The 72,089-nt window shown below is 41.8% G+C and overlaps 1 long non-coding RNA gene across 1 annotated transcript; it reads left to right on the top strand.

The window, feature by feature from the left end:
* The first annotated feature begins 38,789 nt into the window (after positions 1–38,789).
* Positions 38,790–52,619, top strand: LOC138744027 (uncharacterized). Its single transcript, XR_011345208.1, has 3 exons — positions 38,790–38,852; positions 40,032–40,260; positions 52,417–52,619. It is a non-coding gene; the product is annotated as an uncharacterized lncRNA (long non-coding RNA).
* Positions 52,620–72,089: the final 19,470 nt, after the last annotated feature.

Raw genomic sequence — 72,089 nt, 5'->3', positions numbered from 1 at the left:
CTCCTCAAAGATCATTGGATCATATATATATAGATGTGTGTGTATGTGTGTGTGTGTGTGTGTGTGTGTGTGTGTGTGTGTGTGTGTGTGTGTGTGTGTGTGTGTGTGTCTGTGTGTGTGTGTGTGTGTGTGTGTGTGTCTGTGTGTGTGTGTGTCTGTGTGTGTGTCTGTGTGTGTGTGAGTGTGTGTGTGAGTGTGTGTGGGTGTGTGTGTGAGTGTGTGTGTGTGTGTCTGTGTGTGTGTGTCTGTGTGTGTGTGTGTCTGTGTGTGTGTGTGTGTCTGTGTGAGTGTGTGTGTATGTGTGTGTGTGTGTCTGTGTGTGTGTGTGTGTGTGTGTGTGTGTGTGTGTGTCTGTGTGAGTGTGTGTGTATGTGTGTGTGTGTGTCTGTGTGTGTGTGTGTGTGTGTGTGTGTGTGTGTGTGTGTGTGTGTGTGTGTGTGTGTGTGTGTGTGGTTTCCCTTTCTGAAGTCAACAGTCAGCTCCTTGATTTTGGTGTCATTGAGTGTGAAGTTGCAGTTGGTGCACCGTTCAGCCAAGTTTTCAATCTCCCTCCTGCATGCTGACTCGTTGCCCCTTTTTATTCAACCCACTACAGTGGTTTTATCAGCAAATTGCCCTTCAGTCAATGATGCTGGGCTGACCTACGTAAACTTACTCCACAAAAATCTAATTTTCCCTGACCTCACACCCATAACCCTCTACTTTTCCTGCATCCATAGACACTGCGGGATCTGTTAAGTTTCTTCCAGCGCATGCAGACTTTTATGTTTCACGTGGTATGATGCTACACATTTTCATTTCCACTGGATTTAGTGCCATGACACTTGTCCTTATTATTTTATTGAAATGGGTGTCTCAAAGACTTGGCGCAAGGAGCTGCAGTGGCCTGACCATATAAGTAGAGTTAGGTATTAGAGCTCTTCATATTTCAATATCATTGGTGATTCAGGTCAGTATAAAATACTTCAGACCATAGCAAGAGGCAGTTATCACCCATAGGCTCAGGTGATGTTCAGGAAAACCCTTTGTTTTGGCATCTTACACTCAAACAAAAGACACTTTTAAACTGCCATGTAAAATGGGTTTAACCGGGCAATTTGCCGGGTGGTTACGCGGCAGTTAGAAAGGGTCTGACCCGGTCAACCCTGACGGAATCCATCCGGGTCCCAGACCTACCTCAAAGGTAGTCAGGGAACCCAGTTAAACTTACCTAGGTCGCATCCACAGGCGATTTGTAAACAAAAATGGTCAACCCGCTTATTCCAGTGCTTGCACATGTACATCACCGGGCACCCAGCATCCGAATATCCGGCAGTGCTTCCGTTGAGTCCCCCTGCAATTTAAAAGATGCTTCCAGCACCTTTGCCCCAGTAATCGGACCCGGATCCCAGGAGGGATCCCCAGGTACTGAGGTTTAAAAGAGGCTAATGAGAAACTAAGTGGTATCCAAGTAGCAAAGTTTTACACTTGTTCAACCAATTGCTCATGAGAAGGTTGTTCACTTTGTTAACGTCACAAACTTTTACCGGCAGTTATAGAAAATAAAACATTACAGCAAAGTTTTGGTCCTGTTGCTCCAATCTAGACAAATCTACTCCACAACAAATTTTCCCAACCTCACACCCTGCTTTTCATACATCCATGTGCCTATCTAAGAGTCTTTTGAATGTCCCTGTGGTACCAGCCTCCACCTCCACCCCTGGCAATTCATTTCAGGCACCAACCATTCTATATAAAAATAACTTTCCTCGCCTCCCCTAAACTTTCCTCCACTCACATTAAACAGATGTTCTCTGGTATTTGCTATTGTCATCCTGTGAGAAAGCTGCCACCCTATTGAAGCCACTCATTATCTTCTACACCTCAATTAATTCACTTCTCCAACTGTGTTGCTCCATAGTGAAAAGTCCCAGCTCAATTAACCTTGCTTCATGTAGATGTTGAGAATACTATGTGACTCAAAGTATTTTGGCATGTTGCTAAATGAAGGATGGAAACATTTTTTAAAGACACAATCCAATTAAATAATGCAACAAGAGTTGCACAGTTGTCAAATCATCGGTGAGTCTGAGCAAAGATTTGGAAATACAAAGGCCGGGAAAATGAAATGTCATATATTAAACGAATCAGCAATTGGAATACTGGTAATGGTGATCAAGAGGGTCCTGTAAAAATACATCTAAGTATTGGGAGCAGGCCTCATCCAAGATGGATGATGGGCGAGTCCAGGTGGGTGATGGGGGAATCCAGATGTCATGCCAACTTGTTCGCTCTTTGCCATGCAGTGCACTCAGTTGGACCTCAACCACATGGACTGAATAAGAGCAGGAGGAGGCCTTGCAGCATCAAATCAGTGAAGTGGTGGCAAAGGAGAGGAACTTAATGCGATGATATATTTGAATCAAATGTGGAGCGATTGGAGGACAGTAGTTACTGTCAAGGGCTGTGAGGGAGAGAGAGAGAAAAAAATAGTTGAACTTGTTCAAAGTTTTCTGTATCCCTTTTTATCACTAGGTGGCAATGTTAGAAAGTCTCAATCGTTTTGAACGCTTCAGCATTGTGAGTTCAAAACTTTCTTTCTGTCCAGCAACCATGTTTGTTATTTAATTCAAGCTAATGAAAAGGGAAGATAATGGAAGAGAAAAACAATTGCCATCACTTCATGTAGTTCAGTACAGCATTGGACTGCAAGGCTTGTTATATTGATTGGGACATTGCAGCAATGCCGAATGTTGTTCTAAATCACTTGCACCAGACGGATACCGATAGTGGATCTCCCTACAAGCCGAGAATTTGGTTAATCACACGCGCACACACACACGCACACACACACACACACACACACACACACACACACACACACACACACACACACACACACACACACACACACACACACACACACACACACACACACACACACACACACACACACACACAATGACTGCATCCAGGTGAAAAGCTATGAAGAGTTTCACCAATTCAGTATAAATTGTTCTCTTTGAACACTTTCATTCTTTAGTTGTTAAGCTGTAGCAGGTGATGGTGCATCGGCTGCTTGATCAGACTGGGAGGTGGTTGAAAAATATATGGCCTAATTTTAAGGAATATCTTCCTTGTAAACTGCTACATACTTACCTTGTGACTCACTGATCCATCATCATTCGAAGTGGAGAAGGAGCATCTGATTAAAACCGTTTACAGGAAATCACTTTGCCCCTGATTACTGTCACATTTTACAACTGTGATCACAATTTAGAAATAGTAAATTGATTGTGAATTACTAACTGTCAGACTTGCTCACTGAGCTCTCGTGCAGCTCCTGTGACCAAACTTTGATGTGACCTTGAGTGCTATCTGTCTGGCGTTTTCAGGCTTCCCTTGTGACTGTGGGGTTTTCCCTGAGCACTGCAGTTCCCTATTGCATGCCAAAGACCTGGACAAACTGTAACTGTGAATATTTTGTGGTGATCCAACCACTGGACTGTCTGTGACTGCCTGCGCCTGTCTGCATTCCTGCCTGCCTACTGCAGGGGACAACCCATTGGACCTGCAAGGAGGTAACCTGGGAGGCTGGCTCCACCTACTCCCTGCCAATCACCGGCCCCATATAAAGACTCACGCTGGCATTTGTGTACGCAGTAGAGCACATGGAGCCAGAAGGGATACTGAACCTTATGTGCAAGTTTTACGCTAATTAAAGCCTGTAGAACAGCCTTCGTAGTTTGAGCCGGTTTGTTTGCACTGTAGCGCATCACACCTTTATGCTTATATTCTCGTTGGGCACTGGGATAATTTAATATATACTATTGGAGTTGTGGAATCAAAGTGGGTACTTGGCAACAACAAGTAAGAATTTTGCTACTTAAGTACATTATACATAACAATAAATTCATTATCATTATCAGTTAGTTAATAAGACTGGAAATTGCCTCCAGTATGTAGGTGAGAAGGGTGCATAGGAATGTGGGGAGAATAAATGTAAAATGGGTGCTCGATGAAGGGCCTGTTTTAGAGCTGTAATGCGAGATTCAGATTCCTCGCCTGCTTCTTGTGGGTGTAATTGGTTGGCATGGGCTGAGAGGGCCTGTTACTGCACTGTATATCTAAAAAGGTAACCAGTTCTGCCCCAGCCAGAATCACATCCAACTCTTACACCCTAGGCTGTCAGCATGACCATAGATACTTGCTCTCTGGGAAGGGAATCCCAGCAAGGTACATGGATTACCTGAGAGACTACAGAAGCTGGAGGAGTTCAACAGGTCAGACTGCAACTATAGGAGAAAGATCTGCTCGACCTGCTGCATTCCTCTGGCTGATTGTTTCTTTGACCAAGCTATGCCCTAATATAACTTAACATTGTGAATATTAATCCATCCAATCGACATTGCTGAAGTAATTTTGCCATAGGCTGGGCATTGTTTTGCTACATCATTTACAATTGGATGTCTCCTTTCTTTTTGTTGTTTCCTATGGCTCGTTCTCTCTTTATGCGTGCGTCCAGACACTGTGCCTATGGCTGAGCCTTCGTTTCCACTGGCACTTGCACTCATACCAAACGTTCTCAAATGCTGCAGAGCTAATTCACTGGCGTGGCATATCTTCACAGCTCCAGCAAAGGTAAGCTCCTTCGCTCATAACAACATCTCTCACTTTCATGTCAATAGTTATGAGCACAATTTGATCACGGATCATTGAATCTGTTAAAAGAGTATCAAAGCTCTCTGCTTGCAGCTATGTGCATGAGTGAAACACGTACCTCTCGAATGTTTCATTTTTCTTTGGTGAGCAGTGTCCATCAAACATTTTGATAACCTTGTCGAATTTGCCCTGGCCATCTGGCTTGGCAAAAAAATGTGTTAGTGCTTGATGCCCCACCATAGTAAGTAGCAGTGCAATCTTCCATGGATCTGGTTTGCGATGAAGCCCAATGGCTTGCAGAATCAGCATGAATCACTGTTTGAACAACCACCAGTCGTGGTTGACATTCCCAGTCCAATTCATAGTGTCAGATGGCTTCACACTTTCTGTATCTCCCGATGATACTCACTGATACCCAGTCCTGTTACCATCTGATGTTTCTTCTTTTGTGATGAAGAAATAGGTTCTTTTGTAATACTTATATTTTATTATCAACTCATGACTCGTGGGACACATCCATTTTGTGCATCTAACCCAAGGTGGGACATTCCTTCTCACATGCACTCCAGTGGGGATTACCAACTCCCAATCAGCACACCTACCATTACAAACCTTCTGAATATTGCTTAACAACCCCAGTCACTGGTCCATCAGCCATAGCTGAGGAGTCAGATTTGAAGTGTACCTGCTACCATCCTCTAACAGTTCCAAACTTAGCACAGTGGGGCTCTAGCCCTGAACACTGATAGCTTCAGGCCAAAGGTATCTGTGCTGAGTGAATGAAGGGTGGAAGATACACTTCGTATCTGGCCCCTTAACTTAATGCAGCTCTTCAGGAAACACAGCACTCCATTAATATAAGGATTTTTTTAATGCATTGGTCATCATAATCCCATCCTAATGACCTGTAGACAAGTGTTCTTCCATTGATAATCACAAGACACATTACTCCAAACCTATTCTTAACATTCCTGTGTGACATCATTTTATAGAGTGATGTCGCTGCAAGACTTACATCAAAAGCAATCACCAGTATAACTGAGGTATATCTAGCACACATTAGGAGCTTTGCTATTGAAGTTAGCTCACTTCATGCTACACCAGTTTGCCTCAATTAGTTTCAGGACTGCTCCTGGTTGACATGCTTATGGATCCAGCCCTGCCTTGAGACAACAACGTAGGCTGACGCTTAGTGTACAGCGCTGAGGGAATGCAGCACTGTCACCTGATGCAATGTTTCACGTGAGACATCCAAGACTCTGTCAAGCTGAACCAAAGCTTCTATTTGTTGTTTCCTCAGAGTATTAACTGAGAATCCTATTAGGCATACAGCATAGTAATGGGCCCTTTTGGTCCACGAGCCCATGCAGCCCAATTTCACCCAATTGACCTACAACCTCTGGTACATTCTGAATGGTGGGAGGAAACCAGAGCTCGTGGGTAAAACCCACGCAGATATAAAGAGAATGTACCAACTCCTTACAGACAGCATGGGATTCAAACCCCAGTTCCGATTGCTGGCGCTGTAACAGCGTTGCACTAACTGCTGCGCTGACCATGCCGCCCTATCTCCAATATCACCACATATAAAATGGCCAATTAGCTGAGCAATTAAGAGAGCTGTCTTATGTTTATCGAGACTGTCGTACCATCTGCATTGGAACATGGGTTATTCAATGCTAATGCATCCATCCCACACTTATTAAAGAAACAGTATTGTTTGATATTCAATCTATAAACTCTGTAATTTGCATTAATCATTGAATGCAATTAAAATTGCTTGCAATTGTCTGTAGTTAATGCTTACCTTGATGTTCTGTCATGTACTCCTTCACATTCTTCATCCTCCTTTGGTTAGCCGATTTATTTCATTTATTCACAACTTAACCCTATCCATCATTTTGATTTATTTTCCCTTTGAAAATGGCTTGAAACTGATGTACCAGTCTGTGACTTGGATACCGATTGATTAAATTTGCCACAGGTCTTTGAAAATAGTTGGCAAGCCTAAGAACAGTATAAATCTTTACTGCTGCTTAACTTCGTTCACCTTTTTCTAACAAGAACAAAACTCGATATTGTAAGATAAACTTTGCAGCAGGTTCCTTTGACAACCCCTGTGGTATTGAGCTTGTTTGACCCAGGCTTTCATTATTTATTTAATTGTTTGTACCATCAAAATCCACTCAATGCCGGCAACCATACAATAGTTGGACACTTGTGAAATCTAATTATGTACAGTCTACAAAAAGCCCAGACAGTGGATGCTGTGTCATGTTCTTGTTTAATCTTTGCTCTTCATTCACAAAAGGGATTATTTCAGTAACGCCGCACAATAAAACATTGCAGTTGGCTGAAAATCCAAAATGGAAATAGAAAGTGCTGGGGATACTCACGGAGAAAAAAAATTAAGTTGAAATTTCTCTTCAATAACGTGCGACATCTCATTACAGAAAAGATGTGGGTGCTATAGAGAGGAGGCAGAGGAGCTTTACAAGGATGTGGCTTGGATTGAAGAGCACACCTTATGCCGATGGGTTGAGTGATCTTGGTCTTTTCTCCTTGCGGAGATGGAGGATGAGGCGTGACTTGACAGAGGAATGCAAGAAGATGAGAGGCATTGATCATGTTGATGGCTCGAGGCTTTAATCCTTGGGATGACCAACGTGAAGAGGCCTGCTTTTAAGATGCTTGGGAGTAAGAACAGGCAGGATGTAAGAGGAACATTTTTCACACAGAGTGGTGGGTGCATGGAATGTGTTGCTGGCAACAGGTGGTGATGGCAGGTACAAAGACTATTTGATAGATGCATGGAACTGAGGAAAATGGAAGGTTATGCATTCTCTAGGTTGTGAGGTTAGCATAACAGTTTCTTTCTCAACAGATGCTGTCCTACTTGCTGGATATTTTTTTCAGCTTCAGTCTTAATTTAATATTTCAAGCTTCTGTCATATTTTCTCTTTGTTCATTATATAAGACCTCCTCTGGGTTAGTGAAGCTTACCACTAGGAGAGGGGCATATCATTCTCTCTCCAGGCATCGGCTGAATGACGGATTCATGCAACAGAGTTTTTTTTAACCTAACTTTTATTTCCATATGTATTTATATCATGGGAGCATACAAACAAAATTCATAGATCACATAATAGAGGTATACAGCACATCAATTTATCTTATTTTAATTCTGTTCTCAGAAGCATCACAGATTTGGGCACCCGATTAACCTTATTCCCAATATTCAGTCACCTGTCTATATAAAACCATACACTTCCTCATGTGCCTACTGCGACACTTTCAATCTTAAATAGAGTGTCAGAATAAACCTTATTGAGTTCATCACTGTATACCCATGTGTCTACAATCACAATCTCGTCTGCATACATAACTCCAATTATATGTAGAATGCACCTCCCCACCACTGAGATTACGGCGAGGTTATATCTTAAATCAGTCTCAGTGCCTGTAGTATTATTGGTGACGATGTTGAAATCTTGATGTTGGGGTTCAGCTGTTATACTTTCTATCAAATATACACTGTTTTTAAACTTGACCTCCATTGTTGGACAGTTGGCGTTTTTACATTTCTTCATAATAATGTCATCATGTTCTTTGTGATCAATTGCAACATCCCAAGTCAAAGGGTCTGGTTTTTGGTATCTATTTCCTCTGGAGTCACTCCCAATATAAAATATGCTGGCTCCAAAGATAGGTCTACCCCCCATAATTTGCTCAATTTCCACCTGAATATCTGGGACAATCCCAGAAAATATGGGTGTGACCGCCAATCTTCCCACATTCTCGCCATCATAATTCTGAGGTATCTCGCCAACACGCGAGGAGTCTTAAATGCTCTCATTTTACTTTTCCATTCAAACTCCATCCAGGTAGGGCTACTTGTTCACTTGTGACCATCAAGGTATGTCTTTTCCCACATTTCATCTGTAATACAAATATTAATTTCCAATTCTCATTTCTGTCGTGTTTCCATAGTGTTTCCTCTGAGGTTGTCTTGAAGCCATCAGGTTTATCAGGTGAGCTATCAGGTTCTTCTTTATCAATCAGTGTTAAAGCCACTGTTTGGGTTCAGCTCATATTATTGAGTAATTAGTAATTATTTTTAAATATATTTTTAAAACATTTAGACATAAAGGCTCTTCCAGCCCACAAGTCTATGCGGCCCAAATTCCCCAATTCACCTACAATTTCTGTGCATTTTGAAGGATGGGAGGAAATCAGAGAATCCAGAGGGAATCTCCGCAGACACGGGAAGAACGTACAATCTACTTACAGGCAATGCGGGATTTGTATCTGCATCCATGGAGCTATATAGCACTACCCTAACCACTACACTAATGATGCCGCCCCATGGGAAAGAGATCTCATCAAACTGCCATGGTCAGGGTGGTAAGTGAGGGTCAGATATCTTGTGGGAATTAGGTTTTCAATGCAAAATTTCCAACAATGTGTCTGAATCTCTGATTCCCTGTCCATTCATCTCTTATCCTTGTTCTTGCTTTCCCACATCTGATCCTGATCCTTTTCTGGTTCTCACATCATGGGCACTGACCTCTAGCCCATTGAAGACATGCATGTGAGGTGCTACCTCCAGAAGGCAGCCAACATCATAGAAGACACCCCCCCCCCCCCCCACCCCATCTTCCTGGACACAACTTCTTCTCGTTGCTACCTTCAAGCAGAAGGCACAGAAGCCTGGTTGGCTACCTCTAGATTCAAGAACAGATTTTTTTTTCCCAAAAGTGTTCAGTCTCTTGATACTCCCCATGTTACCTGAACCATCAACTACTCCGGGACCACCAAAATATTTGTCTGCACAATTGAAACATTGCTTTTTTTTGCATTAAACTGCAACTGTGAATATTTATTTATCTGTCCTTTTATATTTATTGCCTCTTTTTCTGACTCATGGTGTATTAGAGTAATTTAATTTACACTGTTGCTTCTGGTGTATCATTTGTATTTGTAAACTGGCAGCAAATAAGAATTTTGTTGCGTCTGTTCTCATGGATCATAAACCCTCACACATCCATCCATGACCATGCTCTCCCCTCCTATCATCGTAATCTTTGCCAGTCTGGAAAAAAAAGGTCGGTGATTCTTATATTTCTTCAAGCTCTAATCCCTATATCCTTGAATCTCATCTCTTCTACCTGTGGCGGATGTGGTGTGGTTTCCAAGCTCTCAAATTCGCCATTCAACTATTAATCTTTCACTTTCCTAAGATGCTCCGGAAAACCTGTCTCATCTCTTGATCATTGGACGTAACTTCCAAGCATCAAATTTTGTTCGACAGGCTCATTTTGAACAGTGTGAAAAGTAGAAAAATAAAATCGCTACGTTCTGCTGAAGGGCTTGGATAAACGCACAGTTCTGAGACAGCACAGGTGGAATATATTTAGACACATCATGCATGATTAGATGCCCCCCCACCAGCAACACTCGCAGAGTTAATTATCACTTTGACTACACTTGCTGAAATCTGGTTCCAATTGTATGTGACAGATCCTGCAATAATGTACTGAGGGACAGGACAAATGAAAACACTGTTCAGGAAAGCAGAATTCTTGCAGAACAGAACCAAAATCTACCCTTTTTTGTTCAGCGTGAGATTCTCCTTTGTACTATGCCAGAGTCTGTTCGAATGGGAGCTGGTCATAGAATCATAAGGCAATGGGGGGAAACTGTTTAAGACCACAAGGTGTACAGTAGGAGTGAAATTAGGCCATTCAGCTCATCAAGTCCACCTGTCGTTCCATCATGGATGATTTACTATCCTTTTCAATCTCATTCTCCTGTAATCTTTGATTCCCTCCTTAATCAAAAACATATGTTAGTCGTGGGCAAATTATTGGAGAAGATGCTTAGCATAGATTTACGAGCATGTAGAGAAGCATAGTTTTCTCAGAGATAGTCAACGTGGCCTTATCAGGGGCAGGCTTCTGCATTAAACTTTATCCAATGATTGTCTGCCATTTCTTATTGAATCCATCGAACCATACAGCATGAGATCAGCCCCACTGTCCCACCAAATTGATCACAGTCATCTCACAGTCCTTTCACCCTAATCCATTATATTTTACAGACATTCCGTTAATTTCCTTGAGAATTTAGCACTCATCAATACATCAGAAGCAATTTACAGTTGTCAATTAAACTAACGTTGGCACGCACAATCCCTGGGATTTGAAAGGAAACGTGAGCTCCAGAAGGAAATCATTTGGGTCAAAGGGAGAGTTTGCCAACTCTACCTGGAGAGCACTGGAGCTGTAAGACATTGCTAACTGTTCCATTCTACCTCTCACCTCTTCTTACAGACTATTGCTGTCCTCACTACATCCTACAATTTATTATGCTTCATTGTCAGCAGAATCACAGGTGGCAATGAGGAAGATTGCAGGAAGGAAATAGATCAGCACATTGAGTGGTGTCACAACAACCACCTTGCACTCAACGTTAACAAAACCAAAGAGATGACTGTGGACTTCAGGAGAAAATTAGAAGAGCACGAACCAGTCCTCATCGAGGGGTCAGCAGTGGACAGGGACAAAGACTTCAAATTTCTGGGTGTCAACATCTCTGAGGATCTGTCTTGGAGCCACCATGGAGATTGTGTCTGTCACCGAAGACTTTCGGAAACCTACAGGTGTACTGGGGGAACATTCTGACTGGTTCTATCACTGTCTGGTATGAAAATCCCAATGATCAGGACAAGAAATCAAAGTCAAAGTGATAATTAACTCTGCGAGTATTGCTGGTGGGGGGGGGGAATCTAATCGTGCATGATGTGTCTACGTATATTCTACCTGCGCTGTCTCAGAACTGTGCGTTTATCCAAGCCCTTCAGCAGAACGTAGCGATTTTATTTTTTCTCCAGAGGGTTGTCGCTCAGCCTGCGACATTATGGGTTCCAGACCACTCCATCAAGGACATCTACAAGAGGCAGTGTCTGAAGAAAACAGCCTCTATCCTCAAGGACCCCCCCCCCCCCACCCTCATCACCCAGGCCACACCCTCTTCACTCTGTGAGAAAGGTACAAAAGTCTGAAGTCGAGCACTCAGTAGCACAAGGACATCTTCTTCCCCTCTGCCATCAGATTCCTGAGTGAACAATGGACCTAGACACTACTTCAACACCACCTTCCTTTCTCTTTTGCTATTGTTATTTGTTTTGTGAGGTTTATATGAATGTTTTCACAGTGACGCTGCGGCAAAACAGCGAATTTTGTTTCATGTTCAATTCTGATTCTGGTGTTCTGGACCAACAGCAGGTGGCATTGAAAAAGTAGTCACCTTGGCAAGAAATTGCAGAAAAATTAACCAGACTAGCAGGAGTGGCCTTCGCGGGTGACCCGGAACTAAATCTATTAGGTAATTTCATGGAAATAAGCAACAAATTGTCGAAATATCAAATCTCCTTTATAAAAATAACACTGGCGGTAGCAAAAAAAATGTATTGCAATCACTTGGAAGTCCAACTCCCCTCTACTTATGGCACGATGGACTGTGGAAAAAAAATCACATCTAACTTAAAGAATGAATATGAGAATTTTGTAAAGCTCTGGCAGCCAGATCTGGACTACATAGGGACCCAGATACAGCAATAAAAAGGGTATAAAAGTAGCTATTTTATATACAAAAACGTAGTTTCCCCAACTATGTACTTAAAATATATATCAGCTTTGAGGGTGAATGGATCTGTATGTATGGAAGGGGGGGGGGACTGTTTTGTCTTTGCTTTTGTTTGTTGTTTTTGTGAGAAAAAATTTAATATATTGTATATTTAAAATGTTACTATGTATTTTTTTTGTAAAAATAACAAAATCTAAAATTTTATAAAAATGTAGTCTGCTTCGATACCTGAAAAATGGTGGGCAGAGAGAATATCACCAGGCAATATTAATGGCTCCCCTTTGTTTGCCTCACGGCAGCCAGAAGTTAAAATAGATCATGTGTATTACATTTTTCATGATTTATTGTGTGACAATGAAAAAAGGGAAACTCGACCTAACCAATAGGACAGGTGTGAACAGCAGTTTGTAGTTCGAAGCCTGTCACTGTATCACATGACTAACCCCAGTCATTCTCTCTTCTTCCCCTTTCCAGAGGGCAGAAGACACATGTAGTTGAAAACATGGATTCAAGGACAGTTTCGTTCCTGCTATATCAGCCTCCTAAATGGACATCTCACGAGTAAAAGAAGACACTCTTATCGCTTTTGTTTAACTCCTTTCATATACCCTGCACTTCATTTTGTTTTTGTCATACTACTCCTTACACTTTAGTTTCTCTATCTCTTTGTTGCGGAGATTATAACTAAATAACTCGGCCGAGGCACCAGGGAGTCGCTTCAGAAGGAGTTTTTATTTACAAGATATCTTGGAGAACAATCCCACCAAAATACTGGGGCTGCTCTGCCGGAGCACGGACCAGCCGGTTTAATTTATACAAAGGTACAAACAATAGACACATGACACACTGAAACTCTGAGAGCGTCCACCATATAAGGGAGAAAGTCATTGTCATTGGTTGATACAAAAAGAAACAATTCAAAGCCTGTGGCGGAATGCAGAGGGTCTACTGTCTTATTCAGCAGTACACAGCTTAACATAAGGTTCCTTGTAATGATTAATAGACTTAAAAGTGGCAGCTCACAGCTTACTTTTAACTCTTTGTCACCCACTAAAACTTTCTTGACTAATTTTTTCTTCCACCCTCTTCATTCTTGCACTTCAAGTTGTTTTAATTGACTTGCCTGGATAACACACAAAGTGAAGCTTATTACTGTATCTTGGCACTTGACAATATGCAATTCATCTCTGTTACTTTATGGGCTGCAATGATGCTTAAGTGTCAAGAGTTCCAAAAGTAATTTTGAATAGGAAACTACAGGAAGGTTTGCTGGATGGCTCTGCAGTTTTTTTTAAAATAAATAAAGCACCCTTATTGTTTCTGATTGACCACCACTTTCCCAGAGATGTTCTCTCATCTATTGAGTTCCTGATGCAGTGTTCTTCTTGATCCAAATTCCAGTGCCCATTTCTACACATGGGCTCTTGCCTAACCATTCAGTCCCTCGACCTTCTCACTGTTTGCTCAAGATTCCAGTGTCTGCAGTTCATGTGTTTCTCTGAGTAATGAGTGCAATATCAAATCCTGCTTGTTAAATACCCATATATCTATGCAGAATCTAATCAATATTTATACTAATAGATATAAATGTTGCCTATAAATCACATCCCTCATCTTGATGGGAACCAAATTCATCAAGGTCAACAGATCTGCCTGAATTTGCACAACAGATAATGGAATAGGGAGATGGAATATGCCAAGCAAATGATCAGGCAAAGCTTCCTGCCCTCTATCGCCTCTATCTGCACCTCCCAATGCCTTGGAAAAGCAGCCAGCATTCTGGACGACTCATCCCACCCTGACCACATTTCCCGTCCTCCTCTTGGGAAGAAAATTGAAGTGTGAGATCATGCACCACTGCATTCACTTTTCTGCTACCGTCAGACTCCTGCATGAACCTCACACTGCTAAATTAGTGTTGCCCTTATCCTGCTTGAACAGATCTCTCATTTTAACTGTACTCTCTGTATTCTGCTGTATTTATGAAAAGATCGACTAGCCCTGATAGCATGCTAAACAAACTTTATCATTGTTCTATTATGGTCTGGGAGGAGCAGTTCCTGTACCAAAGGGACCTCCTTTTGGGGTTGCATTCACTTTCTGATAATTGACTGAATTCAGTATAACTTTGTGTTTTCTCTTTTAAAGTCTCTATCAGATCAACATCTGGAATATACGCACAATATCGGAATGTCGCTGGTCCCTAGCATGAATTAAATCATTTTCATGTGCGCACTTTTATCTTTTTTCAAAATCTATCTCTGAACCCATTCTTTAACCATAACTCGAGCAGGCCAGTTCTCAATGTTCAATTTATTTGGTGGCGTTACCTCATGAATTCTGCGACATGATTACATTGCATTTCTCAATTTCTCCACTCATAAATTCTTACTTTTTCAACTGCTTCTCCTCTCCGCTCCCCATAATATTCAGCTGTACTAATGTCAACTCAATAGCAGAATCAACTACTGTGGAATTTAGTTTTCTTCTGAGATTCACCAAAGGGAAAAAAGCACTAATCAATGTCTCACGCACCCTTGTAATACTTGTTTCTTTGCTGCTTCTTTGACAATTCTCACTGATCTCTTAGCAGGATCCTTCAATGCTGGATGATATTGGTGAGATAAGTGTGCACTTATCTCACTGACAAAAGGCAAAGGAGGAAAAACCCAACACCCAACCCCAACCAACCAATTTTCCCTTGCAACCGCTGCAATCGTGTCTGCCTGTCCCGCATCGGACTGGTCAGCCACAAACGAGCCTGCAGCTGACGTGGACTTTTTACCCCCTCCATAAATCTTCGTCCGCGAAGCCAAGCCAAAGAAGAAGAAGATTACCATTTTATTTTATGAATTGCTCAAATGAAAATCAGCAAAGCTGACAACTATTAAATCAGACGAGTTCTTCTGGTAAGCCAGGACATGGAAAAATAGATCTTCGTTCTTTGATAGAATGCTTTGTTGCAGCATAGAACACAACATATCCCACCTCAATCCATTTCAAGTGGTGACTTATGAATATTAAGATGATATCAAGCTATATTCTCCCAATAATTCATCTGTGCACTTTGAAGTTTTCTAGGTCATTATCAGTTCTATAAAGGTATCCTCAATGGCTTGTCTCTGCAATCTTGTCAGGTACAAAAGAACAATGAGAGTTTATTGTTATATACTTCAATATAGCATCCAAATTCACAGAAATTCTTACTTTCTGCAGCCTAACGGAACATAAGATACAGCCACTTTAGTAGTACATATTAAATTACCACAATATACAGGGCAAAAAAAAGAGATTCAATATAAAAAGATAGATAATATTCACAGTTGCAGTTAGTTAAAGGTGAAAAAGTGATGTTTCGTTGGTTTCAATTGTCTGACGGCTCCTCAAAATCTTTATCTAATCCCAGATAATAAAACACAACTTATGACAATTTCCTTCATTCTTAGGCGACCGGAATTGCAAAAGAGACAATCCTCTGAAGTTTGTCTTGCTATTCTTGGCATGACAACTCTGTACTCCAATTGACAGCCTTGTTCTGTTGACATGTCATATGATCAATCATCAGTTGCAGGTACATTCAGCATCTGAGCATGTCTTCACTCAGTCCAAACTTTTCAAGCTTTTTTGCATTTTCATTTTGAGTCATATTCTTCTCCTTCTCACCCATTCACATCAGGAGCTGGGAAATCATCATTTTATAAATGAAGATCATGTGTTTATTCCCAGCATTTGCCTTTCCATCCCGATAGTACACTGACATTTGCATTTTGCTTGAATTTTTGCATTCAATTGCATATAGAAGGCCCATCTTTGCAACCCCGATGCTGCAATCTTTGGGCCAAGAATTGTTAACGAAAGCTTTTAGCCCAATCAAACTAAATGATTTATGCAATTGAAATCCATAAATGTTTTTACTCCCAAGTCACTTCGTAATTCCACTGTGTTAATTTGAGATTCTTTGTCAATGAATATAATGGAAACACAATGGATTCTTCTTGAACATTATCCATTGCATGATTGTATTATATACCTCAAACCACATGCAAGTTTCAATATCCTTAACTGAACAAGCCTAAAGTCTTCCTGTATAAGTGGTTTAGCCGTTCTTGCCCTAATTTAATTACTTCAAAAACTGATGAGATTTTGCAGGGTACAAAAATGAACCAGCAGCAGGATTTAGGGAACTTGATCTGATCTCAACTCAACTCCGCATTCCTATCTGTTCACAGTAACTGATCATCTCCTCGCATCCTATGGATTTATTGAACCTCTGCCTTAAAAGTATTCAAAGCGCTGGCAAAAAATCTATCCTGGAATGTCTTAATTTCTGTATTTTTTTTAGAATTACACTATGTTAACAGGCTCTTCCAGCCCATGAGCCCATGCCACCCAAATACATCAATTTAATCTGAAAACACTATACTTTTCTGGAGGGTGGGAGGAAACCAGAGCACCCAGAGGAAACCCACGTGGACACAGGGAGAACATATAAACTTCTTAAAGAGAGTGGCAGATTTGAGCCCAGGTCACTGGCGCTGTGATACCGTCGTGCTAAGTGTTCCGCTAACCGTGCCGTGATTTCAAGTTTTCTTATCTTTATAATTGTTTCCACCTTTCACCTATTAGCTTTTCTTTAAGTGCAAGGTAGATTAGTTCTTTTTGTTTAAGTGCACATTTCCTTCTTTTGGACTTTATATTGCGCTCTTGAACATTTCTTTCATTTGAAGATTTTCTTCTACAGTTGATAAGCAATGATTTGCACTTTGCAGTAACGTGTCCCATGTATTTTGCAAGCTTTCCAGTGATAGTTTCATGTGATAAGATAGATTTGTGTGGGAATATCCTATTGTGCATTGTAATGCATATTTCCGGTGTATTGTACTGTGTATTGTAATAAATAATATGTAATGCAGTGTAATAAATATCCTAATGTGTATTGACAAATATAGATGACTCCTGTGCATGTCATAATGGATAATCAAAGAAAAAAAAAACACACCAAAATGGTGGAAGAACTCAGCTGGTCTTTCATTGTCCATAGGAGACAAAGATATATTGCCGACGTTTCAGGCCTGAGCCCTTCTTCAAGGAATCCTTGACTGGCTGAGTTTCTCCAGCATTTCTGTGTAGCTTTACTACAATCGCAGCATCTACAGATTTTCAGGTTTCACTCAATGGATAATCAGAGACTCAAGAGACTGAAGGTGCTGTATTCTGGAGCATAAAACAAATGGCTGAGGATCTATTCATTATCACCTGGTTTATCGCCGTCTTGTCTACTTGAGGCTGTGCCACTGGATTGTTTTCCCCCGATTTTTAATGCAATTTAATTTATCTAACTCTTCCTTTACCTAATTTCTTTCAATATATGTGGGACAGATTGGGGTATGAGTTAGTTGCTTTTGCACTGGGTTTTATAGAGACACGAGCCATATCCAGAGGCTCTCCAGGTTACCATTGACATCCAGCCTCCTCAAGGTGTGCGAGTTACCCTTCTCGTAATTGATGGTAATGGCCCAAAGAATTGATCATTCATTCTTCCAACCCCCACCACATAGCCCCCACTTCCTCACCTACATGAGCAGGTGAGACACGCTGAGTTCTCCAGTAATTGGTTTGTTGTGACACATCGGAACATTATTGCAATTTAATTTCTGCTAGAGTAAAATCCCCATTAATGTGGATTTTCCAGTTGACTGAAGCCGATCCCAACTAATACACCTGCATATAGAATACACCATCTAAAAGACAAAAGGACAGTGCAAAATGTAAAGTAATTTGAGGAAAAATCAGTAATTTAATCTTTAATTATGTAAAGCTCAATTTAATCAAGCGACTCCCATAACTTCCAAAATTTTAATTTGAACGCCACTCGCTGGAACTGTATCAGTGTTCCACTAACCACTATGACAACCATAATTAACCCCCACCCCCCCACCCAAGTTTACAGATCAAGCCTTACTAATGTACTTAACACTAATAAAGATAGAGACTCTTGCTAGGCAGGGATAGGGAGACAAATTGGGAGAGTGGCGCGCCTGGCAAATATCCCAGTCAGATCCTCAGCACAACCTAACTCACCTCCATGCCATTGACCCGAAATGTTGGGCCCATTTCCCTCTGTGAATGCTGCCTGACCTACTGAGTTCCTCCAGTTTGTTTTATTCTCCAGATTCTAGCATGTGCAGACTTCTGTTATCTGGTCAATTCATCTCTATAGATATGTGTGGTATGTTTCCTGTGAAGACAATCAGAATATGTCATGCTTATTCATGGGATGGTATAGCATATATAATTAAAATATAAAATTAAAATGTTATATCTTTCTTAATTGTTTCACCATCCTTCCATAAAGTGGTTCAGAATTTGTACCTTTGGCCATACTATGGACCATATTCAATGCACCATTGAGAATTAGTCCATTGAAGTCTTCATTCTATTTAACTACCTTCAGCAGAAATTGCTCTTCTTTCTAATCAGTTGGAACAAAAGGAACAAATTTTAAAAGCTTGGCTGCAGAACTTTATGAAGCTGTTTATTTTTTTCAAAAAGGGGACCTGTGCAAGAGGGGAGATGATCTGCACAGTTGTGGCATTTACTTTGTGTTTGGTAAATGTGAGTAAGGGGGGGGGAGGGAGCGAGTAAAGAAAATGAAAGAGAAGGATATGAGAATTAGAGAAAATATCTGGGATTAAAGAACAGAGGGTTATGAAGCAGAGAGAAGGGATAAAGAGAGAGAGAGTGAGAGGAAAAAGAATAATTGGTGTTGGTGAGACTAAGAACTGAGAACATGGTTGGGAATCAGGGGAAAGGCAATGTAAAAGGCAAGTTTGAGGCGAAAATCAACAAAACATATCTTCGGTTTGTAATTAAAGTAATCCCCAGTTGAAACCTGGAGCAGATCGTTTAATTTTTAATTAAGAAAAAATTTAGACATTCAGCCGTTTCGACCCACAATCCCAGGCTGCCCAATTACACCCAAATGACCTACAACCCCGGTAAGTTTTGAATGGTTAGAGGAAACTGGAGCATCTGAAGGAAGCCCACACAGACTTGGGGAGAACAGACGAACTCCTCACAGACAACGCTGGCTAACTGCCACGCGAAATGTGCCGGCCATGTAAGTGATAATTGTTTCCTCCTTACTCTGCTGGCTGTGGGAAAAGCACTGGGTAAACTTCTAATAAACTCCTAATAAACATATCACTTATATATACTTCTATGAACTCGCCCCTCAGACATCCCGTGCTGCAGGGTAGAACGCAGGTGTTTTAAAATGAACACTGAATTATGGTTGCACATTCTTCTCCAATTATCCCCAATCAGTAACTTTGCTTCACAAGAAGATTGCATTTGGTCTGGGCTCACTGAGAGAAACTCCACAGGAGATTGACTGCTGTAAGGAAAGGAAAGAAAAACACATCAATATCTAATTATGGATGAGACTCAGGTTTAAACCTATCACTGAATGAAAGTAATGTAGCAAAACGTGATCTATATTTCATTAGTATGGGTTACATAGACATCCTAAAGTCCTGCTCAAATCCCAGAAAACTGACTCCACACCAAGGGACTGTGCAGATGAGACATTAAACCAAGGGCATCTCTGCTCTCTTTGGGGCATGAACTACACATTCCATGATGCCACTTTGAAGAGATGCAGTTGAGTTCTGTGGAGTTTTTCAAATTCTCATAGGAACATAGAGAGGTACAACATTTAAACAGTCCCTTCAGCCCATCATGCTTCCATTAACCTTTAACCACTCACCCACATTAATCCTACATTAATGCCTTTTTAAAAAAATCTCCGCAAGTTCCCAGCAATCCTCCTCCCCTGCACACTAGGGGCAATTTTATTGTGACCAATGAACTTACTGACACGCACACCTTAGGGATTTAATTTATTTAAACTTAATTTAGAAATACAGCATGGTAACAGGCCCTTCCATCCCTTGGGCTGCCCAAACACACATACGAACCTACAAATCCTGTATGGTTTTGAAGGGGGGGGGAGGAAACCCACACAGTCACAGGGAGGACTCCACACATAGAACAGCTGATGTCAAGATCGAACCTATTCTCTGGTGCTGTTAGGTGGAAGCTGCACAACTGGGACAACTGTGCAATGTGGGCCAACATTTACATCAAAGTTCAAAGTTCAGATTGATTGTCAGAGCACATACATGACATCACACACAACCCTGAGATTCTTCTTCCTGTGGGCCAGGCAGAATTACCACTTCTTGGTAGTGCAAAAAACTATACTCAAGAAGATACGTACACAAGCAAACAAATAAAGAAATGTAAACAAACTGACTCTGCAATACAGAGAGAGAGAAAAAAATAAAGTGGAAATGAAGGAGTCCTTAAACGAGTCCCTGACTGAGTTTGTTGCTGAGGAGTCTGATGGCGGAGGTGGCGCAGCTGTTCCTGAACCTGGTGGTGCGAGTCTTGTAGGCCCCTACACTTCCTTCCTAATGGTTGCAGCAAGAACAGAGCGTGTGCTGGGTGATGTGGATCCTTGATGATTGCTGCTGCTCTCTGACGGCGGTGTTCCCTGTAGATATTCACCAATGGTGGAGAGGGTTTTGCCTGTGATGTCCTGGGCTGCGCCCACTATGTTTTGCAGAGCTTTGCGCTCAATGGACATCTTGATAAACGGCACCACTTGGTATTACTGCCTTGTACCGAGTATCCGGACACCACACCAATAAGATGGGAGCTGGGCCATCAGTGGAAGTTGCACCATGGAGGAAACTTTCTGACCATTGGTAGCTTGTCAGTCAGGAAATCTACACTAATATGTCCTCACTTTAGAAGTGATTTATCAGTCAGCATTTTTTCTCACTTGATAATGAATATATTTCTCCTAATTTACTCTTTCAAGATGCTTCATCTTTTGAGATATTCACTTACACATGGGCTACACAAAGGCACAGGTGGTAGAGTTATTGCCTCAAAGTTCCAGCGATCCGGGTTCAATCCTAAACATCAGCACTATCTGTGTGGAGTTTGCACCCTCTCCTTCTCACTGCATGGGCTTTCTCCTTGTGCTATGGTTTCCTCCCCCGTCTTAAGCCGCTTTCAGGTGGAATCGCTGGGAGAATGCGGCTCTGCAGCCGGCTGCAGGTGTCTGCGAAGGAACATTTAGGTGTCAGCACTGAAGGCAGTGTTCTGCACCTGAAAGGTTTGCAGCGAGGAAAGGTGCCGCGGAGCAAACGCCGGATCCTGAGTCTGGGCAGGGGCAGTCGTCTGACAGCTTGCCGCCCCAGCCCTGACGTCCAACGATGGCCGCTCCAGCCCCGTAGTCCCGCGCCGGCCGCACCAGCTGCGCCGACCATCCCAGCCCTTTAGTCCCTCACCAAGGGACTTCCAGGCAGCGGGGAGTTGGGTCGCCAGCTGACTGTCATCAACCTGCCCCCTGCTAGGCACTTGCTTTGCCTTGCTGCTTTCAGGTGCAACGGGGGATTCTCTGAGCTGGAGAATATAGCTACAGGTGGGTTAGGTAAATGCTCCTCCTGGCCAGGTTCTCCACTTTCAGGTGGCCACCCAACAGCTGCATTGGGGTAGAATAGGTGGCTTTACAGTCAGGTATTCTGGCCACCTGAAAGCGGCTTTAGAGGCAGAGGGTTTTACAGCACAGAAACAGCTCCTTCGACCCAACGTCCTGCTGGTCCCATTTACTTATATCCCTCTCAAGTTTCCTATCCATCTACGTATCTAAGTGTCTTTTAAACTTTAGAATTGTTCCTAAAATTCTAAATCTTTCTTTGGCAGCTCATTCCATGTCCCCACCAACTTTGCTGTGAACAAGGTACCCCTCAGGTCCCTTTAAATCTTTCTCCTCTCACTTTGAATCTAAGCCTTCTAGTTTTAGATTACTCTGTCCTGCGAGAAAGACTATGATTATCTGACCTTTAACTATCTGTAATCACATTATTTATGCCAAAGATGTGATGGTTAGTTGGAAAATTGGGCCCTGTAAATTGACCATAATGTCGGCGTGCAGGTATATTCTGCATGTCGGGGATGGTGGGAATGTGGAGAGAATTAATACAGGATTGGTGTAAGAGAGTGCTAGATTCTTTCCATGCACATACCATTTAAAGTATTTCCAATGCCATCAGTGATTAATAAGGGATTGCTTAAGGAGGTATGTGTGTGGAAAGAAAAAGTTTCAAAACCACTGTTTTAATTGTACCTAATTGATTCATTATGTGCATGGTTTCATGTCTCCAAAGGAAATGGGCCAATGACAATTTTTCAGTAGCAATTGGGTCGAGAAAAGTGATTCTCAACCTTCCCTTCCCACTCACATACCACCTTAAGCAATCCCACAGAGCGCCAATGGCATCGGGATTACTTAAAGTGGTACGTGAGTAAAAACGATAAAGGTCGAGAACCATAGCTTTGGACCAAAGGACCTATTCCTGTGTTGTAAGAGTCCATTTCTCAGGATGTGAAAATATTGGTTTTTAACGTGTATATTTGATTTAAGACAAGAAAATAAATGATGCATTGTGTCTATGTGAAATTGCAATTGGTGAAAATTGCTTTAAGGAGTTTTTATATTTAAATCTTTCCTGTTTGTTTCTCAAAATACACCTTTGATTTGTTGTAGTTGGTAGTTTATCCAGCAATCAAATCGTTTAAGAAGATACAGACTTGACCATTTGTAACCTGGCAATTGTATCTTGCCAAATAGCATGCAATCCACAAACTAATGTACAATTTGTTAAAAATGAGAAGAGATCCAATTGCCAGCATTTAGTGTTTTCAAAAATGCACCGGAATCTTAAATTATTCATGCCTGCAGAGCCATAAATGCAGTTTTCAATCTAGTTCATGAATAAGAGTCCATTCACAAAGAAATGTGCTCTTTGCAAAATTGATTAGTCAGATAATGCGAGATGGAGGAAACTATTCTTCATTCTCCTCGCTCAGCACTAATTTAATTTTCCTTTCAGCAATAAAATGAACTTCATTGGAGCTTTAAATGATTGATGCAACTAAATAAATACATTTAAACATAAGAACTTGCAGGTTGATGTTACACAGAGAGTAGCCAAATTATTTAAATACCAGTTTAGGCCACAGGCCAAAATCTTCTGCGTTACACACTCAACACTTTGTTGCCAGTATCTCCTCAATGGTATTCATTCCATTCCTTCCTGCCCATTAATCCATTTTCTTCCTTTTTCAACCTTCTTTGTTCCATTTTGCTCCAGACCAACTTGCCCTTTCACCCTCCAAAATGGTGAATCATTATCTGCCGGAATTTCTGGCACTTGCTACAGGATCCCACCACCTTCTCCTCCCCTCTTGGTCTTCATCTGTGACTCCCTTGTGCACTCATTCCTCCCCACTTATTCTCCCCTCCCACCCCAGCACCTTCCCCTGTGGCTGCAGGAGGTGCAACACTTGTAGCCACACCTCCTCCCTCACCTTGGTCCGAGACCCCAAAGAGACTGATTGAATTGTATATCCGCAGGATTCATTTATTACATCCAGTGCTCCCTTTGTGGCGTTCTCTACATCATAGAGACCGGTCGCAGATTGGTAGATCGTTTCGCTGAGCACCTCCTCTCCATCCGCAACCACAGCATCCTCCCAGTAGCCAACCATTTCAATTCCGAGCCAAACTCCCAGACTCACATGTCAGTCCACGGCCTTTTGCACTATCCTGCCCTGATCACCTGCAGATTGGAGGAACAACACCTTATTTCCTATCTGGACAATCTCCAGCCAAGTGGTAATAACATTGTGCAGTGAACTGGAATTCACTATCTGTGTGTAGATTAGAGAGCCGACCCCTCCTCTTGGCTCTGACCCCGTCAGTCCCGATATAAACCCTTATTTCCTGCCTTATCCTAGATTTACCTGAAGACCTCTGCTCCCCACAAATCTCAGAGTATCATCTATCTCGTTACACATTGATTTCTGTACTTTCTGCTAAACCTGCTCGCCCTTTCTTTCTCCTCCACCTTTCCAGTTTTTCCAGTTCTCCCCTCCCTTCCCCCTTAACTGGCCATCCTTCCTCCCCCTCATTGCTGCTGTACCCTCCTCCCCCTCATCCACCTACCATCTCTTGGATTTGCCACCCCCCCTACCCTATTGTTTGGCTGCCTGCCTGCAGACTCTTGTACCTTGATGAGGGGCTTAAGTTCAAACGGTGGTTCTGTATCTTTCCCTTTGCTGTGTTAAGGACACTGTCCGACCTGCTGAGCTTCTCCAGCATTTTGTGTTTTTACTTCAACCAGTGTCGACAGAATTTTCATGATTTACAGGTTCAATTGGATGATAATAAACTTGTATTATTAAAAGTTTCAAAGCCGAGAGATTTTTAGGCAGGAATTAAGACCTCCTGCTCAATATAATATCACGTACACCTGAATCCACCAGCCCTAAATTGTTTCTCTTTGGTTTAGTGAGAACACAACTGGAAACATCACAATGTTAGAAGTGCATGTATTTTATTATGTGCCATTCTGTTTGCCTGTCTATAGAAATAAACCATTAAGCTGAATAGGATGCAGAAGAGATTCATGAGCTTGTGGCCAGGTAAGTAATAAGGAGAGATATGATGGATGTGGACATTTCTTCCTGGACAATAGGAGGCTAAGGATGGATCTTATCCAGGTGAGTGACATCACAAGGGGCATAAAGTAAGTTATCACAGTATTTTCCCCAAGGTAAGAGAGTCCAAAACTAGAGAAAATGGATTCAATGTGAGGGTGCGGGGTGGGGGGGTGGGGGGGGAGTGGTGTGGGGGGAAGATGTATGAGGAACCTAAGGGAAATCTTTTCCCTGCAAATGCTGGTGGGACTGTGGAATGAGCTGCTAGAGGTGGGAACGAAGGTAACGTTTGAGAGAGATTTAGACAAGAACATGAAATGGAAAGATTGGAGGGATATGGAACGGGGCGAGTTCATAGAAGTATATATAAGTGTGAGGGGCATTGACTTCCAGGAAATGGAGTCCAAAAGAGATCTAAGGTGAAAGGGGAAATATTTAAAAGACACCTTTTTTTTACATTGAAGGAGTTGGTTAAGTGGAATGAAGTGCTAAAGACAAATGTAAAGTTTGAATCGTACCATTGAGTGTACAGTAAAACCTCGTTAGAACGCAGTAGTTAGCATCCAAGATTTTATACCACGTTACAGCCGAGTGGCGGAACAAATGCATATACGTCATGATTCAGGAAGCAGGAAAACGGAATACTGTGACTGAAACCCCATAATAAGGCCTTTAAACTCCACATATTAACAATCACACCTTGTAAATGAGTCATGAGTCCATTTTTGAGTTTGTGGCTGTTAACCACTGTTAGTCTGGGCTCCTAAAATCAATGTTTGGGGTCCACAGACACTCTCGCTATAAGCAATTCTGTGGATTAACGAATCACGCTCTAACGAGGTTTCACTGTAATTGGGCAACATGGACTCAAGGGCCGAAATGATCTGTAACTGTGCTGCATGTCTGGAAAAAACAATTGAGACATTTAGGGAGGTACATGGAAGAAACATTTGGTGCGAACTTTCATACTCATGAGCCTTCTCTCTGATGGGAGGGGGAAGAAGACAATGGAGTTGGGGTGGGATGGGTCCTTCAGTATTTTTGCTGTCTTTGCTGGGCAGTGGGAAATATAAATCAAGTCTATTGAGGAAAGGGGAGTTTGTGTGATGTTGTGAACTGCATTCACTACTCTCTGCAGCTTCTTCCAGTCTTGAACAGAGCAAGTCCTGTCCCACACTATGACATATGTAGTCGGTCTGCTTTTTATGGTGCACCTGTAAAAGTAAATTGTACAAGTAAAATCTTATACCCAAGCGTGGGTTCAATGGACAGCACCGATTCATATAGGTAGAAGTGGGTTTGATGAATACCAGCCCTCAAAGTCAGGGTTCACTGACAGACAGGAATGGGTTTAAGGTCAGGGTTCACTGACATAGGAGTGGGTTTAAGGGCAGGGTTCACTGACAGACAGGAATGGGTTTAAGGTCAGAGTTCACTGACATAGGAGTGGGTTTAAGGGCAGGGTTCACTGACAGACAGGAATGGGTTTAAGGTCAGGGTTCACTGACATAGGAGTGGGTTTAAGGGCAGGGTTCACTGACAGACAGGAATGGGTTTAAGGTCAGAGTTCACTGACATAGGAGTGGGTTTAAGGGCAGGGTTCACTGACAGACAGGAATGGGTTTAAGGTCAGGGTTCACTAACATAGGAGTGGGTTTAAGGGCAGGGTTCACTAACAGACAGGAATGGGTTTAAGGTCAGAGTTCACTGACATAGGAGTGGGTTTAAGGGCAGGGTTCACTGACAGACAGGAATGGTTTAAGGTCAGAATTCACTGACATAGGAGTGGGTTTAAGGGCAGGGTTCACTGACAGGAATGAGTTGAAGGACAGGGTTTATTCAAGCTCTTAATGTAATGATCAAGAAGCATACTGACGGATATGTGTGGGAACCCAGTAATTCAAACAGAGTGGATGATGTAAGCATACAGATGATTTTCACAGTCTTGGGCATCTCTCTTACGAAGCAGAAGTTGAAAGTTTGATCACATTTTGCTTCTTGATTAGGTTGAAGATCTAGAGTTTAGCAGATGGCTGCATGGATTTGCTCTCAATTCCTCAGCAGTGTTTCAATAGCTGTGTTCAGATGAGAAGGGTGTAATCTTTAAATTCTTTCAATGCAGAAGCATATCACCTCATTTGCATTTAAATGCCTTGCTAATTGGACCGTGGAGGTACATTGAAAAACTGACAGAGGTGATGAGTTAGACTCCAGACTGGATTAATGATCACAATAGCTTTCCTACGACTTTTAATTTAGTGAAAACTAATTCTTTTATTATTTATTCAACCATTGTGGGCGTCACTAGCAAGGCCAGGAGTTATTGTATAATTCCCTTGGAGGAGAGCATGCGTTTGAAAGTCAGGAGTTAATGGAATTGGTTTGGAGTTCCTCTTTTTCTCTTTTTTAGATAGAATTTGTGTGATTTTACCAGTCTGAAGAATGTCTGACATCTCGGCATTGGTCATTACACTCGAACAACCAAAACTCAAAATATTTGTTTCCTTACATTGGTTTAGACAGCATACCGAAAGTGAGGTAATTAAGGACTTGCAACCATGTCATCGATATGTGCTATTCATTAGCCCGTTGTTCACGGAATGCCTGCAGCTAACTTTAGACCGCAGGCGTGCCGGGAAATTTACTAGGGGTCTAGGAGGTGGCCCCCTCGTTCCTGTTCTGACCTTTTTACACAGCATGTGTTCCAGGAAAATGGAAATAATTTCCTGACCCAGCAGTGGTGATATGTTACATCTGGGTTAGATATGTCTGGGTGCCATTGCATATAGAAATGCAAGGACTGCAGATGCTGGAGGAACTTAACAGGCCAGGTCAGTGTTTTGGTCAGAACCCTTTGTGGAGATTTCAGTAAAGAGAGGGTGATATTGCATGTATAAAGGGGGAAAGGAGCTGGGGAGGGGTCAAGAGGTGATGAGATATTGAACAAAAGTAGCAGAAACATGAGGAGAGAATGAGAGACCATGGAGGGCAGAAAAAGAGGGGAGAACATAGTAGGTAAAAAAAGATTCTAACATTGAAACTAGATGGGGATGGAGAAATCAATCTTACTAAATGTTAAAATCCATGCTGCGAGGTTTAATGTTGTCCAAGAAGAATATAATGTGATTTCCTCAAATGTATGGGGTTGGTCTCATTCTGACAATAGGTAGGATTGAGAGAATCCCTCCCAGTCAGATCCTTACTGTACACTAGAACATCACCTACAATGCACAGGATGACTGAGGAGGGGAGGAGACAGTCACCCACCTCTTTGCAGAATACAGATTTGTTAAGAGTATATGGAGAAGGATCCAATGGTCCTTGGTATGGTTCATCCCTTGCAGCAGTGTGTGACAGAGAACTCTCTGATTTATGGGCAGTTGGGGGGTGAACACATACAGAGTCAGATGTCCAGAGCTGCTGGAAGACCATCAGCTCAGTAAAAGTCCCACTTTGGTCTTCCTGAAACCTATCGGTCTTTCAGCACATGGAGAAATCAGATTGGGAATGCTGTCGTCTGGCACTTTCCAGGCTGCAGGAGTACATGCTGAGGGACGCATTGAAGTTTGGTGCAGCCAACGTGAGGGCGCTGTGGGAAAGGACCACACACTAGAGTTCTTCAGTTACTGGGCATTGATGGACTGTGACTGAGGGGAAGCCCCTCAAACAACAGAGGGGGAGAAGTGACAAAGTGCAACAGTGGAGGTAATGGTGTAGATAGAAATGAATGTCACAATGTACAATGATGGAAATGATTGGATACAAAACTAAAGTTGGGAAGAGACTTTGAATGGTTTTTGTAAATAATTAATAGTGAATGAACTCTATTTTTGGTAAAGTTATACCTGAGGATCTTAGTCATATTCAAGAAGCAGGGAAACAAGGTTTTCACCTCACCCCCCTAGAGTGCCAGTTGATGAAGTAGACAAAGACGATGTGGTCAAACAATAATCTTGGCTTTTATTACCATAAACTCATGGTACAATAATGAAAGACAATAGGTGCATACACAGTTATATCCAAGGGGAGTGTCTTTAATGATAGAAATAATGCACAGCCAATGTTAGTAAGGCAAGGCTAGCTGAAGGGAAAACTGACAGCTCAGCAGAGATTCACCCCCCCCCCCACCCCTCCCCACCAACCCCTGCCAATTTGTTCAGGCACCTCCCTATGTATGATTATACATTTACATTTTACTTTTACCTCGATGAAGGGCTAGGGCCCGAAACATTGGTTATATATCTTTACTATATAAAGTATGCTGTGAGACCTGCTGAGTTCCTTTGGCACTGTGCTTTTAGCCTGAAGCTCATGTAAGAGGATGGGAGAGGAAACAATGGGCTCCTCAGCAATTCAATCAGCCTCTTTGGCTTTTAAAGGCTGCTCTCTGCGATGTGTGTCTCTGCAGGTTTGCAGACCACCAGAGAGTCAATGAATGCTTGCAGGTAATCAGGACAAATGTCAGATGATATCTGAGAGCTAGTAGGATTTTTTGAGGTGGGGAGGGTGAGAGGATGCAGGGGGAGGGGACGGAAAATGACTAGAAGGAGGTAAGGTTGGAGGTTTCCAAGCTGTGATCTATAAAAAGACACAAGAACAATTCTCCAGTGCCATCATTCTCCATATTGAACCTATCTCTTTTGCCAATAATGATGAGCTATAGATGCAAGATAAGAGATATGTAACGTGAAGGGCCAAATATATGGAGATACTTCGATATCTGTTTATTTTCCATTTATTCTTCAAGCTCTCGGTATGCTGAGATCATGTTGGTCTATATCACACATGTCAAACTCTGGCCCGTGGGCCAAATTTGGCCCGCGATATAATTATATTTGGCCCGCAAGATCATTTCAAAAATGTATTAGAGGTGGCCCGCTGGCCACCGCGCCAGTATAGCGCATGCACAGTAATACAACAAATCCCAGAATGCATTGGCGTCAGCCCGCTAATCGCCCCCACCTCCTCTGTTTACGTTGCAGGGACTCAACGTGGACTCTGGTTTTGGGACCTGGCCAGTGTCAGGGGAAGCCAAGGCTGCTTCCCAGCGCCCGGTCCTTGCCAGGACCGTTGCCCACTCCCCCTCCCTGCCGCAGGCCGACCCGCGACTCACGGTGACGGGGCCGCTGATCCGCCGAGATGCCGCCCTGCAGCGAGAGCCGATGCCCCCGCACTGTCGTTGTCCAACCCGATCGCCCGCAAACCCGCCCTCCCGCACACAGGAGTGAGTAAGGATTATGAACTTTAATCTCAGGATAAAACGATCTTCCAATAGTTTCATGTCACAGTGATAAATATATTCCTGGTTAAAAATGGTCCTCCACCTGGATACAAGCTCATTAGGCATAAAACTTGAAAAGTGTGTAAATCAAAGAATATCTGTACCAATGGAAAAAGGGCATGGCAAATAACCCTGCTAGAGTTCATGCCCACAATCAGTCACCCATTTGATTGTTTCAGGAATCATGTTATTCTCCCACATTCTCAATAGCCCTCAGATTTTACTATTCGACAGCACACTAGCAACATTTGACAAATCCTCTATAGAGAAATATTATTTATTGAATATTTTATTTCTCATTTGTTAATGCTTCTGGAAAGAGTTTATCCAAAACTATTATTAAACATTTATTTTAATAAGAAAAAGTTTAACATTACATATGTTGAAAGAAGAGAAAACATGCAGATGTTGTTGAAAATTTTCAATAAATATTTAGTTCGGCCCTCGACTTAGTCCAAGTTTTTAATTTTGGCCCTCCGTGAATTTGAGTTTGACACCCCTGGTCTATCTCATTTTTCATTCACATCGAAACAATGCCAGCGACCTGGGTTTGAATCCCGGTGACCCCGTGACCTGTGTAGATTTCTCTCTGTGCTCCAGTTTCCTCCCACTCTCCGAAACATACGGGATTGGTGGGTTAATTGGTTGTAATTGGGCTTCATGGGATGGAAGCCCCTCCTTTCGTGCTGTGTCATTAAAATTACAAGTGTTGACCATGCTCAGTTTATTTTTTGTTACTTTAGTTCCTTGTTAAGGGGCTATCTCTCTTCCTTATGTCTAGTTGCTCAAGTGGCTATATTTTTTGCATTTAGATAATTTGGTTTTTCTTCCATTATGAAGACTATGGAAGACTAATGGTCCTCTTAGCAGTGGTTCTCAACTTTTTCTTTCCATTCATATCCCTGATTAGGTAATCCCTGTGCCATCGGTGCTCTGTGATTTCTTAAGATGGGATGTGGGTGGGAAGGGAACGTTGAGAATCACTGCTCTAGATCCAATTGTTACTGAAATATTTTGCTTGAGAAAAATTGTCATTGGCCCATTGCCTTTGGAGTTTTGAAACCGTGCACATAATAAGTCAATGAGGGACGATTAAAACAGTGGTTTTTAAACTTCTTTACGCCCACATACCACCTTAAGCAGACCCTTACTACTCACAGAGCACCTGTGGCATAGGGAATACTTAACGTGGCATGTGAGTGGAAAGAAAAAGGTCGACAACCACTGTGGTAGAGGAGGAATATACTGACATTAGAGACAGTGACGGCAGCCATAGATTCGCAGTGGCTTCTATAGTTGGCTGAATGGGGTTAGTCTTGTTTGTTAGATTGTTATTGGTCGGGCCTTGTCTCGAGTTTATGGGCATTGTTTCGGAGAAATACTGTTTCATTTTTATGCTTTCAGTATGGAAATGTCAATAAAGTGACTCTGAAGAGGAGGTTCATTGGGTTGATTCTCTTAATGATTTTGTTCCTCCTGCTTTCTGAATCTATTTTCAGAATTTCTAGGAACAATAACAGTTTTGATGATAATTCTATGTTCTTTTTTTTGCGCTTTCTTTCTCTGAAGCATTAATTTGCTTGCCATACAACTCCAAACGAGGTAGTGGGATAGTTAAAATATTTCATATCATTCTTTAATTCAGTGTTTAGAAGTAATTCATGACATGGGCACTGATTATAATAGCTTTGTATAAAGTGTTGTGACTTTCTGCATTTCTATGTGTTTACATGTTTTATTATTATAAAATCAATAAAAAGATTGAAAAAGAAAGATTACTTAATAAGGTTATTAGTCTACGAAGAGAGATTGTTCTTTGGAGTTTAGAAGGATAAGGTAAGATCATGATATGTGTTACGAGCCCAGAGGACCCCAAAATCCAGCAGCAATGGATATTCACCAAGACAAATGGTTACTTACACATAAGTTACTTTTAATTATCTTTAAACATGAAAACAGAATCACACTTTAATTTATCGCTATTGACTTAACTAACCTAACTTAATCCCCTTTCTGATTCTAAGCGCACGTGTATGTGATGTGTGTGTATGTTCAGAAAAGTTCTTTGATTCACAGTCCAATCTCAATTCTCATTCCTCCAAGTTCACTGGTTGCAGGCAATTCTTGTACTGTGCACAGAATTTAACATTTGTATAGTTCACCAGGCTTTGGTACTTGAAAGGTAAATGGTTACTGCTCAAGAAGGTTCTTGTAGGTTTTCAGAGAGAGATTTGTTGTTCCAGGACACCCACAACTGATTCCTTTTTAATCGGCAACTTCAGTGTCTTGTCAAAGAAACTTGCCCCCTCAGGGTTCTCCAGATGATAACCTCTTTCTTTCAGGTCACCACAGAGTTCCTTTTTGTTTCTCCTATTTCAAATGAAACATTGAACAGTCAGTCCTCTCTTCTTGGATGAACCACAAGGGATTTGACCAGGTTGAACTAAGCACTCGCCAACCCATCTTCCAAATGGGGTTTCCACAAGCTTGCCAGCTTGTCCTGTTCCAATCCCTGTTGCTGACTGTAAAGCAGTAGAACTGATCTCTCTCTCTCTCTCTCTCTCTCTCTCTCTCTCAGACAGAAAGCCTGTTTTGACTCTCTCTGCTTGCAAAACCACATGACCCTCTTAGAACAGCAAGTTCCACTCCAGGCAGAATGCAGCTCCAGCAAGTTCCTTCATCTGTTGCCTTTTTGTAAACAACAATCCATTAATGAAGTCTTTTGGGCACTCTCCAAAGCTTCTGCAAAGGCTGTTAGAGCCCCACTATTTTAAATAAGATCTGTTTTAAAGTGTTTGTATGTGAGCTACACTAAAAAACGTCCCCCAATGAACCTCACAAAAACATATCTATATCCTGACACACATGAAACAGTATATAAGAGAGAAATAAGAAGATTATTTCACTGACATTGGTGAGACCAGGCCCTGGGAACATAACCTCAAGATTTAGTGGAGTAGATTTAAGAGAGACAAGGAGGAACAACTTATTCAGAAAGTTGTGGGATTCTCTGCTCCAGGAAGTGGTAGAGGAATCATTGGATGTACTTAAGACACCGATTTTTGAAGAATAAATGGGTTAAGGGTTATGGGGAACCAGCAGATAAGTGGAGCTGAGCCCATGGCCAGATCAGCCACGATCTTGTTCAATAGTGGAGCAGGCTCGATGGGCCAGATGGCCTACACCTGCTCTTGTTGCTTATGGTCCTGTGAAGTTTGTAGTTGTCACAGGAACATGGTTCACAATCATGAAATTCCTTTGCAATCAATGCATTTCAGTCACTTTGTATGAAAGAAATGTGGTAGGAAGTTAGTGAACAACAAGGTCCAGCCAAACCAACAATGTGATAAGTGAAAATGTTGTTTGCTGGCTGCAGAATCAGTGGGGAAATTCATGTGCTTTTACTCCAAATAGTGCTGAAAGATCCTTTAAGTGAAATCTTTTACTTATCTAAATTATGCTCTGTATGCCTTCATTCAGATCATTGATGCACATCTGAAAGAGAGGATGGTTTAAAATTTCATCCAAATAATGGTTCCCTCAATTGTATAAACACCAGCTTTGATCATTAAACTCAGTTGGGATTTGAGCACATAGATGCATCATTTAAAGGCAAAACTGCCATCAATTGGTCGATAACCAAGATAATGTGAATGGAGTTTTATATTTTAGACATACAGCATGGTAACAGGCCCACAAGCCCATTCCCCCAAATTTACAAATTAACCGATAACTTCCGTACATTTTTGAATGGTTGGAGGAACCTGGAGGAAATCCACGCCGAAACGGTGAGAATGTATAAGTTCCTCACAGACAGTGCCGGATTCAATCCCAGGTCATGGGTGCTGTAATAATGTTGCGCTGACCGCTACACTAACCGTGTCTCTCCCCCTCTCCTCTATCCTGGAAATGGGCCAGTAATATAGTTAACATCAGCTGTGATGAAGTCTTGACTGGAGCTTTTTTTTTATAATTGACAACAATCTAGAATTCCTAATATTGTTGTGAAGTATGAAATTACAGGAATCTTAATGGACAGTATTAGAATATGGTTCTCTCTGAACCCATTGTTTTTTCATATCTGTCCCAAGAGTCTATTCATCTGAGTATGAGAGTATATTGTCATATACAATATACAGATACATACATTTTTTTTAATGTGCTGCAGCCACACAGGTGTGTAAAATGTACCCACAAATATAACCATCAGACAGAAAAAGAGATAATAAATAGAAAAAGCATAGTTAAATAAATATTCTTTGATGCACCATCAATTACCACAAAAGACTGAGATTGTGAAACTGATGGGCTTTTATTGACTATGGACTGAAGCAGCAACCGACCTCATCAACTGATCACAGCAGGAGACTGGGGAGCACGCAAAGAGGTCATGGGTAGGATCGGTCTCAGAAGGTGTGTCCAGCCAGCAGTAGCCAATCACAGCATTACTGTGGTTTACCATTCCACCCCTCCTTTTTAAGAAGAGTCCTGCGTGGTGAGAGAGAGAGACAGAGGGGAAAAAAAGCAAATATATACACATATTTTACAGATCAATACTGTCTGGGGGTCTGCAGCGAACAACGTGGTAATGGTTGGGGTGCTGCCGTGGCACCCTGGGCAGGTTGCCTAACTAATCTATTGTTACCAGGTACATTTTTCTGGGGGGGTGGGAGGGAGGAGGGAGTGTGGTGCTGGTGCAGCATGGGTGACAACAGTTGCCAGGGGTCGGATATGGTCAGTAACAGATTTAGGGACCCCCAAGGTGGCATGGCAGAGGACAGTGTCTGTTTGTGGTCGATCACAGTTGGAGGAGCACCCAATGGTGCCAAATCCTGGATGGAGATCATGTCCTCACGCCCATCTGGGAAGTCTACATAGGTGTACTGGGGATTTGCATGAAGGAGGTGGACCCTCTCAACCAGAGGGTCAATCTTACATTGCCTGGCATTGTTGATCATTGGGAAGACCAGGGGTCGACTCATGAGAAGAGGAGTTTTGGTTTGTCCTCATCTGTGTTAATAACATTCGTGGTCACTGACAGGAAGTCCTCAAAGCAATGTAACCAGAGTTCAAACATGTTCGGGGTGTCAGAGGACAAGAGTCTCTCTGGTTTCAGGTACCGCTCCATTTTCTTTGAAAATTTATAGTCAATAAAATTGATGCACCATCAATTACCACAAATGACTGAGGTTGTGAAACTGATGGGCTTTTATTGACTATGGACTGGAGCAACAACCGACCTCATTGGCTGATCACGGCAGAAAGACTGGGGAGTATGCAAGGGGAAGGATCGGTCTCAGGAGGCGTGCCCAGCCAGCAGTAGCCAATCCTAGTATAACAGTGATTTACCATATTCATCAATTCAGTTGGTGTGTAAAAAAAGTAATGTTTCAATGGTGCAGATAGATCTTTTGATGGTTTCAGAATAGTTATTAGCTGTTGGAGCTTCAAGAGCCTGACAACTATTGGCAATTTGCCAGCTATTCAATGAAACACAACTCCCTGTGAATGACCTACAACCTGATCCCAGTCATCCAAATGCTGACTTCTGCTGGTGAAGACCAATTCAATCCTCCTGACCGCAACTGTCCTGCCCGGGAATAAATCTGCTATGAACTTTGGTTTCTAGAGCCGACAATGAACAACTGAAGGGACTTGGTAGGTCAGGCAACATTCCGAGATATAAATGGCTAGTCATCGTTTTAGTCAGGTCCTTTTTTAAATTTTCATTTTGAAATATAGCATGGTAGCAGGCCCTTCTGGGCCACGATGCCTTGACACCCATTACAACCATGACACCAAGTAACCTAATAACCCCGGAAATATAGGGAGAAACTGGAGCAGCCAGAGAGATTACAGGGAGACAGCACCGGATTCAAACTCATGTCACTGGCACAATAATAAATTGTCCTTCACTGAGTCCAAAGCAGTGGTTCTCAGCCTTTTTTTTCCCACTCACATACCACTTTAAGCATTCCCTATGTGATGAGAAAGGGATTGCTTAAGGTGGTATGTGGGTGGAAAGAAAAAGTTTGAAAGCCACTGTTTTAATTGTCCCTAATTAACTCATTATGTGCACGGTTTCAAAACTCCAAAGGAAATGGGCCAATGACAATTTTTCACAAGTAAAATATTTCAGTAATAATTGGACCTAGAGCAGAGATTCTCAACCTTCCCTACCCACTCACATCCCACCTTACTAATCACAAAGGACTGATGGCATAGGGTATGTGGGATGTGAGTGGAAAGAAAAAGGCTTGAGAACCACTGGTCCAAAGTCAAAAGGGGTGATGCCAAGGGGGTAAAAGTGTAGGGAAGGTAAGAGACTGAGGAAGGGGGATAAAGGTGATGGGGTATTAGACAGAAAGTGAGATAGGTGGAAAAAGAGGGAAGAACATTGTGCAGTTCAAGGAATATGGGTCAATTATTGCTTGAGGAAAGTGCAAAGATGTTATTTTCAACCTCACTGTGAGTGGCGTTGACGTCAAGGATCTGTTCCTTACTCTGTCTGAGAGACCTGATGGCACATGCATAAAGTCAGAGGAGGCGAGCAAATGTCAGCCAAAGCTGCATGCAATGAATGAAAAGCAATCAAAGGAGAGAGAGAGAGAGAATGTGAGATATAACACAATTTGGCTGTTAATTCAGGTTTACAAATAGGAAGTGATTTAGAGAAACCTTTTGCTATCTTCCATTCATCTCTTGACATTTCTAAGATTAGTTGTTGGAGGCAGTTAATCATTTGCAGGTTAGGACCCCGCCACAAGCAAGCAAAATAATATCTTAGTCTTTGGCTTCAGCCGAGACTCTGGGAGAAAATGGTTACATTGAAGGGAAGAGCTGAATGCTCTGGTGTCAACAAGCTAATGGTTCTTTCATCCATTCATAATAACAAGATCTTTATCCTTTTGTTCCTTCTCTACATCACATAAAGTGCAGAAGTAGAGTCTGTGTTACTTTAGTATTTCTATTCACATCACCTTCAAAGATTATAACAAAGCCATGGCTAAACTGCACTTAATCTTTCTGATTTAGAAGCTGTAAAATCCTTTGTTTAGTTGGTGATATTGATCGGCAGAGAGAGGGTTTACGTTGTGAAGTTGTGAAGGAGATCATACAAAGTCATTGTTGAATTCAGCAGAGATGCCTTTTTTTTGAATTTGGTGTGAATTGTGTTCAACATCATCTTTCACATAACTCATTTTGTTGTCCAGAATAGTTTTCATCAATCTCAAAGAAGGCAGTTGGGCTTGCTCTACTGCAGAATAGGGAGGTATTGTTATCCAGAACTGGCTGAAGAGTTACATCATCAAGGGTGCTGTGTTCATGTGAGATAGTACACAATTTGTTTTAAGTAAAAACACATGGCAAAGAACCGTAATGTCTTCTCCATTTATCTTTGAAATATTCCATTTAAAACTACCATCACATGGCACATAGTGTCCAAACCTCCAGCCCCATTTACACTTGTATCCCAGTAAATTGGCAGTTCAGTGTCCCGGTTAGGAATGGCGTTTTTTTCTGTTCACGAATGGCCTCTCTTAATTGGGACACTGCATGCTTTCACACGCACAAGGAGCCATCCATGGGGATAGGACTGTTCTACCTTCAATCAGAAGTGTCCGAATGCTTTTTAAATTTTTTTTTTGTTTTTTACACTATGAACCATACTAACCTAAATACACACAAACATTTCCCTCTTGAATATACACAGTGTTGCAACGCCAGCATCTGCAGACATCGGGGATTGCAGTAGTAGTCGAGGCAGTGAGAATGCTCAACCAGCTCTACCAGGTACCATTAGTGATGTTAGTGTCTGCGTGCATACATCAGTCTGGTAGTATTAGAAGTAATCTTGAGGTAACTTAAAGCACAGGTACATGATGACAGCTCCACTGGCCGCCCTGTGAAATATAACTGCACCGTAATATTTCACAGGGTAGCCGGTGGAGCTGTCACAGGGCGGTCAGTGGAGCTGTCACAGGATGGCCGGCAGGGCTGTCACAGGGCGGATGGTGGAGCTGTTGTGGGTGGCCAGCAGGGCTGTCACAGGGTGGCCGGTAGGGCTGTCACAGGGCGGCCAGTGGAGCTGTCACAGATGGCTGATGGAGCTGTCACAGGGCCACCAGTGGAGCCGTCACAAGTCCACTGGCAGGGCTGCCACAGGGCAGCCGGTGGGGCTGTCACTGGGTAGCCGATGGAGCTGTCACAGGGCGGCCAGTGGATCTGTCACAGGCTGGCTGGTGGAGCTGTCGCAGGGCGGCGGGTGGAGCTGTCACAGGGCGGCCGGCGGGGCTGTCACAGGGCGGCCGGCGGGGCTGTTACAGGGTGGCCGGTGGAGCTGTCAGCATGTATCTGTGTTTTAAATCATCTCAAGATTACTTATAATATCTAATACAATGTAATGCTATGTAAATAGTTGTTATATTCTATTATTTAGGGAATAATGACAAGCTGGTCTGTGGGTTTGTCCTCAGTCTGAGCACTCCACTGCAACAGATTTTCCCACAGTCCTTTATACGTTGAGCACGCATGTGCTTTATTCCCATTATGATTTCACTGCCCTGTGAGTACATAACACGTCACTCGTGACATCACCACTGGAGGTGGGGTGTCCTCCCCCACCCCCATCTTAGATCCAAGATGTCCAGAAGAACCAGGTAAATCATGGTCCAGTGTGAATGGTTTATGGAGTACTGCATGCCCGGTAAGTTTATCCGCTTCCTAGGAGTGGTCTCATTGGAAAAGAAGGCTCAAGAACATGAAAACACACATTAGCTGATTTGCAGGAGCACAGGCTCATGGGCTGGAAGGGCCTGTTACAATTGCTGAATGCCTCTTTTAAAAATGGATGAATGAAGGTCAGAGAGTTGAGTTGTAAGGAGAGGCTGGGTAGGTTGACATTTTTCTCTGGAGTGCACAAGGTTGAAGGGGACCTAATGGACCTTTGTAAAATCACAAGGGGCATGGATAATGTGAATGACCAGTCTTTTCTCCAGGGTTGGAGAGTTTAAACCAGAAGGCATAGATTTAAGGTGAGAGGAGAAAGATATAAAAGGGACCCGAGGAGCAACTTTTTCTACACAAAGGGTCATGGGTTTATGGAAGGATTTGCCAGAGAAAGTTATCAAAATTGGTACAATGACATTTAAATGGGTACGTGGATGGGAAAGGTATAGAGAGATGTGGGCCAAATTAAGGCAAATGGGCCTAACTCAGATAGGTGACTTGCTTGGCAAGAACAAGTTGGGTCGAAAGGCCTCCCTGCTATTTAATTCTTTGACTCCATTTGATCTAACGTTGAGGAACCTATTAAGATTAGGAATGATCTCTCCCCTGCTTTGTTCAGCAAACATTTTGTGCATGTTCAGGGACAAATGTTTATGGGGAGGAAGGCACAGGTTTAAGGTATATGCAGAAACAATCTCATGAGATGTTCAGAATTATTGTCTTGCTAGTTTATGCAATTCCCTCTGCGAGATGTTGGATGGACACTGAATAACCAGACCGTGGAGGGGGGTGGGGAAGGAAAGGTTTGGTGAAGGAACAGGTAAAATGAAATGAGCCAGTAAAGATGAGATGGACATAGCCACGTCCTCCTTTGATGGCACACACTGGAATGCATAAACACTCAACTTGATATAAGGTGATCTAAGGCCTCAGTGCTCCTCCAGTGTTCCCTGGGATTAATGGAAAATAATGATCCTGATTTCTTTTTAACTGTAACCCTGACAACCTGCCACTTCTCTTTGCAGAGAGTGAAATTGTTTGCAATTGCACCCAAAGGAAGCAATAGAAAAAATAATTTTCTTTCCAAACTTCCTTTCCTGAGTTTGCTTAAATTAATATTTGATGTTTACCACAACATTTTTCTGCTCTTCCCAAGTGTGAGTGGCCAGTCTTTAAAGTGGACTGCTTCACCGCCTGGTTTGGAAGCTGTACCTCCTCGGACCACAAGACCCTGCAGAGGAGAGTGAGGTCAGCAGAAAAGACCATTGGGGAAACTCCTCCAACCATGAAGGACGTCGACAACACTCGATGCAGGCGAAAGGCAATAAACAATTTGAAGGTCTCCACACACCCCTCATGTAAACTGTTCTCCCTTCTGCCATCTGGTAAGTGGTACCATAGCACTCAGGCCCTTACGACCAGGTTGGCAACAGTTTTTTATCCCCCCAAGCCATCAGGCTCCTGAATTCCCAGAACATTTGTGGATAGTGCACCGTGGACTGTTACTTAGACGTCTTAATATTTTAATGTGTTTATCTTCTAATCTAACTTTTATTTATGTAAATATGCTCCATGGTCTGGAGAAACGCTATCTCATCTTCACTGTGCGAGCATGGTATGAACAATAAATAAAAGTGACTTGACTTGACTTAAAGCTGAAAGCTAAAAGCTGAAATACTCAGCAACTACAGATGTCTATCTGTGCAGGAGAGGTTCCTGGCTTGTCCATTTCATTTTAAATCAATCATCCTAGAATTACTTTCAATGCAAAACTCTTGTTCAGAAAACTGCCAAGAATTAGTCATGGATCTTTACCTAGTCTGGTCCTGCATTTGTCTTTTTATCTAGCAGGAGGTAAAGGGGTTTCAGGTCTAACAATGCCAATCACCATTGAGGTTGAATTTGGTAGGAGAGACAATATAGGATATGTAACACCATTATAAAGGTGTGCAGAAAGGACTACATAATCCTTGACAAAAGCAGCACATATTGAAGGACTGGTTAGTTTAGCGTAGTGGACAATGGAATTCAGAAGTAGAGGCAGGAAGTGGAAAATCTGGAAAGTTTTTTTAAAATTAAAATAGAAATATTCAATAGGCCAGGAGGCACCTGTGACAAGAAAACAGTTAATGTTTCAGATCGAAAGGTTTCTCAGAACTCCATTCCTCTATAATTGGAGAATTATTAATAATGAGGAAAGGTATTTGACCTGAAACATTAGCTCTGTTTGTCTTTCCACAGTTGGTGCAGTGGTTAGTGCAATGCATTTACAGCGGCAGCGATCGGGGCCGGGGTTCGAATTCCACGCTGTCTGTAAGGAGTTTGTACTTTCTCCCCATGTCTGCGTGGGGTTTCCACAGGGGCTCTTGTTTCCTCCCACCATTCAAAATGTACTGGGGGTGTAGATCAATTGGGTGTAAATTGGGCGGCATGGACTAGTGGGCCTATTACCAGGCTATATGTCTAAATTTTAAAGATGTTGCCTGCTCTGCTTAGTGTTTACAGCATTGTTTTCTGTGTCTTAGATGATAAACAAAGGGATTTTAGTTTTGTTCATAACAATAAATACAATTTTGAAATAATTTTTATTCATTGAGGTGTAACACAGTAACAGGCCCTTCTGGCCCAATCAGCCCATGCTACCCAAATACATCCATGTGACCAATTAACATACTAGCCTGTATGAATATATCCTGGCAGGGAGTATAGAAAGATCAGTTACATCATCCTGATGTAGGTGGTCAACAGAGTGAACTAAGTGCTATGTCGTTAACTGCATTGTTAATTTGACTCCACTGGAGGTGAATGGGAAAGTGGGTGCAGATTCACTTGCATTACTGACAGGAATTGGAGGAAAGGTGAGGAATATTTAGTTGTTGCTCTTTTGGATTAATACTGCCTTGAAATTATCTACCTCAGAGGAAAACTTTAAAGGATTTTTAACAAGATTTAAAAGCAGGAAAGTGAAGTCATGAACTGAGCATGAAGAGGTTCTGCCCCTTACTGAAATATAGAGCAGTGGATAGTTTTAGCAACAGACTAGCTTCTCCATTTAACCATTTTTATGTGTAGGGCTTTCTGGACGATGTGTTAGACCAAGAAGTTTGATGTTCAAGCCTCTTTGCACTCTCTTGTGACTCCTGCACAAGTCCTGACCTCACGTGCATTGAAAAATGAGGAAGAGTACAGACCACAGCAAGCTTTCACTGTATGTAGTTCTGGTCTCCATAAGAATGGAGGGTTCTACGAATCTTGGTGGGGTAACTTGAATTGATTTTACCAGAATGGACTTCGTTTTGAGAGATGACTTGAAATCAGCCTAAACTCGTGTTAAAAGTGATCCCCTTGAGTCGTAGAAGGTGGCTAGGCTAGGACATTTTACCTTGGAATAGGAGATCGAGGGATGACCTTGGAGGTATCCAAAATCATGGGGGATATTGTTGTAGTTTTACATGATGGGAAGGTGTTTTTCAGCCCATCTTTTCTATTCTGACCAAACTCATCCCAATTGCCTGTATTTGGTCCATAGCCCTTTGAACCTGTCTAAATGTCTTTTGAACATAACAATTAACCTTGCAGGTTGGATGGGATGCAGTTAAAATGCTCCCATGGGATAGATGTGAAGGGGAACAGTAAGGCCAAGCTTTGCACTTTCTGCAGTTGAAGCCAAGACCCTTGCGGATGGAAGGATGGGAGGGAGGGAAGAGCAGGCAGGATATTGCAGCGGCACTGATACTACTAAAATGGATAGAGACAGTGAGGGAAAGATGAGGCTGGTGGTGGGATCTTGGTTGTCAGCAGCATCTAAGAATATGCTGGAGGGGTGGAAAGTAAACCCCAAAGGAACTCCATTCCTGTTTTGAGGTTGGTGAGACCTGAAGTCCAAGAAATGGAGATGTGGGCAAGAGCTTGATCAATGATAACAGGAGAGAAGCCATGTTTCTTGACAAAAGTGGATACTTTGGTCTCTTCCTTTGTCCAGATGTGGTGAAGGCCAAGGGATTGGGTCTTTGCAAAAGACAAGGTGGGAAGAAGTATGAATCCAGGCTGCTGTGGACTTCATAGATGTTTAGTAGGTGACTGTGAGGAATAGTCCAGGTACATTTAGGTAAGGTTGTAGATGCCGGTGAAGTTGAAATTTAGTCCTGTGCAGGAATAATATCTTGTTGAGTACCACAAAATATTACAAATATATAATTTATTGTGATACAGAGAAAGTTTTTTTTTAGTGCAAGGAAATCAATTTGTTAATTTCAATAGTCTAATGGCAGGGAAGAATTTGTTCTTGTATCTGGCCGTGCATGTTTTCATATGTGTCTACCCTCTGCCTGACTGGATGAGGAGGTAAAAATTAGTGACTGGAGTGGAACTAGCCTTTTAACAAGTTGGCTGCTTTCCTGAGGTAATGGGAAGTGCAGATGGAGTCAATGGAGAGGAGGTGGGATTCGTGTAGCAATCTGAGCTATACATGGGATGTGGGCAGGTTCAGCCACCACCATATTGAGGCAAACTGACAAAACACACAATTATCAGAAGGAAATAGTTAAGCCATATCAATAGGTGGTAGGGAAATAACTGTTGATTTTGAGGCCGTCTTGAAGAATTTTGACCTGAAATGTCAACTATTCCTTCTTCCCACCGTCCCTCCTCAGTGAAACTTGACCCTCCTTGAGGTCTTCCAGAATTCCAACATCTGCAGTCTTTTGCCTGACTCCAAGTTAGTTTTCGGGAGCAGAGAATGGTCCGAGAACTCTGTCAGTACTGCACCAAACTACCGCTTTACATTATGTGCAAAATCATCTAATTTAGCAGAGGTAAAACAAAGAGTATCAACCGAGTCTTTACTACCAGGATAAAGAATTGCACCCCATCCCATTGCATCTCATTTAAAAACCTATCCCAATCAAACCATCATAAAGGAGAATGGTGACTTCAGTTGGTAGGACAAAGAGCAACAGGGCTTTGGTGAGACCTGGTGATCCTGGACAAGGTGATCCTGAGTAGCTCGGAAGGTACACTTGAAGCTTTTTGTCCTTCATTCCATTGAGAGTTGAAGTAATTTCTTTAAGTTCCTGTTATACTAAATCAACCAGACAAATTCATTTTATTTTTACAATCTGAAGATCCATTCAGACATCTGATCAGGCTTGCTTCTTAAATATAAATGTTTAACTACACAGGGATACTGTATCCATTTCCAAATTAAATATATTTGAGATTGTTGTGATAAAGATTTGTTGCATACTGCTGTTTTATTGCCCTTGAGTTCAGGGAGTGCTGCAGTGGAACAGATTATCCCCTTGATGTGGTTTCATTGCTGGACTAATAATCCAATGCAATTAATCCAGGCTAACTGCCACTGAGAATTTAAGTATTTGTGATTCTCTAAAGGGACTTTATTTTGCTTGTTTTAATAATGGTACTGCAGTTGACTTTGCCGAGCAAGCAAAAGGATTTTTTTTTGTACAGGACAGTAATGGGATCTTGTACACAAGTCACCATCATAGAATAATCTGGATTTGTTAGTAAAACAACATTCCCTGTATTGTAGTCAAAGCCAATGGATGACTCCAGTCAAACTGATTCTGCCTGACATGTGACTTGGAGTCGCATCCTACAGCCCATGGTCGGGTCCAACCTGTGGGGCAGTTCTGGGCTTGGCCTACTCTCTGGATAGTGAGGTGGCCAAACTAATCACTTGCCAAGCCGTTCTTGCGCAGAGCCTCTGCCCGGTGAATGAGGTTATTGTTCCACTAAGGGACCTTTGTGGTAGTCAAAGTTACACCCTGAACCATTAGCTGTCTCTAGGACTCTGTGTGTGATCACCAAAGCCCATAGAGCATTAACGGCTGGTTAAACTGTGTCCATAGTTAGAGGTAACTTTAGCTGGTCATAACAAATAACCAGGATTTTAATTGTATCATTAAAACTTGAACATTCAAAAAACAAAATGCAGTTAAAACAATGACCATAAAATCAAAATCATGAGTTGACTTAGTTATTCAGGAAATGTAAATGACTTAACTACTCTCACATAGCTGTCATTCCATTAAAGTAAATGGTGATCAAACCTTGGCAAATTTGATGTAATGGAGCATTTGACAACAAAAACAGTCCCTTTACCCAAGTAAATCCTCAAGCACTCCTTTTTATGTTGACCCTATCATAACTTATTTTACTTTATTCTCATCAACACCAGATTCTCCCATTCGCATATATGCCAGGAACAATTTACAGGGCTCTGTTAATTACCTGAACCACATGCTCTGAGATCGGAGGGAACCAGAGTAACTGGAGGAAAGTGGTCACAGGGAGAAGATGCAAACTCAACAAAGACAGCACCTTGCAATATTATTTTCTCAAAGTAATTATGTGCTGGAGTCTAAAGCTTCTCTTTGCCTGTGATTCCTATCAATAAAAATGCTGGAGAATGATATCAAAATCACTCTGCAGGTCAGTTAGCATCTGTGGAAAGAGAAATTGAATTAAATGTTTCAGGTTGAAGACTATTTTAACTCAGAATTTCAGCATCTGCAATATTTGGAAAGCATTTGGAACTGGAAGGTGGTGATTTGTTTGGAGAAAATGCCTGATTCCAGGGTCTTTGTTTAATGTTGCCATCCTACATAAAATTTGTTGCTTGTATTAGGATGTAAAGCAGTTGGATAAGATCGTAGTGTCTGAGGTCATGAATGAATGAATGAATTATCCACACCAGACATTCTCAATCTTTTTTTTCTGGCTATTTCCCCCCCCCCCCTCCCCCCCCCCCATGACTGTGCTCAAGGTTTATAGGCTCCTTTCCCTGTGAAGTAGTCAAATTTTGGTTTCTCTCCTTGCTTCTAAATGTGAGGTTATCCACTTTGGAAGGAAAAATGAAAAATCAGAATTTTATTTAAATGTTAAGCAATTGCAGCATGCTACCATGCAGTAGGACCCGAGAGCGCTTGTGCATGAACCACAAAAGATTGGTCTATGGGTGCAGAAGGCTATCAAGAAGGCGAATGGAATGTTGGCCTTCATTATTAGAAGGATTGAATTTAGGAGCAGGGAAGTTATGCTGCAACTGTACAAGGTACTGGTGAGGCCACATCTGGAATATGGCATGCAGTTCTGGTCTCCTTACTTGAGGAAGGATGTACTGGCTTTGGAGGCAGTCCAGAGATTAAGTGATTGGCCTATGATAAGAGATTGAGTCGTCTGGGACTGTACTCATTTGAATTTAGAAGAAATGAGAGGGGATCTTGTAGAATGTATAAAAGTATGAAAGGCATAGCTAAGATAGAGGGAGGTAAGTTATTCCCATTGGTGGGGGGGGGGTGGGGCAACTCAAACTGGGGACATGGCCTCAAGATCCAGGGTAGTAGATTTAGGATGGAGATGAGGAGGATCTGCTTTACCCAGAGGGCGCTGAATCTATGGAATTTGAAGCATTGGAGTCTATCTCAGTAAATATATTTAAGACAAGGTTGGATCGATTTTTAAATAGCAGCGGAATTAAGGGATATGAGGAGAAGACAGGAAGGCGGAGATGAACCGATCATCAGATCAGCCATGATCTCATTGAATGGCAGTATAGACTGGATGGCCAACTCTTGCTTCTATTTCATGCTCTCTAATGACTACAAGAAAACATAAAACATATTTATATTATGTGAGGTGAAAAGTAAAAGGATGACCATAGGGTCTCCATTGAGAATGGTTGCTCTACTAATGTAGCATCCGATAAGTAACAATTCAGATTTGCTTTTGCCCAAGTCTGGAGTGCTCCTCTGCAGAAGTGTTTCAATAGCACCGCAGCAACCAGCAAATATCAATTTAAATTTGCCAGCCCAGGGACAGGGCTGCTGCTTCAAAGTGGACAGAGACTCTGGTTCAATCTCAGCCTCAGGTGCTGCCTGTGACCACATTCTTCCTCCAGTTTCTCCGGCTTCCTCCCGCATCCCAAAAATGTGTAGGATTGAAGGTTCTTTGGCATATGATCTAAATAGACGTGGGCCTGTTTCCATGATTTATCTCTAATTCTACCTGGAAGAGAAAGCTCATTTATCAATTGATAAAGACAGTAATTGGCAGCCATATATTTAAAATGTCAAAGAATGGCTGGGGAAGTTGAGAATTTTCTTTTTCTGCTGTATTGAAACAGCAGTGAGTATTTGAAACTCTACTCGAATAGCCTGATAAGCACCTAACTTATAGGATAAGCAGCAAGGGCTGGGAAAAGGGATTCTGCACTTCAAAGAGTTGCATGCAGGTATATCTCACCAGATCTGTCATGTTAATGATGGCATTTCTGGTTTTAAGTGATGGTGATTGAAGGAGAGCAATTGGCTACGACCCTGGGCAGATTTGTCCAGAATAAAGACAGGTTGCAAATGGGATTCAAAGACGAGGTGAACTGTGGAGAGCTTTTTGAAATACCACTGCTTCGGAAAGATTCAGCTGATGTTGTCAGTATGACAGTTACAGCGAAAGCTCCTTCATGATGTCAAACTGGATGTCAGTAGACTGGAGGTTAACACTTAAGAGGCTATTGAGTTTTAGTCTGTATTTATGGTGATTACACATTGGCATAAAAATGGTATTTAAATCTGAAGAATGTCGTCCCAAAACTAGGTTCATCCTGTACTCTGAGTATAAAATCTGAGCCGTAAATATCCCCCATGGTTCCCCTCATGGAACACCATAAAATGCTTGTATAACTCCTAGTTTCATACTGCTAAATGTTCTTCTACTGCAACTTGGTTTTGGGAAGCTGGATTAACAGTAATGTTATATTTAAAAAAATAGAAATGTATTATAAACCTGTCTAACATAAGTTAAAATGACAGCGCAACAAACACAGCTAACAATTTCCATTTGCAACACCTGATGAGAGTAAACAATCAGCCTGGGTGTGTTTCTGTTTACATTGTTTACAATCGCAATAAATCTTGCAGTAGCCAGTTACTGGTACTTTTAAAGACGGGGTGTATTGGAAAGGTGCAAGTTTTTACTAATGAGAGGAGGCAGTGCACACTGGCCAATTCCAGAGAAGCGTGTAGCGCCAAAATGGATACGTTGTATTAAGAAATAAAATATGCACTTTTGCCCTTTTGTGGGCTAAAGACGCACAGCAAAGACTTCAAAGCCACTTCTTCATGGTGGAGTAGTCAGTTTATGAAACGATCTAGTACTGAGGCAGAAAACTTAAATACTGCAGAAATTACCATTAGATCTTACCATCACTATATAATTCAACGGCATAAGAAACACTATCTATTAAGCAATATGGGAAACTCCCCTGAACTTGGATGGTAAAGCTCTCAGTGGTTAGTGCTAGATTTTGGGGTAGTCTTATACAATGAGTGTAGCTCAAAACCTGCATTTAAAGTGGGAATTTTGGGGGGTCATCTTATATACCCAATTGCCTTGTAAGCTGGCATGTATAATACTTTGTGCTTCCAGAAGCAACTATTGAAATGCAGAGCACAAGTGAACAATGTTCAGTTTTACAACCAAAAATAAATTCTGTGGAAAGCCTTTGTAATTTATTGAAAATATCAAATATGTTAATCAATATTCAGATATAAAACACATCTGAGTAAAACTGAAGGCTAAGCTCAAGGGAATGTCTTGAGAATACTGGCATTCTGAGGATGAAACTTTTTAATCTGCTTGTGTTGAGCCATTTTGAGCATTTTGGCTCGCTCAATTATTTTGATTGTTTATGGATTTGAAATTGGCTTGCCCCGAGAAGTGGATCATGGTGAAAGAGTGGTGTTCTAGTTGGAAGTCCATTATCAGTCGTGCTCAACAGGGACTGCCGCTGGGACTCGTGTTATTTATGAGGCATATAAATACTTGGATGAAAATGTAGATGGATGGATCAGCAAATTTGCAGATGAATCCAAAGGTTAGTTATGAACAGTCCAGAGGACGAATAAAGGATGCAGCAGGGTATATATCATTACGGAGACATGGTAGATGGAGTTCGATCTGAGTAAGTGGGGTTTTGGAGGTTGGATGGTAAAGTTGACATGATGGACAGAGGAATCTTTGTGGGGGGATGCAGGAGGGGGTGTGGGTGTTCAAACTACGTTCTCTGAAAGTTGCTTTTCCATTTTAAGGCACTAAGTACAAGAGTAAGGAAGTTGTGTTGCAGTTATATAAAACTTTGCTTAGGCTATGCTGGGAGCATTGTGTGCATTTCTTCCATCACGGGAAGGATGTGGGGCCTTTTGAAAGGGTATCGAAGAAATTTACCAGGATGTTTCCTGGATCAGATTGAGATGGAAGTTGGACAAACCTGAGTTGTCATCGCTGGAGCATTGGAGGCTGGGGGACCTGCGAGAAGATTATAAAATTGAGAAACCTGCATGGTGTAAACAGTCAAAATCTTTTCCCAGGGCTAAGTGTTAAATTCTGAAGGAGGTGCGCTTAGGTATGAGAAGCAAAATGTTGAAAGGAAGCATGAAGGGCAAGGTCGGTTCCTGGAATGGACTGCCAGGAATGTAGAGAGAGCAGATAATATGGTAACATTTAAAAGGCTGTTCAATGGACATACCAGGACTCCTGGAATATGGATCATGTGCAGGCAGAGGGGAGTGTTTGTTTGCTGCAGACCTGGAGGGCTGAATGGCCTGTTCCTGTACTGTTTTAATTTCATTTAGATGTTGTCTGATAGGCAATATTGTGCGCTGAAGAATAGAAAAACAAATGCAGAGAGGAACAAAAGAAACAAAATGGAGATTGAAGACTTGGCTGAATGGTGCACTAATAACAACCTTTCACTCAATGTCACCAAAAGTAAAGAGCTGATTGTTGACTTCAAGGAAGGAAAGCCAGAGTGACACAATCCAGTGATCATTGGGGGAATTAGATGTGGAGAGGGTGAGCGCATTAGATTCTTGGGATTTACTATCTTGGAGGATCTTTCCTGGACCCAACACACCAAAGGCTCCATGAAGAAAGCGCGACAGTGCCGTTACTTCCTCAGAAGTTTGCAGAGTTTTGATATGACATCAGAAACCATGGCAAATTTCTACAGAGGTGTGGTGTAAAGTGTGCTGACCAAGCTGCATCATTGTTTGGGATGTGAGCAACACCACCCTTGAATGTAAAGCCCTCCAAAAGGTAGTGGACACAGCCCAGGACATTACAGGCAAAACCTTCCCCACTATTGAGAACATCTACAGGAAACGCTGCTGTCGGAGAGCAACAGCAACCATCAAACATCCTCACCATCCAGCTCTGTTCTCGCTGCTGCCATCAGGAAAGATGTGTAGATGCCACAAGACTCACACCACCCGGTTCAGGAATAGCTGCTGCTCCTCAACGACAAACTCAATCAGGGACTAATTTAAGGACTCTTACTTGTGCACTTTATTGATTTTCTTTGTTCTCCCTGCATTGCACAGTCAGTCTGTTTGCACTTGTTCTCCGTTTATAGTTCTTTTGATTGTTTACATGTTCCCTCTGAGTGCAGTTAAATTTTGCACGACTTAGCAGTAATTCTGCCTCGCCCGCAAGAAAAAGGAATCTCAGAGTTGCATGTGACGCCATGTATGTACTCTGACAATAAAATCTGAAATCAGAATTAAGACCATCACATTATTCCTTCATTGAGAATGATCTATGGGCTTTTACTCCTAATTTCTTCACCCCTCATTCTCGATGACCTTTACGAACATATGATACTGACTTTTGGTAATTATCTAAGTGATCTGGTATTTCTATGTTCCCCATCTTTATTCCCTGGGACGTCATTTCACTCCACCCGAGCTGTATCAGTTCATATAGCAATGTTAAATCCCCACTAATTTGCTTGTTGTTCATTCTCCACACACTCCTCCTGACCTTTCTCTGATTCACCCATTTGGGCAGTCTTACAAAATTGCCCTGTTTCTGCCAAGTGAACGGTTTTGCCTCGAAAGTTTATTTGTGTTTGTATACATCAGGAAAACGTTGAAGAGAGACAGTATGGAAATAAAGTACATTTGACTGAGTAGACCTTGAGACAAACTGCTTAGAATCATTTTGCTGAAAAATTAATCAGTGAGATGGCAATGAAACTGTAACTTTTCATTATGTTCTGGCAGTTGACTTCCATTCAAGTGACAAACTTTCAAGTTATTAACAGCTAATGCATTGAACAGATTTGAATGATATTTAGCTAATGAAAGAAATAATTAATAATGTGGTGTCTTAAGGAAAGGTTTAGTTGGTAATACAGGCAGATTAGCGCAGATGCCCAGAAGACTAAAGGCTGCAGAATGTGACAGGTCATCACTGGCACTGACCTCTCATTCAATGTAGACATCTATGGGATTGGGCTGAATAATAATTCATCATGGACTAGGTGTGCCAAAGGGCCTGTTTCTGCTCTGTCGTGTAGCCATTCTCCATGCACCTGTGTCACCCACCCACCCCCAACCCCCACCTTGAGGGGACTGAAGTCATTAATTTTTTTTTTGTTTTTATGTAGTCAGTTGGAGAGAATGATGGAAGAAATCAATGAAACCTAACTGCTTCACAGGGCAGGCGGCCCATTAACTTCAAGCAGAATTCTAAGAGGGCTTATAATTCAGAAAGTTTGAGATTGGCTGCAGTGCTCTATGTGAGGTGCTGTCTCAAGAAGCCAGCCAATAATATAGTTGATCCCTATCACTGGTCACAATCTCTTCTTGCTGCTTCCTTAACTGAGCAGATCAGATTTTACAGATTTTGATTTACTGTCAGAGTACATATATTTCATCACATACAACCCTGAGATTCTTTTTTTCTGTAGGCAAAGCATAATATCTGTTGTGGGTGGAGGGAACATGGCCTCCCTGCCTGTCTAGAATATGTGTATTGTGGGTGGTCATGTGTCCTCCCTGTCTGAAACTTATTCGGAAGATGCATCACCTGTCAAGCAAGGGTGGACAGCCATTAGTGCACGCTTTGCTATTGGCTAATTTAAATCAACTAGGGTCATTAGTAGCTGGAAACACAGATTAGCACTGTATATAACACCAATGCACAGCACATTCTTTCTCTCTGCCTCATGGTCCAAGCCCTGAACATCGATCCACGCCAGTTCACTGCTGTGGACATCATTGAAGTGTCGCGGGTAAGGTTGCACTACACTGAAGCTGAGTTGTAGTACCGTGAAAGATCACTACTTGCAGGCAGCTGCACCCCTGCTAGTCAGGGAACTAGGTGTGTATAAGAGTTCCTGTTTGTAGTGTGTGTTAAAAACGTCTGATTTATGAAGAACTTGTACTTATGAACTGACAAGCCAGCCAGAAGTAGAATGCCGTCAACTCCAGGTTCGAGCATGGTTGAGTTAGCAGTTCTAAATTTTCAACGTTAAAGTTTTATTGTTGTTGCTACTTAAACCACTCATGTTGCAAGACTAAAATATTTGAAATATCGACGCTGATCTGTGGAATAGAGGGAATTAAGTGGCTGCGTTGGAATTTATTTCCGTCCCCGCTGCGATCGGGCTCCATGCACTATCCTGTCGCACGTTGCCTCATACTGATGGGAACCTGTTTTTTTAAATTTCTGCTCTGCAGACCAGCAAGTTTCCAAACCTCTGAACAACAGGCTAGGATGAGGGGCAGACCAGCAAGTTTCCAAACCTCTGAACAACAGGCTAGGATGAGGGGCAGACCAGCAAGTTTCCAAACCACTGAGCAACACATTAGGGTTAGGGGTAAACTACATGAGACAAATATTTTCTTAAATAAACTATGATCACTTATCGCCAATAAAGATCGATTGCCAATAAAGAGCAGTTTTATATATCCCTTTTATAGGACTGGAACTTATTACATTAAAGTACATTGTAATCATGCTTTGAACAGTATGGTTTTCCTAAGCACTGAACTTGCTTGGAAATGATTAACTGTGTGGTACTTTTATTTCACCTGGTTTATAAGTGACTCGTGAACCAACAATTTGGTGACTCTTTACTGCTTCCTTGGGTTAAAGGCAGCTAGAAATGAACAGATGCTTCTTGCAGCAAGTTTCACGTGGCAAAAATCAAATTCAGACTTTTCAGCACCAGGTCCATCCTCTCTGACAGTAGCCATCTCTCCATCATCTTCTCCAACATCATCCAATTATGTACTGTATTATTATGTTTATGTTTGGAAGTGTTTCTTCAATGTTTTACATGCATAGAAAGGTAAAATATATGCTGTATACTAAGATAAGCATTTGACTAACCAACACTAAATAAGGACTATATGTGCTTGCTGTGACTTAAATACAAATTCAAGTTAAAGACAGTCCTGGGTTTCGGAACTCGTTTTTAACCTGGGGGCTCCCTGAACTGAAGTGTGTGAGCATGTCGAGTATAGGTTCACTATTGTCAGACACCAACCTAGGTCCAAGGTGAATGTCTGTATCTTTGCTTAAGTGAAATAGTAATCGAGCATCATTTAACGTTCCCCCTTGTTTGTCTCCCGAGTGTTAATTAAAGTTACGTGTAATTGTAACATTTGTGACCAGACTTGTCTCTCTGTGAACCTACGGAACCTGATTCTCTTCCCAACACAATAACCACTTATTGGTTGTGCCAAAAAAAACTGAATATATAGCTTACACATGTAAGCAAATAAAGAACTATAAACAGATAACAAATGTAAACAAACTGCAATACAGAGAGAATTTAAAAAATCAATAAAATGCACGTAAGAGTCCTTAAATGATATGCAAACAGTTGTATTAAATACCCTGACAAATGAAGGCAAGCATCCCAAATGTTCTTATCACTTGCATCTACCTGTGGAGACATGTCGCTGTATTCCTTGTCCTTCTGTTCCATAATGCTCTTCAGGGCACTGCTGTTAACAGAACAACTCCTGGCCTGATTTCATTTGCTCAAACACAGCACCTTGTGCTTTTGTGTTAAACTGCATTTGATCTGGATCCCATTGTAAACCCAGGTGACCTTCACTGTCAACCATAACACATTTCTCTGTCAGAAAACTTGCTCACCTTACACAAACATCCTTGTCCAAATCATTCATGCATATTAGATCTGATTGAAATGTCACTTTCCTGCACTGACTGCAATTGAATATTTATTTAATATATTTTTATATAATAGCTATCTGTCTTGGAATACTGGAACATGGAGCAATACAGCGCAGTACAGGCCCTTCGGCCCTCGATGTTGTGCCAATCTATATATTTGAGCCAAATAAAAGCTAAACCCATCCTAGCTCATTAACCCACTGTTTTTCTTTTATCCAAGAGTCTCTTAAATGCCCCTAATGTTTAAGCATCAAATGAGTCCTGAGCAAGACTTTTAAGTGGACAAGGAATCAGAGAAAGGATGCAAATATATGGCAATGGAAACACGAATAACTGCAGATGCTAGAATATTAAGCAGGCAGAAAAGCTGGAGGGCCTTAACAGGTCAGGCAGCATCCGTGGAGAGAAATGGACAGTCAGTGTTTCGGTCTGAGACTCTAAAGGAGGTGATGGGATACTGGACAAATAAGGTGGGAGGGATGGAGGGTGGAATCGAGTAGCAGAAGAGACCACAAGCTGGGGGGGGGGGGAGGGGGGGGAAGAAGGAGAGTAAAGTAAATAGGGTCAGGTAATGGAAAAATGGAAGCCATGGAATTGTTCTGGGAGGAATGGCCTGAAATGGGAAAGTCCGCCATCTTTGGGTTTTGGGTTACTCAGGCAGAATTTTGACAGTTGTTCTTTAAGTTTGCATTTGGCCTCACCTTGGTGATGGCTGAGGCAGAGGGCAGGCAGGACGGCAGAATTAAAAGAGCTGGCAACTTAGAGTTCCAACTGGCAATGGAGATACTTCCGTGTATCAAGAGAAAGTGAATGGATTTGCATCTTGGAAAGACTGCAAGCGATGAAAAGGGGCCGAGGACATAAAAGAATAAGGAAAAGACTGAAAGTATTTAAAGACAATCTTAAAGTGATCACACAACCTACTGAAGAAACAGAACAGTCGAGAGCTGTGAAATTTTCGCATCATTTGGGGTGGCTCTGTTAACATAGCGGTTAACACAATGTCATTACAGCGTCAGGAACTCCAGTCGCAATCCAGTGATGTTTGTTAGGAGTTTGTACATTCTCTCTCTGTGACTGCATGGGTTTCCTCCCACCCTTGAGTGTACAGAGTTAGTGGATTCATTGATCACATGGGTGCATTTGAGTGGCGGGGGCTTGTGGGCCAGAAGGGCCTGTTAAAAAGATATTACGTTTAAAACTGAAGCAAATCTAATGCTTTATTGAAATCCATGGTGAACGTACTGCTGAAGGGCCACATCTATTCTAGCCCAGAGCCCCTAATGTTGCTGAGGATCTGCTTCAATTTTAGAAGTGAGTTGGTATCGGACAAATACGAACTGACATACCACCCACAGAGCTTACCCTCTCACCCATCATTCATGGACAGGACAATTGGTATACATTGGCATTTGTAGCACCATGTGTAACTGCCTATTATAAAATGAAATTGTGAGCTTGGATTATAAATGTACAATAACTTGCTCCTTTTACAAGCCAAAATGCAACACTCAGCTGCCTTTCACGAGGAAAGACTTATTCCATTTCAGTACAGCTATTATAACGTGCCCAGCTGCTCCATGTGTACTTCATGGGTCAGTTGTTTGAAAACTCGGGCTTTACATGAATTATACTTTTATTGATGCCTTGCTTTAAGGAGTTCAAGTAAGACTTTACAAAAAAAATCAATAGGTAGTTTGCATAAGCAAATGAATGGCCAATAAAGGAATATTTGTTTAGATAGCAGGGCTCTTGTTGACAATACTTTCAGAAGTCCTGCTGGGGAGGGTTCCAAAGGATTTCAAAATAAATGACAACAATTTATTTTGGGTGGGATTAAGACCTGCTTTTATGTTGTGAAATAAAAAATGCAGATGCCGAAATCTTGAATGACAAAGAGGGACTTGAAGGGTCTGGCAGCAGTCATGAAGAAAAATGGTCAATCAATATTTCGTGTTAGAACCCTTGAGACCTTCCATGTTAGTCTGAACTGCTGCACCATGAAGGGCTCAGGCCTTAATTGTTGGTTATACATCTTTATCTCGTATGAACCTGCTGAGTTCCTCCAGCAATTTTGTTTTTAGTGCAATCACAGTGTCTGCAGACTTTCACTCGAAGTCTAATCTTGTAGTGTTTGGGTACTAATTGGGGGGGGGGGAGTGTCGGCAGCATGGTTGGTATAACGGTTAGCGCAAACCCTTTACAGCTCCAGTGATCGGGATGGAGGTTCAAATCCCATGCTGTCTGTAAGGAGTTTGTATGTTCTCCGCAGGTCTGTGTGGGTTTTCTTGGGGGCTCCAGTTTCCTCCCACAGTTCAAGATGTTCTGGAGTGTTGATTAATTGGGTGTAAATTAGGCAGCATGGACTCATGGGTCAAAATAACCTATTAACGTGCAGTATGTCTAAATTTTTAAGAAGTTGAATATTAGTGACTTGATAATCTTATCTTCATGTGTTGCATGAAGGAGGAACACTGTCCAGGACACAACAATGATTCTTCTGGTTCACAAAACTCTTGAGGAGCTTTGATGGAATTTGCAATGAGAAATTCTGTTACCAGAATGCGTTTCCCCACGCCCTTGAGAAATGAACAGAAGAGGACAGGAGTTGAGTTAAAGGGCAGAGGTTAGAACTTTAATCCTGGAGAGTCAGAGAAGGAGGGGAAATTTGATGGAGGTATACAAAACCGAGGGGGATAGATAGGCTTTTTGCTCTTAGCTTAGCTTGGCTGAGACAAGAACTAGAGGACAAATGTTTAAAGGGAGCTTCTTCACGTAAAGGGAGGTGAGAGGGTGGAATGATCTATGGTGGAGGAAGTGGGTGTGGGTTCACTTTTTAACATGTAAGATTGGATAGATACATGGATGGGAGGGGTATGCAGGGCTCTGCTTTGGGTGCTGGTCCATAGGACTAGATGGAATAATAGCACAGATTAGATGAGCTGAAGGACTTTTCTGTGCTGTAGTTTTCTCTGATAATAAATTTGAGAATTTTGTTAAATCATGTAATTGACATAAAGGGTGATGGTAGCAGTCTAACTTCTGGAAAGGGAATTGGATAACTACTTGAAAGGTATAAAGTTCAAGGCAATGGCTTGGTTGTCATGAATGATCTTGAGGGAAAGGACTTGTTTCCCTGCTGGATAGCTCTGACTTAACACCACAGCACAGAAACAGGCCATTCAGTCCATCTACTCCGTGCCGAACTATTATTTTGCCTGGTCCTATTGACCTGCACCCAGACCATAGGCCTCCATACCTCTCCCATCCAAACCTTAAATGTCAAAGTGAAGCCCGCATTCACCACTGCAGCTGGCAGCTTGTCCAACTCTCACCAATCTCTGCACAGAACAGTGGCTGAATTTTTTTGAATATTTATTTTTAATTTTCCATCACTAAAAAGGAAACAACCACATATTTCTTCAATATATATAAATATCCACCAACTAATTACAAACATGTGATGTTTCTCCCCTCCTTCTCCAACACCAGCCCCCAGCCCCCAACTACCCCCCACCGGAAAGTAAAAATTTAAAGCAACCACCGGTCCGGCCCTGATTGATTGGACCGACCACAACATCACACAAAATCTAGATGCGTCGGTGCTTCCAATGGATGTCTGGAGAAGCAGTGGAAGCACTCCCTTATTAATCCTCCTATTGGTATTTTCGTCAGGGTGCGGCTACAGTTGCACTCCCACGTGTGTCAAATAGAATTGCCATATTCTGACAAAGGTGCTGTTTCGGTTTCTCAGATTATACATTATTTTTTTTTCTCCCATGGGTATACAGCACTGCATCTCTGTAGTCCACTTCCAGGTTATCTCTGTACATTGAGAGGCTTCATTTTGATGTGTTTTTTTTTTGCAGCTTATTTAACTGCCTTCTAACCTGAACCACAATGGAGTGAATGACTTTTTCCAGTGTTGTGACGATCTTGGTGAAATTGGAATACTGGTGTCGTCATTGTTGAAAATCCATGCGAACCAACTACCGGTCATGAAGTGCAAAAGCGCGAACGTTATGTTTTGTCTTGCTAAAGCATGGGTTCATCTTAATGACCACTTCAAGGTCCAAACATGTCTGGCTTGAGACACACAGGTGATTTATGAGAAGTGCAGAAATTGTGGACGAATGGGGTTGGGGGGGGTGGTGGGTGGGTGGGAATCAGATTTAAGAAGCTGGGATTGCTGTTCCCTCGAGTAGATTAAAGGACAATTAGGGATAGGGTATTCAAACTGATGAATGGAATTGATTAAATGAGAAGCTTGTTTTCAGTGACAGATGATCGATAGCCAGAGGACAAGCTGAATGAGGCCCAGCATTATTAGAAAGGATGGGAGAAAACAATGCTGGAATTGAATCGAGAGTAGAGATACAAGTGGACACGGGTGTGAAGACGGGGTTTTGCTTTCATCAGTCAGGGGACTGAGTACAGGAGTCGGCCTGTTGTGTCCCAACTATACAAGATGTTGTTGAGATCATTCTTGGGAGCATTGTGTGCAGCTTTGATCAACTAGCTCAAGGAAAGATGTCATTAAGATGGACTGGTGCAGTAAAGATTTGAGGATGTCACTGGGACTGGAGGGCTTGAATTGTAAGGAGAGGTTGAATAGCCTGGGACTTTTCTCGCTGGAGTAAATGAGGCTGAGAGAAATGTTTTAGAGTTTTATAAAACCATGAGGGGCATAGAAAAGGAGAATAATCACATTCTTTCAACCACATTGGGGGAGTCTACAACTGGAGGGCACATTGGGGGAGTCTACAACTGGAGGGCACATTGGGGGAGTCTACAACTGGAGGGCACATTGGGGGAGTCTACAACTGGAGGGCACATTGGGGGAGTCTACAACTGGAGGGCACATTGGGGGAGTCTACAACTGGAGGGCACATTGGGGGAGTCTACAACTGGAGGGCATAGATTTGAGGTGGCAGGGGAAAGATTTGGAAAGGGACCTGAGGGGCAGCATTTTTCCCCACACAGAGTGTGGAGGGTGTGTGGAACAAACTGCCCGAGGAAGTGGTCGAGTTGGGGGGAAATTATGATGCTTTAAAGACATTTGTACAGCTGCATGGATTAGTAAGGTTAAAAGGGATATGGCCAAACACAGGCAAACAAAGTGAACCTTTTTAAAAAAAACTTTATTTAACATTTTCAAATTACGTAAAAACAACACATAAAGATAATAAAATAAACTAAACTAAGACAATATAAACCCACCCCACCCTCCCTCCCACCCTCAGCATACCCAGCAAGGGGAGCAAAAAAAAATCAATCAACTACAAACATAAACTATATAATATCTTAAGATATTTCTAAACCCATACATTCCAAATAAGGTGACCACATTTGAACAGAAAAGAAATAATTATCATGCAAATTATAAGTAATTTTTTTTCCATGGAAATACAAGATCTCAACTCATTTGGCTCCAATGATCCAAATTTACTTCTACATCATCTTTCCAAGTAATCGCAATAACTTCCGCTACTGCTAATGCTAAACAAACAAAAGCTAACTGAAACTTGTCCAATCTAAACCAACAATATAAACCAACAAGAACATTTCTGGATCTAATGGCAATTTAATCCTAAATAACTTCTCAAAATATGCTCTATTTTTTTTCCCAAAATGGTTGGACTTTATCACAAAGCCAAACTGCGGGTAAAAATGTTCCAGTATGTAGTCCACATCTAAAACATAAATCCGAATGACTAAATCCGTATTTTTTCAGTTTCTCAGGGGTGAAATACAACTGATATAAAAAAATTATAGTTAACCAAACTATATTTTACATTAAGTAATTTAGTCGCCCCATTTTGGCACATCCCTTCCTAGTCCTCTTGAGGCATATCATAAGGAAAGTCACCTTCCCATTTATTTCTAGATTTATTTAAATTTGGTTTATCCATCCTATTTTGCAACAAAGCACACATATTCAAAATGAAACCCTTTTCTAACGAATGCGAAATCAGAAACTCGAATTTTGTTAATTCAGGGTAATTTCATTTCTCTTCCATAATTATCGCTGACCAAAGCTCGAACCTGATAATATAAAAATAAGGAATTAACTGATATTCCAAATTAAAAGAAAGAAACTGTCATTCAAAACAATCTTCCATCATTTTTATACCTTCACATTCCCATGTCTTTAAATACTTATTATTCACCGTAAAAGGAATAACCCTATTTTGATACAATGGAGCTTGAATTGATATCTTAACCTTCGAACCTATAGCAGAATTTCTTTCAGTCCAAATTCCTAATAAATGTTTTAAAACAGGCATGATATATCCCTGTAATAAACCAGAGTCCCACTTTAATATAAACAGATGGACCTGAGACTCAGAAATACAGGCTAATTCCACTTTAGCCCAATTAAAACAGAGTGAACCTTGAAACATACCTTGGTTGGCCCCAATCCCTTTTAACCTTACTAATCAAAGAACATGTTTCCATGCTGTACTAGTCTATGACTCTTGTCATCTGGATTGGATTTAATAATGTCTTGTAAATGAAAGCACACAAAAACCAATGACTTAAAAGAGCATGGAAAAAGAGTGGAGTGTGTCTCAGTGGATCATTCTTTCAGGGAGCCAGCAGACACAATGGGATGAATGGCCTTTAATACTGCAGCTCCCTGTGACTTGAGGAATCTGTGATTTGCCACACATCAATCTGTTGTGAGCCAAACACAAGGACCCACTGAGCAGAAGTTGACTTACACTCACCTAAAGATATTGTCAAATTGCAAATGATTTCAAGACTCTTTTGCAATTGCTTGGTTCAAGTGACAATTCTAAATCACACATGTTGTGCCCATCCTGTTTATTACAGCAGCTGAAATAGCTGAGTAGATAAATGCTTTAAAATTACTTTCAGAGCTCTATCATTCAATTTTAATAATGTAGCATGCTGCAATAAAAATGAAACATATCTGTCTTTATTTTGCCATTGATCTGTTGTCCTTAGCCTTGCCAAGTTAGCGACACTGTTTGTAATGATACATCATATTTCCATCTTCACACATGATTTTCTTCACTTACTTGACATATCCCTTCTTTGCCCATTTCTCCAAGTTAATTCATAACATTTTTTTCCCTCAATCAAAACCCAGCCTTCTTGTTCCACCTTGCCATGAATAAAACTAGAAAATCCTGGAATGGATTCTGGAAGAATCTGTTTCCAGAGAAAGATTCTATATCAATGGACCTTTGGAGCATTTCTACTCCTCCTGAACAGCCTTAAACCTAATAGCATGAACATTATTTTCATGTAACCTGTACTGTTTCCATCTCTTTACCTTGTTACGAGCCCAGAGGACCCAAAACCCAGCAGCAATAGATATTCACCAACCTATTCTTGTTCTTTTCTCAATGACACCACTCCTTTCCCTGGGATCTATCTGCTTCTCCACCTCTCCCACCTTTGTTCAATACCTTATTACCATTTAGTTCCTGTACCTCTACTCCCACCTCCCCCTCCTCAATGCTCCTCACTATTACCTGCTTTAGCCCCAATAAAGAGTCCTGACCTGATCCATTGTGTTCCTTCATCAGGTCATTGGTCAAGATTCCCTCATCTACAGTTGGTGAGTTTCTCTTTGGTGGAACTAATTTGTTTCTGATAAAAGTTTTAATTATTTTTTTATTAAATTACTTTTAAAAAAAGTAGACACACAACACAGTAACAGGCCCTTTCAGCCCACAAGCTCATGCTGCCCAATTGACCTACAATCCCAGTATTTTTTGAATGGTTGGGGGAAACTGGAGCACCCAGAGGAAACCTACACAGACATGGGGAGAGCAGGATTTGAAGCCCTGTCCCAATCACTGGCTCTGTCACAGTGTTGGCCTAACCATACCACACTTTTATTTTTTACTTTTCTTCTCTCTAAAAATATCTCCTGACTTGAAAATTTTCAGCAATTTCAAAATTAACCTTGAACTGTTTTATTTCATCTTTACAGTTAGAACGCAGTGGTCTCCTGTGGACTCAATGGACAAAAGGACTGGTTTCTGTGGTGGTCCAGGTACATGGAAGGAGGATTCTGAGGATTATGGGACAAATGCAGGAAAATGGGGAGATGTTGACATCTTGGTCTGTTTGTATAGGTTGGGCTGAAGGGCCTGTTTCCTACTGATTCCTGTTGCTGATAGGCAGGTCTCATTCAGTGCTACAAAATGTTCACACAACAAACCATGATGAACTAGGACGTGCTTTATAACTTAGATGAACTGAGTTGGAGTTGGTTGTTGCACGTGAACGCATAAAGAAGGGGAGAATGGATTGTTCTGATCAGTATCAGCTGTATTAAAATGAGCCGACCACATGGGACTTGGTCGAAGGTCTTGCGAAAGTCTATTTTACAACCTCTGCCACCTTGCCTCTTGGTCGTCTGGTTAAAAAAAATCATATTTGTAAGCCATGATTTCCCATGCACAAAGCCATGCTGACTGTCCCAAATCAGTCTTTGCCCTTCCAAAAATGTTGATAGATCCTGTCCCTCAGAGATTCTTCCAGCCTGTTCTTTGGCTTATCCTTGCAGCCATAGTTAAGTAAAGGTACAATATTAATTTGGGCATGATGTTCAGTGCGGACGTGGGCTGAAGGACACATTTCTGTGCTGTACCGGACTATGTACAGTCAGGGCTCTTGAAAATTTTCCCTAGCTTCCTGCAGTGACTTAGAGTGCACTTGGTCAGGCCCTGAGTATTTCTCCAGTTAGATCTACTTGGATTCACTGTTCCTATTTATGGGTTTTAGGAGGATCTGTCACACTCTGCATATTCAATGGCTTCATGTCCCAAATTCTAAAAGAAAATAAAGTGAGTGCTTGTGTAAAACTAAAAGGCATTGTTTTCTGATTTAAATATATTGTAGACTTCTTTAAAGATATGAACGGCTTTTTTTTTCTGTGAGCTTTTGATTACCTGTTCCGATATTGTCTATTATGTCTGATTGCATTGGCTTTGATTCTATTTTGCAAATAAATTTACTGGCATTATGGTTACTGGATTAGTATTTGGAGGCTATTGATGAGGAGATGAGTTCAAATTCTTCAAAGGCATTTGGGGAATTTACATTGAGTAAATGTATGAAATAAATATGAAGTTAAATGGCCGTCAGATATGGAATCATTAAATAACTGCATCGTTTCAAAAATAAAAGATCAACTTCGCACTGATCTGCCCTATTGGCCACCAATGTGGTTGACTTCTATGGATCTAAATACATGGATCCAATAAAGCTGATGTGCTGGTTGATAGGGCAGTTAAGAAATTGTGTGGTGTTTTGACCTTAATTAGTCAGGGGATTGAGTTCTATAAATGCGAGGTAATGTTGCAGTTCGGATTAGACCGCACTTAAGGGTATTGTGTTCTGTTCTGATCACCTCATTATGGGAAGGTTGTGGAGGCTTTAGACAGGGTGCGGAGGAGATTTATCAAGATGCTGTCTGGATAAGAGAATGTGTCTTGTGCAGAAATGTTGAATGATCTCGGGCTTTCTCTTTGGAGTGACTGCGAATGAGAGGTGATTTAATAGTCTGAGGGGCGTAGACATAGTTGCTAGGGCAACAATGGTTAATACTAGTCAACATCTGTTTAAGGTGAGTGGAGGAAAGTTTAGGTGAGTATCAGAAATAGGATTTTTACACAGAATGTTGGGTGACTGGAATACACTCCTTGGAGTAGTGTTTAAGGCTGATACAATTGGGACATTTTACAAAACTTGGAGTCCATGGATGGAAGAAAAATAAGGGGAGGGTTAGAATGATTGTGGAGTAGGTTTATATTGGTCGGAACAATGTTGTGGACTGAAAGGTCTGTGCTACGCAGTGGGGTAACATCCATTGAAGTTTTCCTTTATTTTTATTCAGCAGTGCTACGCTGTTCTACATTCTATGGTCTATCTACAGTCTGGGAAAGGTAATAGATGCAAGCCCCCTCACTGATGTCCACATCCTGAGAATAAGCCCACTGTGTTCCTCTTGTCTTAACCAGCGAACAGAATGAAACTTTCCTAATGACCTTCAGCGCATTGATATGTGAAGCAGACAGCTGAAGCAGGATTCAGATTTGGAAAATATCTTTGTCACATTTCAAAAACAAGTCATCAACTGCTGACACAGAGTTCAACTTGCACATTAAGCTTTGTGGCTCATTGAGTATGCTTGGAGATTGAGATAGGTCAGCGGGTCCACTATTAAGACATTATAAGACATTAGGTTAACACTCAATTTTCTCAGGCGATTATGTTGGGGGGGGGGGATTAAATGATCAAAAGTAATTGCTCGCTCTCAATGACGAATCTTTACTCAATATTTAGAAATGATGGGTGGCACGGTTGGTGCAACACTGTCCCAGCGCCAGCAGCTTGGGTTCAAATGCAACACGGTCTGTAAGTAGTTTTTCAAAGATGTAGGGGCTTGGAAGGTTAATTGGGTGCCAGTGTTTCATGGGCTGTAAGGCCCTTCTACTGTGCCTGCATAATTAAATTTAAATATTATATCAGGCAGTATCCATTGAAAGTTATGGATGGTTTTCAGCCCTAATAGCTGAAAACCCTCCATCAGGAATGGCAAGAACAGGCACTGAGCAATTGAGCCCCTGCCACTTACAGTCAATGTACACACCTCCTAAAGCCTTTAAGATTTAGCTGGATCTATGCAGAGGGGTAATGTCCACTGAAATTCTCCTTTATTTTTTTTATTTAGCAATGCTCCATACTCACCTGCCTATTGAGAAAATGGCTCTATTAGTTCTGTTAAATTGACACCGGCTTATCCTGCTTCGAATGGTCAATCTCAGATAATTTTCTGCCTTCTCGGTCAATGGAAGAAACGTACAGTGGTTCCTCTGTGCCTTCCCCGAGTGGGAGATTTAAAGTGACCTTGATCAATTGCTAAAATTGTCCTCAATACAGAATGAGTTTATGAAAAGATAACTATTGTCTAGTGGATATCCCCAGAAAATATCTGATCAAAAACAGATGGGCTGATGTCTTGAATCTGAACTGTTTCCAGCAATTTCCTTCTTTGCATCTCAGGTTTCAGAATCTGAAGCTTTTATTTATTCATTGCTAAATGTAAATCAGATCAACTTCACAAAAGGCATGCAAATTTGGCCAGGAGAGCTCATGTTTATGTAACACAAACCAGTAGAATGTCTGGAATACCAATAAGTGTTTGTAGAATGAAATCCCTTTTGCACAAAACGTAGCTACATCAATAAAATCCCAGGTAATCTTTCCAGAAGTCTCCATGAAATGTGCATTGCTTGGAGACTCTGTGACAAAAGGGAATAGTATGAGAGCAGCGTACTAATTCAGCGGAGACTGCTGCTTTCTCCAAGCTATGTAAAATATACTTTCCAATAGGCAACTTCTAGTTCTAATTAAGATACAGCAGCTGAGAGAAAAAAAAATATTGTTCAAGAGCAATCTCTCTCTGATTTCACAAGTGATTTTCAAATGAGTTCACAAATTTATCTGCTTTTAACACACAATCTAGTTCATTTTTTAATCTGATTGCACATATACAACCAATGGCGCTCACACAAAAAGACACAACACACAGTGCACAATGATCCCTTCGGTATCAAAATAAAGATATATAAATATTTGGGGTGATCAAAATATTTCAATCCTGACAGCTTGCTTTGTATATGATCCTACTTCAATATGTAGGCCCATTCTCAACTGTTTTATTCCTGTTGGAAAATATGCTGTTCCTCTGGACGTAGAATAAATAAAAAAAACTTGGAATAATTTTTCAACAATATATCAGGCTCTCAAACCTCTCCCTGTTATATTCTTCCTGGACTACTTCTACAGAACAAAAAGACTATCTGCTCTATTGTCAGGTCAATTTTTTCTTTCACTCAGATAAATGTGAACATTATGTTTTGTGATTATTATAATTGTTATAATTCAATATATGAATACTAATGTGCTCTTTTTCGTGAAGTACGTATTAAGCTACAGCAAGCAGACATCTCAGAGCAAAGGTACACTGTACAATGTATATGACAATATGCACATTATTATTAATTTTTTTTGGATGTGAACCTCAGACACAAGGTCAGCAATTTATTGCCCATCCATGCCCTTGAGAATGTGGTGGTAAGCCAACCTTTTGAAGTATTCAGTCCCCCGGTAAAGGACTGCAATGCAGTTGAGTAGTGACTTTCAGGATTATAGAGTCAGTGAAGGAGTAAAAACTGTACTTTTCCAAGTTTTTATGCAGCTTGAAACTGGTTGGGAGGCAGAAGGCAGAGAGTGGTAATAAATGACAGCAAGTTACTACAGGTACACGATCCTTTATCCAGACATCTAAAATCCGGAAAGCTCCAAAATCCGGCAACTGGGGACCGGCGGTTGGGAGAGGCGGGCGAGGGACTGGCGGTCGGGGAGGCGGCCGTGGGAAACAGCTGGGCAGTCGGGGGAGGCAGCCGGGCGGCCGAGGAACCGGCGGTCGGGGGAGACAGCTGGGCGACTGGAAGGGGGTGGGGGTGGATACGGCAGAGCTCAGTATTGGGAGTCCAGCAAGTTACAATATATTTCAATAATCCAGACAAAGGAATTGAATGCAATATCTCTGTTTGTAGATGACACCAAGCTGGGTGGCAGTTTTAGCTTTAAGAAAGATTCCAAGAGGCTGTAGGGTGACTTGGACAGATTGGAGAGTGGATGAATATATGACATAATATGGATAGATGTTAGGTTATACACTTCAGACACAAAATTTGTAGACTGTCCAAACAGGCTTTAATTAGCTTAAACTGGTCTCTGTACCTTCCTGGCTCCACGTGCCCCACTGGCTACCAAAGGGGCCAGCACGAGTCTTTATACAGACAGTGGGCAGGTGGGGCCAGCCTCCCAGGTTGGCTACCTGCAGGTACAGTGATTACCCCCTGCAGCAGGCCGGAAGGAGTGAGGCCAGTCTAGTGGTTGTATCAGCACAGCAACTTATCTTAATGGTGACAAATTTGAAAAGAGGAGGTGCAGTGAGACCTGGATGTCATGGTGCAACAGCCATTGAAGGCTGGGATGTAGGGACTGCAGCTGTAAAGAAAGCAAATGGCATTTAGCATTTTTTGGTGAAGTTTTGAATATAGAAGCAGGGAGATCTCACTGTAGTTATATAGGACTTTGTTGAGGCCACACCCCGAGTATTGTGTACAGTTTTGATCTAATCAGAGGAAGGACATTTGAGGGACTGCAGCAAAGGTTCACCAGGCTGATTTGCAGGACAACAGGACTGACAGATGATGAAAGTCTGGAGGGATTAGCATTATACTCACCGAAATTTGGAAGAATGCGAGGGGATCTGACTGTGACATTTAAAGTTCTGACAGGACCAGACAGATTAGATACAGCAAAAAATTTTCCATTGTTGGGGAAGTCCTGAACAAGGGGTCAGAATTTAAAGGTAAGAGAATTCTTCGCTCAGAGAGTTGTGCACTTGTGGAACTTTCTGCTACAGATAGTTGTTGAGGCCAATTCATAAGAGATATTCAAAAGGAGCCATTTTGTTTTAGACATACAGCATGGTAACAGACCATTTCGGCCCAATTACACCATATTAACCTCAAGCCCGACACGTCGGTTATGTACATAAAGGACCCTGTTTGACTTGCTGAACTTCTCCAGCATTGCGTGTTTTTAACCTACAACCCCCGAATGGTGGGAGGAAACTGGAGCCCCAGGAAAAACCTACAAAGACACGGGGAGAATGCAGGTAGAGCGGGATTCAAACCCCGGTCCCCATTGCTGGGGCTCTAATGACGTTGTGCTAACCGCTATAGCAACCATGCTACTTTGAGTTTCTTATGGCTAAAGGGATTGAGGAGAATGTAAAGAAAGAAGGAATAAGTTGCCGAAGTTGTATACAAGTGATGTTGAAAGGGAAAAGGTGAATAAACATTTAATTTTTTTTTTCTTATTTGCCACCTTTCAATTGCAATTTGTGATTACTGTCATTTCTCAACAAGAGAATGGGGGCACACCACAATCTTCAACAGTCCCTGAGCTTCTCAGCATTTTTGTCTTTCTCAGGAGAAAATTTGTTGTCCTTTTGAAAAGGTTTTACTTTGGTTGAGATGAAAATGTATTTTTTCTTTTCTTGTGTAATTGGAAACGCTTTCAGTTAACTGTGGGTAAATTTCATTAATGCTCGCATGTAAGGATCTTCATGGAAGGGGTCACTTGCTTGGATGCTGGTGGAAAGGAAAGTTTGCAAACATTTTCACAAGATGCAACATGAACAAGCCATTAAATAGTAAAAAATCTCCATTGCATTGTTGTTCTCCATGAAACGACTGAAAATCGGCTTGACAGGAATGACAGTAATAGGGTAAGACTCTGAGGAAAACAAACTGCCTTCAACATCACGGCGTATGTTTCAAAGCAGAACCCTTGGCATTTATGGAGAGGCTTGTCTGAGATCGAAAATACATGATTTGTGCAATGTGAGGGCAGAATTTTATTTATTTATTTCCCTTCTTACCTTTCACTGCCTTTGGTTTCACAGGCTCCATCAGTTCTGTCATGATTCACCCAAGTGGCTATTCCTCATGCGTGGAATGCTGAGCCGTCAGAACTGCAATCCACTGTGCCCTCTATGTCAGAGCTTGTGTTTCTCCTCAGCTGGCATGACATGCGCTCCGCCAGCACTGGGCACCCGGGCTGATTGTGCTTTCCACTTCCCAGGTGCGGGCACCGAAGCAAAGTGCAAAGCTTTGATCGACATAGTCTGTACAAACTGACTGTCTGGTCTCTGGAGATCAGCAAAGCACTGGTGTATCATTTACCCTGGTCATCCTTCTGTCACCTTTCAAAGGGAACAACAATTTTCTGTTATTCCTTTGTCCTGCTGGTTATTATAACCCTTTCTGCATCTCATGCAAACGCACGCAAAACTAACACATGCATTAACGATATGCATAAACACACTAATGTGCGTGCATACTTATGTGCACGCTCACGCACATGCTCATGAACATACGCACACGCGCACAATGAGTGGGGAAAAAAGAGTGATGTTTCAATAGTGAAGACACATCTTTGGTGATCCTGGAGTAGTTTATGGTTCCGGTAGTATGGGGCAGTTCAACAGCCCGATTGCTGTTGGGCAAAAAAAATTGTTCTTGAACCTAGAGAGAGGAGAGGGAGTTTATTGTCATTAACAGAATTACAATGTATATGTTATCATTGCTGCAGCCAAACAGGTGGTTTTGTAAAACAAAACAATAGTTATATTAAATTACCCCAGTATGGAAAGAAGTGCCAGATTTCAGGCTTCTATACTCTCTGCCTGAAGGTAGCTGTGAGAAGAGACTGTGACCAGGGCGATGGGGGTCCTTTATGATGTTGGCTGCCTTCTAGAGGCAGTGTCTCATGTCTTTGATGGATGGGAAGTCAGTACCTATGATGGACTTTGCTACAATTGACACTTTAGTGTTCCTTAGGGCTCACATTTCCAAACAAGCTCATTTTAGGTTGGGTAACATCAGTTGGACCGAACAGCCTTGTTCTCTGTTCCAAGGTTTCCTTTCATTTTATGATTGTTGATGTTGTCTTATCTGATTAACCTGAGATGCCATGTCGGCTCTCATCTGGGTGACACTGCATCAATGAAGTTAGGTTTATTACTTCTGGAGTCCTGCCCAATTTCTATCCCTTGTTGACATCATTAAAATTGTTGAACTGGTCATTATCTCATCAACCCACTCTGAGACCTCTTTCGCATGGATTGGTTGAATTGCTTCCGACATTATTGCAAGTGTACTTTCTTGATTTCAAAACACCAAATGGTTTGGACAGATGCTACATAAATGCAAGAAAGTAATTGAGATTAGTTCATTACGTATTCAAAAGATAGTTGGATGGGTCCCTAATGGCCAAGGGGCTCAAGAGAGTGTGAAGATACAGCAAGGACGGGGTACTGAAATGTTCATCTATGCTCAGATTGAAAGGTGGAGCAGCCTTTCCCTGTGTCTATATTCTGTTTTTTGTTTATTGATACTTTCCCCTATTTTGGGCAGTGATAGTGATAGTGATAGGTGCTGAAGTGATTTACGATCTTTGTATTGATGTTTAGTGCATCTGCCGGGAGATAACACTTTGACGGGTCAGTTCCTCTTGATCTTGATTGAGACCTGGCCTGTCTACAAATCTGCAAGCAATTGCCTTCACTTCCTACTCACCAGTGCATTCTGTCTGTAAGTCTGTCAATATCTTTGGTCGTAAAACAACTGGTTTTCCCATGTGCAAACCCCATTGCGACAACCTTGATATCAAGACATTTTTCTGGAACTGAAATGATCTCAGCTCATCATTTATGCATTTTTTTTTAATTTTAAAACTCCAGCTGACCTCTCAGATTGCATTCAGATCCTAACCCTAACCCTAAGAAAAAACAGAAAGTGGTGGAAATACTCCACTGGTTAGACCTTATTTGCACAGCCTGATCAGTGTGACTTGAAACCCAAGTGATTATCGAAAGGGGTTGAGGTATAAATAGAACTTCTGCAGCTCTTGGTCAAATTCTTGAGGGGTATTGTGTCTGCCACTGCACTTGGTTTAGCGGTCTTGTGCCTTGCAGTCATAATGCAATAAAAGTATGGTCCTATGTTATACAAAGAGCAAACTTAGGTCACAAAATATTACCAGGATGAGGCCTGGTTTGGAGAATATGTCTTTTAAGGCAAAGTTGACAGAGCGAGTGCTTTTCTCTTTGGAGCAATGAAGGGTGAGAAGAGACTTAATAGAGGTGTATAATATTATGAGGGGCTCAGATTGGGTGGGGAGGCAACACCTTTTACCCGGAATAACAATATCAATACCAGAGGACATCCTTTGAATGAGAGTGGAGGACAATTTGAGGGAGCTATCAGAGATAGGTTTTGAATACAGGGGTAGGGTAGATACCTGAAATGCCATTGCCTGCGGTGGTGGTGGAGGCTGGTACAATAGGGACATTTAAAAGACTTAGATTGGTACATGGATATAGGAAAATAGGGTTCAAACTTCAAGTTTTTTTTATTGTCATGTAATAAAACAGAAAAAGTAATTTTCCATGAAATTTCCTTTAGGCAGACAAAGATTTGCCATCAGCAGAAATTGTCCGGCACCCCCTATAGACAGAGAAAGAGAAGCAAAAGAGAGTCCCAACAGAGCCGCTGGGTGTCCATGGATTTGTCTACTGCTTTCCTGCAGCCACATAGCTTTCAGTCCAAACTATTTCCAACCCAAGCTCAGATACACACCCCTGACACGATCAAGAAGCCTCCAGCGTCCTCGGCACCCTCTTGCATTTCAGTTCCTGTACCTGGTACCCCTACAGCCAGTCTCAAACCAGTCTCCAGCAGTCTCTTAACCGCAGTTAAGAGGCCACCGCTTGGCCTGTGGGTTCCTTGCCTTGAGCCACCAACAGCCCGCTGTCTGGGTGTTCTTCAGCTGCAGAGCCCCTCTCTGGTCTGCTGCCATGGTCACCATCATGTGGGCCATCTCCTTTGCTTCTCCTTCTCAAATGGTGGTGGTGGTGGTTGGGTGGGGGGAAGGGGGTGATAGCGGATGGATGGTGTGAGGTTTGGAAAATTTGTTCTGGAATAGGTTTACAAAGGATTGACACAACATTGAGGGCTGATGGGCCTGCGTTTTTCTGTTATGTTCTAAAATTGCCAGTAATGGATTGTGATCTGTTACCAAAGTGAACAACCTCATGAGCAAATGGTGGAATATTTGATATCAAATTTAATCTTTACTACTTGGACACCATTTATTTTTCTCTTTGTCTGAGTGTAAGATGCCAATGCAAAGGTTTTTCCTAACCATCATCTCAGCCTGTGGGTGATAACTGCCCCTTGCTGCAGTCTAAAGTATTCTATACTGACTTGAGTCACCAGCGATATTGAAATGGTCAAGAAGAGCTCAGATGCCTAACTCTACCAATGCGGTCAGGTCAAGGCTGCTCTTTGCACCCTCTTCAATAAAATAACAAAGGCAAGAGTCATTGCACTAAATCCAGTAGAACGAAAATATGTAGCATTGTACCATGTGAAACACGAAAGTCTGCAGACATGTGATTGTAGTAAATACTCAAAAGTGTTGGAGAAACTCACCAGGTCCCAAAGCGTCCAAAGGCAAAAATATACGACCAACATTTCGGGTCTGAGCCCTTCATCAAGGCATTTATACCTGA

Source organism: Narcine bancroftii, chromosome 10, assembly GCF_036971445.1.
Source record: "Narcine bancroftii isolate sNarBan1 chromosome 10, sNarBan1.hap1, whole genome shotgun sequence".
Classification (NCBI taxonomy): Eukaryota; Metazoa; Chordata; class Chondrichthyes; order Torpediniformes; family Narcinidae; genus Narcine; species Narcine bancroftii.
Note: the sequence above shows the minus strand (reverse complement) of the source record. Positions and strands in the feature narration are given on the sequence as shown.